The sequence below is a fragment of the Saccopteryx leptura genome, chromosome 9 (genome assembly GCF_036850995.1).
Source record: "Saccopteryx leptura isolate mSacLep1 chromosome 9, mSacLep1_pri_phased_curated, whole genome shotgun sequence".
NCBI lineage: Eukaryota > Metazoa > Chordata > Mammalia > Chiroptera > Emballonuridae > Saccopteryx > Saccopteryx leptura.
The window spans coordinates 32,923,024-32,994,642 of NC_089511.1; the positions used below are offsets into that span (position 1 = coordinate 32,923,024).

The 71,619-nt window shown below is 45.5% G+C and overlaps 1 protein-coding gene and 1 long non-coding RNA gene across 3 annotated transcripts; both read left to right on the forward strand.

Annotated features, from left to right (window-relative positions):
- Window positions 1-5,776: 5,776 nt before the first annotated feature.
- Window positions 5,777-10,822, forward strand: HSBP1 (heat shock factor binding protein 1). Its single transcript, XM_066348938.1, has 4 exons — window positions 5,777-5,930; window positions 6,530-6,596; window positions 7,583-7,703; window positions 9,287-10,822. Exons 1-3 carry the CDS (start codon window positions 5,886-5,888, stop codon window positions 7,699-7,701), a joined length of 231 nt encoding a protein of 76 aa, XP_066205035.1. The 5' UTR covers window positions 5,777-5,885; the 3' UTR covers window positions 7,702-7,703; window positions 9,287-10,822.
- A 4,882-nt stretch (window positions 10,823-15,704) lies between these two features.
- Window positions 15,705-21,782, forward strand: LOC136381288 (uncharacterized). Of its 2 annotated transcripts, XR_010747044.1 has the most exons (4): window positions 15,705-15,818; window positions 15,987-16,066; window positions 16,570-16,647; window positions 21,724-21,782. It is a non-coding gene; the product is annotated as an uncharacterized lncRNA (long non-coding RNA). The 2 variants fall into 2 exon arrangements; XR_010747043.1 differs by lacking the exons at window positions 15,705-15,818; window positions 15,987-16,066 and adding an exon at window positions 16,239-16,409.
- Window positions 21,783-71,619: the final 49,837 nt, after the last annotated feature.

Below are 71,619 nucleotides of genomic sequence, written 5' to 3' on the forward strand. Positions count from 1 at the left end.
GCTGAGATTCGTCTCCTAATCTGATGATAAGATGCTTCCATAATTGTTCATCTAAAGCAATGAACAATTCTTGTGCTATGCAAAATGGGTTCCTCTTATGTTAAAGCATATACAAAATATGTGGAGACAGAAAAAACTGGCAGGAATGAATGTGTGACCAAGGATTTCAGAGAAGAACTCTAATTCCATAAATTAAGAACGAGTCTATAATTTAAGCAGAAATAATCTAGTCATCAAATCCAGCAGGCAGAAAGCACCTCCCTGTCACTCACGCGACGTCACTGTCACAGCACCAATGATCAGAAGGTGGCAGAGCATAGCGAGTCTTTGGTCCACTTTATTTGGCTCCCAGGTGCTGTCTGAGAAGCAGCAGGTGGAGTTAGACCACAGTCACTTTCCATGTGAAGCTCTGAACCTTTGAGAAAGCGGTTCAAAGAAGCACTCTTAGTATATGCTGAACTTTTCCATTTTCTGCTTCTTTTTCAAAGCTTTTTCTTTAGAAAATAATAAATTCTTTCCTTATCTATTCAGATAATTAAAGAGTTGAAAATGAGGCTATGTGGGGAAAAAATGATGTGTTGTCATGCGCATATCAACACTGTTCTTGTGTTAAACATTAATACCAACATAATGATAGTATTACCCCAAGATAAAAATATTCAGACATTTTAAATGAATTTTTCAATAAACACGCAAAAGGGATAAAAGTTTGTCATTTAAAATTACCTAATTCTATTGTAGATGCAGTTCCTTTGGGCTCTAGTTGCTGAATTGCGTATAGTTTCTGGGTTGTAAATTAACATTTGATTTATTCTGTAGTTGCAAAAAAAGTTGTAACTTGTTTGTAAAATATTCAAATAAAGGTTATCTGGGATTTTTAATGTGTGCATTTGGTCTTAGACCATCTTTAGTACAGTTTAAACACAGTGACAGGGCAAAGAAAGGGATATTTTTTTCAAGTGGTGCTCTGGAGCCCTGGCCAGGTAGCTCAGTTGGTTAGAGCATCATCTCGATACACCAAGGTTGCAGGTTTGACCCCCGGTCAGGGCACATACAAGAATCAACCAGTCGCTTGACCAGGCGGTGACACAGTAGATAGAATATTAGTCTGGAACGCTGACGACCCAGGTTCAAGACCCTGAGGTCACCAGTTTGAGTGCGTGCTCATACAGCTTGAGTGTGGAATCATAAGCTTGTGCCCAAAGGTTGTTGGCTTGAAGCCCAAGGTCACTCACTGGCTTGAGCAAGGGATCACTGGCTCAGCTGGAGTCCCCCTCCATCAAAGCACATATGAGAAAGCAATCAATAAACAACTAAGGTGCCACAACTATGAGTTCATGCTTCTCATCTCTGTTGCTGTCTGTCTCTCTATCTCTTTCTCTCTTGCAAAAAAAAAAAAATCAACCAGTGAATGCAAAAATAAGTGGAACAACAAATCTCTCTCTTACTTCCTCTTTCTCTCAAAATTTAATAAATAAATTTTTAATGGTGCTTTGTTTGGCCTACAATTTCTAAATACCAAGACTAAAATCACATGCTGCCTATCTAATGATTCACTCTTTTCCTTTCTGCTTTCCTAAGACTCAAATCCCTCTGATTTGGAAAAAGACAAATGGATGACAGAGTAGAGTAGAGTAGAGTAGAGTAGAGTAGAGTAGAGTAGAGTAGATAGATAATAGATTGGTGATAGGTGACTGATTGATTGGTGATAGATTGATGATAAATGAATAGCTTGATGATTGATGTTATAGATATAGATAGTCAGATAGATGATAGATAGATAGATAGATAGATAGATAGATAGATAGATAGATAGATAGATAGATAGATGATAGATAGAACAGATAAACAGCAAGAAAATTACTTTAGTGAGATCCTTAACGAAAGGAGGGGAAGGATGCCTATGGGCCAGATGTTTTACATATTTATATTTATGGGTGTGACGAGACTAGAAAGGTTTAAACTATCCTGGGAGGAAATGCAGCCCAGGCCGCCAGAAGGACAAGGCATCATATCCTGAAACTGCTGCCATGCCACACCAGCAGCAGCAGCATTTGGCAACATGGGAGAAAACCAGGTGAACTGTGGCTTAGGCCAGGGCTGGGTCATAGCAGAGCTGATGCAGGTGCAACTAGGGAAAGGATGGATGAGAAATTCTCCAAGGACTTGTGATGATCATTGCTTCTCTATCTGTGCAAGGCAGACACACACGACAGCTCATGCAGTGCGGACATGCTGTACATTACCACCTTCCTTAGCGCAGATCTGGGAAAGGAGGAGTGTGGGGAGAGCGGCCCAGCTTGAACCAAAGAATGATTATAAAAGTACCACATTAAGCTCATGTAAAACCAAGCCATCTTGAAGGGGAAAAAGAGAATTGCTTCAGTTATGCAATTAGTCTAGAAAGAGCTATTAAAAAAAATGCTAAGAGGAGATAAGCAACTATGACACTTAAAGGTTTAAAACGAGGGATGTTCAAAACCAAAGTTTTAAAGGTTAATTACTAGTGCCATACACATAATATAGTAGTTTTGTTAATGGAACAATATTCAACTAGGTTCAGTGTGTCAACCTTACAAAGTAAGTATATCAGCCATGACTCTAAATTAATGAAGCTTTTGCATACCATAGCTCTTTAAAAGACCTTAGCCTTCAACCAGAGAGACTATGCTGTCTTTTTAAGTGCCATATATATATATATAATATCCACCAGAAAAAGTGTCAAGTTTACCTGCTATTTATGTAAAGAAAATTTCAATTTGGATAAAAAGCCTTCAAGTCTCCTGCCAAACACATACTCATACACATGCATATGCATATGCACATGCACATACACGTGCACATACACGTGCACATACACATGCATATGCACATACACATGCACATGCACATTTACATGCATATGCACATCCACATGCCCCTCCAGGTCTGAGTGCTAATTTGTGTTCTGTGTTGCTCACAACCATAAGCCAGAGGTAGCTAGAAATCTGGATGTTGGTGTCCAGACTTCTGTGCTAGGTGCGGTAGCCCCAGTGCTTGGGGTCCAAAGGGAAAAGGTCTGAAATCCTACCCAGTACTGATTACTTACTAGCTAAATGATTCCAGAGCTTCATGTCAACACTTTATAAAATACCAAGTATGATACAAATTTAAAGCAGTATGACTTTACCAACCATTATGGGTTGAATTGTGCCCCCCCCACACAAAGACATGTTGAAGTCCTAACCCCCTGAAGTTGGGCCTTATTTGGAAACAGGGTTTTTGCAGATATAATTAGTTTGGATAAGGTCATACTGGAGTAGGGCAGCCCATACTCCACAAGAAGAGACACACACAACGAGGTCGAAGGCCATGGAAGATGGAAGCAGAGATTGGAGTGATGCAAGCAGAGGATCGTCTACAAGCTAAGGAACATCAAGAATTACCAGCAGCCAACAGAAGCTGGGAGGGTGGCACAGAACAGATTGTCAGAATCCTCAGAAGCAACCAACCTTGCCGACACCCTGATCTCAGACTTACAGCCTCCAGGACTGTGAGACAATAAATTTCTATTGTAAGCTGCCCAGTTTGGTGATTTGTTACAGCAATCCTAGGAAACTCATACCATTCTTCAGTCTCAATATGTACAGAAGAAAATTATCAAAAAGATGGCCCAAGGGAAAATAAATTCATACATGAAGAACAAGTGAACAGAATTCTAGGCAATGTCTCTTGAGTCCTCTAAAGCCAGTGGTTCTCTGCTGAGGGTGATCCCCCCACCACTACCCACCCCAGGAGACACTTGGGGTGCTACCAGCATCTATTGGGGAGAAGTCTCACAATGTACAGGGCACCCACCCCACAATAACAAAGAATTAGGGGACTCAAAATGCCCCTGGTGCCACTGGTGAGCAACCCTGCTCTAAACTCAGACAGTTCAAAGAATTATAGGAAAAGAAGAAGGCAGAGTCAGAAAGTCCTGGGCTCAAGTCCTGTCTCTTACTCCCTAATTTGACTGCCTGGTTTAGAAGTTTCAGCCCCTTTGTGTCAGTTTTCTCAAAATTGTAAAATGGTGATAACTGTATCATAGGGTTCTCCTGAGGATTAACTTAAAACACTGAGAGAGGTTTATTTTAAGAGATCGGGTAAAGCACTAACCAAATACTAGTTAACAACAACTGCTTATAGAGTTTTGCCTCTTTGGCATGGGAAGGAAGATGGGGTAGGGGTGCAGGATGGGATACGGGTTGGGGAGGGCAAGGTTGGGGGCAGGGAGTGAAGTTGGGTGAAGAGAGTTGAGTTTTATGCCCTCCATGGCCAACCCCACAGGTTTGTTGTAGACACTGGGGCAGACACTCTCTACAGCTAAAATCAAGTTCTGGCCCCAAAATACCGTCCTTAAATGAGATAAGGAATGCAAACTTTGTGGGGACATGCCAGGCCTTCAGTCAAGGACACTCCTACCCCTTGCCAATGAGACCCAGTTTCCAGACCACCTGCGGAACTGGAACTTGAGGTCCCAGCTCAGCCGTGTCCCCTCCTTAAACAATCAAATCCAGTCTCTTAACCAAACACTGCTCCCTCCTTGACCAAGCCAGAAACTTTCCCGACTCAACACCAGGGAACATCATGTTGACTTTAAGTAGCGAGTCACTAAGAAGGCCTCCTTGTCTGATTCCATTTATATAACATTGAAACACAGGCAAAAGGAATCGATTGTGTTCAAGTCAGGACGTTGTTTGTCATCCTTGTGAGTGGCAGGTGTGGGTGAAAGAAAAGGGGCTTCTGGGGAGCTGGAAATGTTTCTTGATTGGGGGCAGTTACAAGAGTGGACTTCGTGATTTCTGCACCCTCAAGAACATATTTAACTTTAAAAGCTAAAAACCACCTGCCCCACTGCACCGGCACCTCCTCTCAACCCTCATGGGGAGAAGGAAAAACAGAGATCGAGGGCGTAACCAGGCCCTCAGGTGAGCAGCTGTGTGCATGCTGGTGGTGCCCCCCGGGCCTGGGACTTTAGTTTCCCCTCCAAGTGTTTAAGGGGTTTTTTTTGTTTTTTTTTTTTTTTGTATTTTTCTGAAGTTGGAAACGGGGAGGCAGTCAGACAGACTCCCACATGCGCCCAACGGGGATCCACCCGGCCCGCCCACCAGGGGCGATGCTCTGTTGCAATCAGAGCCATTCTAACGCCTGAGGCAGAGGCCACAGAGCCATCCTCAGCATCCGGGCCAACTTTGCTCGAATAGAGCCTTGGCTGCGGAAGGGGAAGAGAGAGACAGAGAGGAGGGAGAGGGGGAGGGGTGGAGAAGCAGATGGGCGCTTCTCCTGTGTGCCCTGGCCGGGAATCGAACCCTGGACTCCTGCACGCCAGGCCGACACTCTATCACTGAGCCAACCGGCCAGGGCCTTTTAAGGGGGTTTTTTTGGAGTGCAGGCAGCGCCCAGGCCTGAGTTTGGCACCTCGTAGGTGCCCAGCAAGTGAGACCCGACAGGGCCAAGAAAACTAGTGTGGCCTGTACCTACAGCCTGGAAAAAGGTCGAAACCACCCCTTCAATGGTTGGCCCTATTGCAGTGTTTCTTCCTCTTTTACCCCTCGGGGCTGAGTACAGAGCGTGACTAGGGGCGTGGCTGGGGGTGTGGCTGGGGCGTGGCTGGGAAAGGGCAGAGGAGTGCTGGATGGAGTGGAGCTAGGCAAGGCGGGGAGGAGGGGCGGGGCCTCTCTCGGAACGGAAGCGTGAGATTGCCGGCCTTTCCGGCGCGTGATATCAACTACAATTCCCACAACACCCCGCGGTCGCGCGCCTGGCACTTGTCGTCGCGAGAAAAAGCCGCTGGGGGCGCCTGCTGACAAACGGAAGTGTTGGTGTCGGTCGGAGATATCACCGCCAAACTGGGAACCGGGGAGATGGCCGAGACTGACCCCAAGACCGTGCAGGATCTCACCTCGGTGGTAAGGGTCATGAGTGTGTGTGTGTGTGTGTGTGTGTGTGTGTGTGTGTGTGCGCGCGCGCGCGCCTGAGGCCGCGGCACCCCAAGGCGGAGCCGGCGTGTTTTTAGAGGCTTCGCCTGCTGAGGCCTCCGGTCCCCTTGACCCCACCCCCAGGCCGCTGGGTGTAGCACCCTGCGCTTTCTGACGTCTCCAGGCCCGACCCCCGTTACCCCCCACCCACCTGTTCCCGAACCGCACCCCGGGTGACGCCCTGGTCCCCCGCAGCCCCGCACCCCTCAGCCCTCCACGCAGGCCCCCTTCATCCCCTCCCGCACACCCCACCCCAGCCGTCAAAACGACCAAAAGGCCCAAAGAATTTTGAATGGCAGCGGGGGCCCAAACGGGGAGGGGCTTCACCGGCCCTTCAGTCTTAATTTGACAGCTGGGAAAACTGACGCCTGGAGAGGGCAACTCCTTGCTGAAGGCCACGGAGCTGCGAGGAGGCTGAATGGAGGCAGGAACCCAGGATCCTAGTCTCCTTCGGGGACTGGGGCTCCTGTCCTCACCCCTTGAAGGAGCCTCAGGGTAAGCGTCGGGTGTTTTGTTTTGTTGTTTCATAGGTGCAGACACTCCTGCAGCAGATGCAAGATAAATTTCAGACCATGTCCGACCAGATCATTGGAAGAAATATCCTTTGCATTAGTAGTCGTCTTCTTATGGGTGTCTGGATCCTGTTTTCTCCGTAGTGTTGTAATAAATGGATGGCGTTCAGGCCACCTTCACCTCATGTTTTTACTGAGCTTGGGTGTGCCCTTTGTGCAAAGTACTGTATGAAGAGCCAGGGAGACAACTGAATGCCCGCCTCAAGGAACTTGCATTCTACCATAATGTCTAAGATTGTTGACTGTGAGCAAAACATTTTATGTGTATCTTTCCCCTGCTCCTCACCATAACCTGATGAAGCGATTCTGGTTTTACCTTTATTTTAGCGCACGAGAAAACAGGAGCCTAGCAAAGTAAAACAACTTGCACAGAGCCCATCACCAATAAAGGGCAGGGCTGGGATTTATTCCTTTTCCAAGGTCTCTGTACTTTTAACCAGGAGATTACAGTCATGCCTGCTTAATGACAGGATAGATTCTGAGACATGTGTTATGAGGTGATCTTGTCCTTATGCAGACATCCTAGAGCTATGATGGGGAACCTTTTTATAAAAACCGCCCTCTTTTGCAGTGCTGGTCAACCTGGTCCCCACTGCCCACTACTGGGCGTTCCAGCTTTTATGGTGAGCCAATCGACCGTTTGTTTGCTCTGCTATGCCCACCATGAAAGCTGGGACACCCAGTAGTGGGCGGGAGGGACCAGGTTGACCAGCACTGCAAAAGTGGGTGGTTTTTATAAAAAGGTTCGCCATCACGGTCCTAGAGTGTACTTACAGAGGACCAGATGGTGCAGCCCACTCCACACGTAGGCTAGATGGTAGACCACTCTTACATGTTTGGCCAGTCGTTGATGGAAATGTCTTTTGTGACACATGACTGTATAACTATCCAAAGGGAATTGGAAAACCAGTTCCATTAAGACAGTTATGTTTAAGGTTGTGGTGTGCAGGGCCCTGGAGGGAAAGGATAGAAATGGGAGATGTTGCTGTGCTTCGTCTTTAACTTCACCACTTGATGACATGAGTAGTCGCATTGATGACCTGGAGAAAAACATCGCAGACCTCATGACGCAGGCCGGGGTGGAAGAACTGGAAGGGGAAAACAAGATACCTGCGGCCCAGAAGAGCTGAAGGTGAGGGATGGGGCGGTGTGCGCATGGTGTACGTCAGTACAACTTTTGATGTAGTCATGTTCCCAGTTTTTATTTATTAGACTTATATCCCCATTAGTTAAGACCATTGATTAACATTAGATAACCACTGAGTTTATATCATTACAGCCAAAAACAAAGAAGTATGTTTTGTTGGCCTGAAAATTCTTATCACTGGCACATTTGTAGTGGTTTGGGGTGTGTGTGTGTGTGTGTGTGTGTGTGTGTGTTTCAAAAGGGATAACTCAAGCACTGACATTGCCACCTTCATAAATGCTATAAATTCTAAGGATTCTTTTGGGGACACGTACTGTACACAGTAAACACCAGGACAATAACTAACTGTGACTGAGATGAACTGGCTTATGACCACATTAAACCTTCACCCTAGAGTTAATTTCAGTTTCCACTTCATAGTTTTCAGACACCAGAGGAATGACTGATAATTAAAAAAACTACCTGGATAGCCTGACCAGGCGGTGGCGCAGTGGATAGAGCGTCAGACTGGGATGCAGAGGACCCAGGTTCGAGACCCCGAGGTTGCCAGCTTGAGCATGGGCTCATCTGGTTTGAGCAAAGCTCACCAGCTTGGACCCAAGGTCACTGGCTCGAGCAAGGGGTTACTCGGTCTGCTGAAGGCCCACAGTCAAGGCACATATGAGAAAGCAATCAATGAACAACTAAGGTGTCGCAACGAAAAACTGATGATTGATGCTTCTCATCTCTCTCCGTTCCTGTCTGTCTGTCCCTGTCTATCCCTCTCTCTGACTCTCTCTGTCCCTGTAAAAACAAAACAAAAAAAACTAGCTGGATAGCAAGATAGCCATTTGCACAGTTGGCTGCCTTACTCTCATCCAAGTGGGTTTCTTCATTGTAATCCTTTATGTGAGTGTGGTCGTTACCTCGTCACAAACCAAAAATAATTTGAGTTTTCTCCTTTTCTCCCATCCCATTTTTAACATTTTCATCCCCTATAAAAATAAAGTTCACTGAGAATTTTTAGCTAACTAGAGTACCAAGCAGAACATAGAAGTGAAAGAGACCATACTCCTCTTTTTATTTTCTGGGCATGTCCTGGCTGGACCAAATTATAAGTTACTATGAAATACAAGTTGCTTTGAAGTACAAGAAAATAGAGGTTTGAGATGTAAAAGACTTCCGTTTGTTGATATCTTGACAATAGATTGGGTTGATGCACTGTGTGAGTAAATCACATAATTGTTTTGCGTGGGTTGTCATCTTTATTTCTATGTAGAGATGGTTTGGAAAGTGTCCTGCAGGGTTCATATCTCAAATCCCATCAAGTGAATAAGAGCATCCTCTTGAGGATTGAAGACTTTGAGTTACAGGGATGATACAGAGAAAGGCGTGGGAGGAGGAAATGGATTCCGAAGTGTCTTTAATAAAGACTCCCGATTAAATATATTGTGGATCTGCTAGAGTGTGTGCACAGAAAATAAGTTTAGTTTAATAGAGGGTTCTGAAAGGACTTTTAGTTCACAAATTCATTTCCATTTGTCCCTATATAATGAATAACATGTTGATGGTTTTTCCTTTTTCAATAGGTTGCTAATTTACACTGAAATCTGGAACACTGTTTTTACAAGCCAAGAGAAGACCGAATGGCTTTTTGCAGTTAATTACTATGTAGACATTTTCTACTGTAAAGTGTGCGTTCTTCTTATCACATACGAAATAGTTGACTGAGTGATTACCTACCCTCCTACCCCAGTTTCTTGAACATGCTAACTTCACCTCTTGGATCTTGGTCAGTTGGGCTATTAAATATTAAACACTAAAACTTTGGCAGTTCCTGCATAAAATTGTCAAATTTTTTAGTGTATTTTGTGAAGTCCTTTTTTTCCCTTTTATTCCTTTTGTAGTGGTTGCTGTTTGATAAAAGTTGCTGTGTAATTTTTTTCTATTAGACATATAGTTGGTTATCCTGTTATAATTAGACTTTGTGAAGTAAACCATTTGTAGAGTTTAGGGTTCTTTCATTCTCAATAGTGTGACTGTTGAACTAATACCAAGTAGTGTATTGGTGATACTTTTCGAGTGGTTTAAAACATTTAAAATTTGTTTATTTGGAAACACCTGGCACTACTCTGTTGCCAGAACTCAGACTTGAACCGTGATTTTATGTCAAAGTCTTTGAAGTCAGATGCTAAAGTAATGAATAGTAACCACTGCCACTTTAGTGAGAATTTTTAAATATGGAAAATGACAGAATTGCCTGATGTCATGAGGCAGTCATCAGAGTTTTGCATGAGACTTGAATACTAAGTAGGATCCTACAATGTTCATCTACAATAGTTACTATACAAAATCTGGCAGGATTTTAAAACTCAGTTACTTCATCTATTCTTTGAGCCACTAATTGGGAAAAGAAACGGAAAAGGAAAAGAGATCATGTTAAGTCCGTGCCAGTTGCTTCACCAGAAAATAATAAATGACTGGTAGTAGACTCAAGTTTTAAACTATTTACCTAAATTCTTGGAGACTAATGGTTTTATTATTGACTATAGAAGACAGGGATGATAATTTTTGCCACCCAGAAATGTAATGTCGGGAGCGCTAAGCCTCGAGGCCAATATTGACTGAAGGAGATCTGTGTGATTGTCACAGAGAAGGGATTTTGTATAGAAAAAAACTGTCTCATAAAGGAAAACCCTTCATGAACACAGTATGATTTTTAAGTTTTCTATATCACCAGTCTTGATTGTTCGTATTTCAAATATACAATAATATTAAGAAATATTTCCTGTTTATAAATTATATGGAGAACACAAAGGAGTAAATTTCTTCGGTGATGAAATTAATTTACCACTATTAGTACCCAGCTGCAGTCACCCCTTTGATGGCCAGTAGGTTGTGCTGCAAGGTGTAGCCCTGAGCGCCCCAGAACCTACCAGCCAGGCAGACGGAACCTGCGTGTGGGTGCTTTCAAGCCTAGGAAACAGCAAGTGGAAATGGTTCGGTGGGAAGGTCAGTGAGGACTCAGGAAGGAGTTGGCTTTCTTAAGTAATGGAAAGATTCCTGAGGCAAGCTCCCCTGACCAAAAATACCTGCTGTGAATAAAGGTGCCTGAAATCCTGCTATTGAAGTTTCCTTTGTGTCAAAAATGATTTGTTTGGTTTTTTACATTGTCAGATTAAAAGGCACATACCATTTTGGATTATGAGCTAAAACCTCCGGAACAATTAAGTACAAATAACCAAAGGGAAAGGGAGGAGTGGGTGGAGGCTGTGTCCGAGAAGCCTCGGGAATGTGAGGTGCTCTGATGGATGCGGGAGGAGGCTGAGGTCTCACCTGCGCAAGACGGAAACCTTTTCCCAGTATGTTCCCCAGGACACTTGTCCTGGAGCAGTTCCAGAGAACAAAGGGTTTATAGTCGCTTGGGTTCAGAAACTTGGCCTTGTACTGGATTCACTTTGGGAAAATTCACAGTGTAAATTAGCATATTGAAGGCTCTGAGGTCTCAGAGCAGAGAAATGTGATTTCACTTTCTCACCTGCCAGGTTGCAAGTCAAGTTCTTTGGCCAAGGATTTTATATATATATATAGATATATACTTACCACCTAGTTAACATTTCATTGAATTTAGTGTGGTGTAAAAACCAAACATACAGGGAGGTACCAGTTCAAGTAATCCAGTAAATAGCATTGGGTTCTATTTCTGAACGAACGCCTGCACTGCCACACACTCGGCCCGTTCTCCAGGCAGCGTTTCAGCCACAGGAGAAACGGGCTCTATGACCCATGTGAGACCTTCCTGCCTGTGCACGCAGACGGTTTGCCTCGACTCTTAAGGCAGTGCCAATGTGAAGTGAGACAGGCTGCTAAGCTTCCATTACCCCACACTCACTATGTCCTGTGTCCTGCGGCCTTTCTGGAACAACCTGGGTCCACCATACTCCCCCTCCCCCAGGGTTACAGACACCCTCCCTGCCCTGTAGCCTCCGCTCTATGAAAGCCACTCCATGAAGACCTCTAACCTGTCTGTAGATCACTTCCCTTTCGAGTTCCAGCCATAATTTTTTGTGCAGGAAAATGCCTGCCTCTCTATTCTTCTCCCAGCTAGTTTTTCATTTAAAGGCCAATGAAGATCCTACCTCGGGCTTATCCATCTAAGTAGTATGGAGGTGCTTGCACCAAGCAAAGCAGCCTTCTGTTGGACTAGATGCCCTCACCTCCCAGGCCCAGAGGCCACACCGGCTTCCTCACCTGACTTTTAGTTAATCCTGCTTTCCGTCAAGCCACGGGGTGTTCAACATTGTAATCTTATTTGCCGATCAGTTTTGTTTCTCTACTGTTTGGTTTCTACTGAAGTACTAACATGTTTGACCTTATCAGAACAAACATACAGTATTTCAGGTAATTAAAGGCTCATTTTCCTTTGTTAGTCCTTGGAATCCTAACCGCACTTAGAGCATTGTTGCTTGGGGGACAGCATCCTCCAAACAACTCAAGGGAAACTTTTTTTAGCATCCTGTTTGTAAATTGAAGGTTTCCTATGGATATTTATGTTCCTCTTTTTTTCACATCTTGTGTAGTTTGCATTTTTAATGGGATTAAAATAGGGCATTTGCACAATATGTTGTCAGATTTAACCCTGAAAATTACCTAGCAACAGTTAACAATTAGTCATAGCCTTATGGAAAGCATTTACTGTAAACATTGCTGTTCTCAGAATTTTGTTTACGTTATTTGCTCTCATCCTCCTGACAACCCTGAGTTTGGTTTGTATCTGGTCAGTCCTGGAAGGAACCCAGCGTTGGGCAGCAGTTGACCAGGGCACGGAGCTTGCTCATGGCTGTTCCTTCACCTGTCAGAGCCACCTGGGAATCATCAACCCACCTCCTCGGTGGATATTCAGTTCGAAAAGACTGATGTGACATTTTCAATTAAACATGACTCAAATAATAAATATCTTGATGTGAATTTTTATTTAGAATTGAAAGTATTCAGGACTGCTAGAAAATGTGTGCTCCTAGGCTAGCATCTTTTTTTTTTCCAAAATAAGTTATTGGAGAACAACTATAGAAACAAATCCAGTTTAGTTTCTCAAATGTTTGCCCTGACAGAACAGTAAGTACTAGTTTTTACATTAGTTTACTTAATAACACCCCCATCATTTCTCTCAAGCAAAAATTATCCTTTGAGACCCACCTTGGATGAAAAATAATGCCCCTCCCCCAGTGACCTATCTGCTTACCATCTTATAAGGTAACTTTATAAAAAAAAAAGTAAGTACAGTACAGATGTCTTAAAATAGTACCCATGCAGCCATCAGCTGGAATCTTAATCTCTCGTTACTGATGTTAAGCATCTGCTTTTAGCGTCAGTGTCTTTATAAAACTTTTGAATGAATGAAAATCTTGGTGGGGACCATGAGTCACTGCCCAGAATCAAAAACCAGAGGGATTGTGATGAATGTTACACTCATCGACCCCACCAGTCATGTTGGAAATTGGAAAGGAGTTTGTACAAGTCAGGTTGACTGTTGTAAGAGATTTAATTCTAATGCTCTGCCCTCCCACGCTGAGACCTTCACCAAGAGAGGTGCCTGAAGGTTCCTCAGACACCTGCCTAGGATTAGATTTATATCTAATAGATATGGAACATCTGCTTCAGTGCGTCCCTGGCCACCACTGGTGAAATGTAATGTTCTGTTGCTCTCTCCTTGAACAAGGCCAAAGAATGTTTATATACTACATACATAAATTAGATTCACGTCACATACATACTACCCTGCTTCATGGTTATAATCTTGATGATATTTTAATAGATTTCTATTTTGTAGACACATTTTGACTGATTATTCATATTGGTCAGTGACAAAATGTCTACCTTCCAAAGAGGAACAGAATTAATTCCCAATAATTAAGAATCACCTAGATTCAGGGTCAAGCCATTTGGAAGCATTTAGCTGCAAATAACAAAGCACAGCCCTGTGAGCTAAAGGCGTCTGTATTGTTTCACAGTGGGAAGCCCAGAGGGAGGGCAACTCCAGGCAGAGAACGGCACACCCCCATCAGACCATCTCCATGCCTCCCACAGAAAGAAAATGTGTTTCGCTTTCCCCTTGTTTTCCCAAAGGTATTCCTACCCACTGCCTGTGCCTCAAACAACCCTTGGCAAAGCATAGGCCTCACGTGACAGGCTGCACCCTGAGATTCTCATCTTTGGATTGTCACAGCTTGGAGGGGGTTGGGGTGCTTCTGGCTTCTGGTGGATGAGACCAAGGATACTGCCAAACATCCTGCAATCCACGGACGGCCCCACCACAAAGAATTCTGCTCCAAAGGTTAACAGTGCCCAGGTGCAGAAACCCTAGCTTAATCTATTCATGATTCAACCTGTACCTGGGATGAGGCCTCCTCTAATAGCTCCTGGGCCCTCCGAGGAGGGGAGATGAAGAACAAAACCAGACTCTATCAGAAAGGAAAAGGGTGGCTATTGAATGGACAACCTACAGCGCCTGTCCCAGACCTCTTCCATACAGGTTCTGGAGGATGAATTGTAGCAGTAGAGAGAGTTAAATAGGAATTAGCTGATTGTCACCTTTGTGTGCACATTAGAGTCTTCCTGGGAACATTTCAAAACCTCACAGGAGGTAGTACCCAGACCCTGCCTCCGGATTCCTGCAGGCGGGCCCAGGCAGGGTTGTTTTAAGCTTGCATGCACATAAAGGTTGGAAACTCGTTCCAGAAGGACTGTCTACAGCTGCTCCTCAGTGATGTAATCCACCAAGCAAATTAGATGGGGTTCTGCCAGCCTGTCAACCCAGCTGACACTCCCGACTTACACAGTCGAAACAGGCACACCTTATCTGGCATTCAGTTCAACCTATGCGTCGTTTTTGCTTTAACGACTAGATGGTGCCACCGCTGCTCTAAGAAAAGGATGTCTGATTCCCTGGCAGGTGATGTCTTGTTAGCCAAATTCAACTTCAGGTTTACCTCGCGTCTGCGATGGCTGGTCCTGCCCTGAGCAGAGCGTGAGGTGCCTCCACCTGCATTGTCTCATTAACGTCTCAGAACCCTGAGGGCCAGCGACATCAGAAAATCTTCCAGGTGGAATTTTTCTCCTTCTATTCAGCCTTCAAAAGATCCATTCCCAAAACCATTTACCTCTTGCCTTTCATAGGTCTTTAGAAGTTGCCATCCAAACCCAGTGAGTATTTCCAGAAATAAACTTTAAATATTAAATATCTTAACACTCAAGGCCTGTCATACAGAAGAAAGTGCCGTTAACATTGATGCACAGTGGATAATCATTAGAGAACAGTCATTTCCAGGCATTTAAGTAACATGATTGTTTCTTTTAATGATACATTCTCCTGGGAATATGAGAAGGCAATTTGGCTGATTCTGCTCCCAAATCCCATTGACACAAAGGATGAGTCCAAATTATTTGTGGAACAGCAGCCTGAGATTGGCCTGGTCCACAGACTGCAAAGCTGGAAAGGCTGCAATGCAATGTTATCAAAAGAAATCAGCCTCTCCCCTTCACAGGCAGACATCTCTGGCATGAGCCAAACTCAGATGTTCCTCAGTTAGAGCCTGAGTTCCTTAGGCCCAGAATGACTCTTAAATATTCTGGAGAAACTGGCTATCAAATGTATGCCATCTTGCTAGCAGAAATTTAAGAAAGACCTCAGCCTCAGGACCTGGGAGCCCTCATCGCTGCGGCCACACCTTCCGTCAGAACTGTTTTGTCTGAGAGGTTGATTATATGAAACACGCATGTGTGCCAGCATCTTCCTACAGAACTACCGGAAGGTTCTTTAGCGGGTCAATCTTATTCTCTCAAGTGCAGACAAGGCTCTGTGACCCAACCTTGTCTTCCCCATAATGACAAGCAGTCATTGTAGGGCCCTTCTGACACAGCTAAGCCAGGATCTCTGGAACCACTGGCTCAGAACATTTCCCTCACCGTGAACTCTGCCAGAAATTCCTTGGGTTTATTGAAGTTCATCTGTATTCCAGGAGAGTTCTGAACAAGATTTGCTAGTAATGCTTTAAGAAGTTACTGTTTGGCAAGTCAAAACTTGGAGAATCTCTTTTTGTACTAAAGAGTACAATAAACTGGGTAAGAATTCTTGGAAATGAAATTGATGTGGTAATTTGTCTGCTTTATGCCCTATTTAACACCATTGAAACGCTAAGCGTTTACTTCCGTGGGAACTAACAACTGTCCTCTTTTGGATGTCATAACTCCCTCCTTACGTGACCGGGTGTTTGGTGTTGGTTCTGACAGGTTTGCAATGGCATCTAGCCAGAATCACTAAAGCTCTAACAAGACCCATTCTTTGGCAGTCCACTGATATCTGAGAACAGGTATGTATGTGGTCTGCCTTGGGTTTAAACAAAACCTCTATAGAGAGAGGTGTTTTTTTTTTCCTCAGAGGAAAAAAAAAAAATCTATTCCAGGAACATCATTTGTTCAACCGAACCCCAGTAAGGCAGTGGGGTCTTAAAATGCGGTCTCGGGCGGGCGCAGCAGCAGCACCTGGGAGCTGGTTAGAACCGCAGACGCCCAGGCCCCGCCCAGCCCTGCGGAGGCAGAGGCAGAGGCCCTGGTGTGGCCCCAAGCCTGAGTTTTCACACATCCTCCAGGGGATTCTGTCTCAAGTGTGAGACCCAGGGGCTTTAGCTCTCAACTTTGGTTGTCAGACTATAGGTAAGAAGCACCCCCTCCTCGGGGGGGGGGGGGGGGGTGCTTAATTAACGCGCAGATTCATTCATCTCCTGATACAGCACGTGTGCTTGGGGGGGAGGGGCATGTTTTCAATCAATGCCCCTGTCTGTTACTGTTATATAATATATTATTTCTTACGCAGGAAAACCCTGCATAAAGAAGTGAGAGAGCATGGAAGAGATTCTCCTGCTGGATCACTCAGGCCTGGGCCAGTCCTAAGGTAATTTAACAGGAATTGATTCTTAATAACCCAGAACAACCCGCGCTAGGAAAGGAGCGTGACCTTCCTTCCCAGCCCTGTGCAATGAAGACTTCGCCCTCCAGCCCAAGGAATTGAGCGTGAAGAGCCCTCACTCCACAAAGATTTGAATCACTTTAAATCAATTTGCTTCTTATTAAAATGTACTTCAATAAAAAATAATTTTAACTTTTTTTTTTTTTTAATTTCACCTCCTTCCAGAGCAGAGGAAGGACGGAGCTCATTTTGACCCTGATTAATTTCAACTCTTAAGCCACAAAAGGATATCCAATCATTTAAAGCTTCCTGAGTGTTTCAGTTGATTAAAAAGGTTTTAAAAGAGCATGGTAAATATTTTACCAGAAGGATAAGTTATTCGATAAGAATTTATTAAAAACTAGTAACTTATTAGTTCTTTTAGATTTATTTTCATGAAAGTGCATTCTTTTCATCTGGGCGCAATTTTCTGTCCCCATAGCAGGTTAAACTATAAGTTGATAATTCTGTTATACGTAAGTTTATTGAAATATAATTTAACTTGTGAAATTAACAAAATATTACTAATAAGAAAAGGCACTATAAAATTACATTTCTAAAGAACATTTGGTGGACTTTTAGCATGGTTTTATGTACTTAAAAAGAAATCATGTTTGATGTCTTAAAAAAAGAACAAGTTCCTCATTTATCTTTTGAGTCACCCATCCTAAAGAAAATAACTAATGCATGACTTTTCCTTCTTATTGGTAGAAAGGAAAGCATTTAAAGTTTAAGCCCAAAATCAAGGCATTGAGCTCAAACATTTATGGTCAAATATTTTATTTTAATAATAAAAAAATTAGAATGCTTTCACTTTCAAGCAATGACTACAAATGGCTTAAACAGTAAGGCTATTTAATGACCACATAAAAGGCGAAGTGCAGAGGAAGGCAGCTCTGGGCATGCTTAATTTATCAAGTCTGCTCCATCCAGACTCCAGGCTGGCTGCTCTGTGTCTCTCGCCTTTCCCCTCACCCTGCTACATGTCTCTGAGCATTGCATCTGGGCAACAACCCAGCACCACTCCCTAAATCCTTTCTCCCTGTCCACCTGTTATGGGTTGAGTTGTATTCCCCCAAAATACGTTGAAGTCCTAACCCCCGGTACCGGTGAATATAAACTTTTCTGGAAACAGTCTTTACAGAAGTAATCAAGTTAAAATGAGGTCATGCTGGATTGCGATGGGTCCTAATCTAGTGAGTGGGGTCGTTTAAAGAAGAGGAAAAGAGACATCAAGGCCAACTGACACAGGGGGAGCAAGCACCACGTGACAACAGAGGCTGCGACTGCAGTGATGGGTCTCTAAGCCAAGGAACACCAAGAATTGCTCCCAGCACAGAGGGCTGGGAGAAAGGCACACACTGATTCTCCCTCACAGCCTCTAAAACGGAGCCAACCCTGCCCTCACCTTGACTTTGGACCTTCAGCCTCCAGAACTGTGAGAAAACACGTTTCTGTTTTCTTGGCCCCCTAGTTTGTGGTCTCTGGTTATGGCAGTTTTAGGAATTAATACAATCTCCATTACAGAGGCTGGAAAAGCTAAGTGCACCTTTTCAGCTTGTGACTCCTACCCACTGGTCTCCATAGACATTTTTCACATTTTGGAAAGTGCTTAGAGCGTCCAGTTCCTCATCTATGTGTCCTTAGCTCCCTGCCTCTCCAACCATTAGGGGCCCAGTTTGTCCTTGTTTTTGGGGAAGCAGCGAGCTTCTGCACAGTCAACTCTCTCCCTTCATCCTGACAGCCACTCTCGAACTCACCTTGATCTGTGCTTGGGATCTGTCATTTGTCCCGGAAGCTCGGACCACCCCTTTCTTTTCCCAGTCCTCATTAATTCCTTCGGACTTTCTCAGGGTGACTGGCTTAGCATTTGACAACTGGCTTTTTATGAAAAAAGTCATCACCGGTATATCAAGGGTTGATTTGATTTGGAGAAATTAGGATTTTTTTTTTTCATAAGTAAATTGGGAATTAAATTAGGTCTAAAATTCATTTGAGGCATCTGACAACTTGTTTGCGAGAAGTAATTGCTCCGGTGCCAGCAACTTTAGTAATCAAAAAGAAGCTTAAGAAAATTGAGCATTGCGAAAAGGAGAGAGACATAATAAACTTGAATTAAGAGTTCATTCTTCCAAACATTTATTTCTGAAGTCTTTCAACCATATAGCAAAACTGGAAGAATTTCCCCAGTGAGCACCTACATATGTACCACCCAGATTGGCCACTGGCACGTGATGACTATGTAACAGAATGAGATACTATAATCAGTCCTCCAGACTCCACCTTGCTCCAACCAGCCCCATCCTCATAACACGCCAGTTAGCAACTTCTGCTCAGACCTGCACACAGGTGTGCTAATGATTAAAGGGACCTTACCTGTACCCTAGGAATTACTGAAACAACCTCCTTGCTCAAAACTACCTCCCCCAGGAGACAAAGAAGGTATGTAAAAAATAATGATTGTTTATCAAAAGATTTACAGAAACCTTGTGATAGGGACCATGGCAACCGGAATTTGTTGGCTGAAAACGAAAGACCTTTCACCATCTCCCCTGGACCCTTGCTGCCATCCAGATGTCTGCTGTCAGCAGTCACCTTCTGACCTCAAACCCCTCCCATTTCCCCCCTTTCCTGGACATCAAAGAATCATGAATTCTATACTTTCTCAAAATGGTTCTTTGGGATACTAGCCTGCCATCGTCTCGGCTTTCTGAGGAAAGTTGCTGTCCTTGCCCCAACTCCTTGTCACTTGACTTATCGGCTATGGCACTGTGAACAATTCAAGCTTTCACTTGATGATAATTGCATTTGCTCGATCATATCTCTATGCGCTTTCCATTGGAGAGTCAATTATTTAATTAGATGACTGACAAATTGCTCTGGGGACTCTCACACGGAAAGTGCAAAGCAGACTCTGAGCCTTACTTTCCAAGTTCAGCAGCTCAGGATAGAAGTCCTTCATCCCTGAGCCCCCGTGACCTTGTGATTTATAGTAAGTGATATATATTTGGTTTTCCTCCCCATTTCTGGCACAGAGATCCTAAAATCTTTGGAATTTCCTAAGTGATAAGAGCTGTAAAGGTGTCTTTTTTTTTTTCTGTATTTTTCTGAAGCCGGAAATGGGGAGAGACAGACAGACTCCCACATGAGCCCGACCGAGATCCACCCGGCACGCCCACCAGGGGGCACGCTCTGCCCACCAGGGGGCGATGCTCTGCCCCTCTGGGGGGTCGCTCTGTTGCGACCAGAGCCACTCTAGCGCCTGGGGCAGAGGCCAAGGAGCCATCCCCAGCGCCCGGGCCATCTTTGCTCCAATGGAGCCTTGGCTACGGAAGGGGAAGAGAGAGACAGAGAGGAAGGAGAGGGGAAGGGGTGGAGAAGCAGATGGGCACTTCTCCTGTGTGCCCTGGCCGGGAATCGAACCCGGGACTTCTGCACGCCAGGCCGACGCTCTACCACTGAGCCAACCGGCCAAGGCCAAGGTGTCTTAATATCCATAGCCAACCCCTTGAAACCACACCTCAGCTGATGTTAATAAAGTAACCTTTGAGAAGCACCTAAAGATGGGGCCAGTTGCCAGTCCCACAAGTGTTCAAGCAGGGGTTGATCAGCCCGAGGGAGTTTTGCCACCTCTGAGGTGGCTCTTGCCATCATGGTCAATGGCCACCGGCTGTTCCAAATGGCACCCAACTCTCTCAGGTGACAATCTCCTCAAGAAGAAAGAGTTTTCCTGAGCTGGGCCAATGCATTCTGCTAAGACCATGGTTGGGATGAATCCACTCATCAAAGCACTGGAATTAAGAATGGGGCAAAATATTGCCCAACTAGAATTGGCTGCTATTTCCAGTCAAAGAGTGAATATCAGTTCAGAGAGATGCACCTAATTTCCAAGTCTTTCTCAGTCTCTGATTAGGGCATGAGCACATGGCAGTGCCACATGTGTATAGTCTGTGTAAAGCAATGGGTAGGCCTGGCTGGTTGGCTCAGTGGTAGAGTGTTAGCCTGGTATGTGGATATTCCTTATTCCCCTTTCCTGGTCAGAGCACACAGAAGTACCCATCTGCTTCTCCACCCCTCCCCCTCTTGCCTCTCTCTCTCTCTCTCTCTCTCTTTCTCTCTCTCTCTCTCTTCCCATCCTCAGCCATGGCTCAATTGGAGCAAGTTGGCCCTGGACTCTGAAGATGGCTCCATGGCTTCTGCCCCAGGCACTAAGAAGAGCTCAGTTGCTGAGCAACAGAGCAACACTCCAGATGGGCAGAGCTTCAGCCCCTAATGGGCTTGCCAGGTGGATCCCAGTTGGGGAGCATGTGGGAGTCTATCTCTCTGCCTGCCCTCCTCTCACTGAATAAAATAATTAAATTAAGTTTAATTTAATTTAATTTAATTTTTTTTTTAATACACGTGCTTTCCCTCAGGGCAGACGGCAGATTGAGGATTGCCCACCTGCCACTGTGAGGGTTCATTTATGCTTTTCATTCGCCTGCTGTGGTGAGAAGCGGCTTTCCCCTGCCTGTTTGCTTGTCCTCCGTTGAAAGACTCTGTTAAACAGGAATGGCCCAACACTTCTGGCTCTGTAGTTTCTCTACCATCTGCCCGAATCCAATGTGGAGCTGCCTGGCCTCAGCCACCGGTATTACAGTCTCTCTCCCTCCTCCCCACTTGAACCTTCTCGGTACAGCACCCCAGGTAACTCCCCCCATTGAGCTCCCACTCTGACACAAGCATGGGACCCAAAGATAAATCTCTTGTTCACAACTCAGTTTAATTCTCACCCTGAGTCTTTAGTGAATTCATGACTCTAGAAAGTGGGAGGACATTTATGAAACACCCACTGAATGTGCCAGGAACTATGCCAGGACCTCTAACCAAGGTGCTCCATACTGGCTACTCATTAGAATCACCTGGAAAACTTATACACAGCAATGCTGGGGCCCCACCCACAGGAATTCTGGTTTTATTGCTCCCAACATATTGCCAAGGGCATCAGTAATTTTTCCCCAAATTATTTCTTCCTTCCTGCAGGTGTATACAGCCAGGTGAAGAATCCCTGCAGTAGGAAACGACATGCTTCTTCCTGCAGGTAATGGAGAGCCACCTTGGGGGCCGAACAGGGAGAAGACAGGTGTGCATTTTAGAAATAGCTCTGGGGGAGGCAAGACCACACAGGGTGTGGGAAGAGCTCTGGTTTGAAGCCCAACTCTAACAGCAGGACTGGCCACAGAGTTTTCAGGGGGACCCTGCAAAATAAAATGTGGGTCCTTTGTTCAGAAACTACTAAAGCTGAGGGGAGTGCAGGGGGTGGGGGATACGTTGGGGGGAGGGTGTCTGAGTGCAAAGCCCTGGGCATAGATCACATGCCCGTAAAGCCAGCCCAGTTTTATTGCTCAGGATCTTGGATCTTGGGAAAGTGTTTTGACTGCCCTAAGATCCTGACTCATATATACAAAGGAATTTGCAGTGTTTGCTTCTAGGGCTATTGTGCAGACCACAATAAGGCCATGAATGTGCAATGCTTAGGGCAGGGCTTGCAAACCCATTTAGTGAGTGAAGGGAAAAAGAAAGAGAGAAGAAAGGAAAGGAGGTAGATTGGCCACTCGGTTTGAGTGGTGGTCCCATCTCCACCTGCAAATTGAAAGATGAAAGTTGTCTACATTGCCTGGTGTCTTGCCCCGCCTAAGAGCTGCCCCCAGACCTCTAGCTGTGGCCAGCAGAGGACAGCTTTGAGTGACTAGGGCGCAGGTGTCAGGAAAGCCCCCAAACTCAAGGGAATCCTTTGCAAGAAGGTATGGCAAGAAGCTACTCCTAATTCTCAAAACTAAAGCAAACAAAGCCGCAAGAAATAATCCCAACCAGTGACCTTCATGAGACTAAGACATTAGATTAAAGCAAATGACACATGACCCACATGCAATCAAAAAGCACCATGAAGTAATCACTTACATGAGACCTATAACCCAATTCCTCCTGTTCCTCTATCCCCAGGATGGAACTTCAGAGCCTTGTCTGGCTTTCCCAAGGAAGCACTTACTGAGCACATCCCCATACAGTATTCCATTTCATACTCACAATGACCTGGAGAGAGGTAAGCATTTTTATATATTCATTTGTTTCTAAACAGAAGAGACTTCCAGAGCTATTTCTAGGACATGCTGGCTCCCTTCCACCCAAGGGCCTTTGCATGTGCCATTTCTTTAGCTAGAAATTCTATTCTTTTATTCTACTCCTTACTTAGTTGACATACACATATTTCCATCTCAGTCCAGTCATCACATTACCAAGGAGACTTTTTCAAATCTTGCAGGCCTTGCCAGGATCTTGTTTATTGCTTTCATATCAAACTGTGGTTACATTTCTGGGCTTCTATCATGATGTTATACATGTATACCTGTGTGGTTATCTAAATAATGGCTTTCTCTCATTAGTCTGTAAGCAGCAAGGCAGGAACTCACCATTTGGCTCACCACTGACTCTCCAATATCCTACATTGCCTGACACATGCCCATAAATATGTATTTGTTGAATGAATGAATACAGGCACAGCTAGCTAGTGTTCTTTACAGATCGCCTGATCCCTAACTCAGTCCACTTCCCACTTTATCTTGTTGCCAAATATGAACAAATGTCAGTTACAAATAGGATAAAGAAAATCATTTTTTTCTCTTTTAATGACAAAACTTTACTCTGTTACTATGTTATGTTTTCTTGAATTCATACAAAAAACAAGACTGCCCCTCAGAAACAAACCCCAGTTTCTACACTTTCTCTTCCTCGGAAACATTAATATATAAAAATATAATAAGTAGATGAACCAGGCAAAGAAGTTGTCAAAAGTCAGGGTTGGGAAGGAGCCAGCTATGGGATTCTAGAGTCCCCAATGCACAAAGGATTCTACAGGCCATCTGACCCCTGTCACCACTGTAAAGGGGCGGGGAGGGGGGATGGAGGCACAGAGAGATTAAGTGACCTGCCCCAAACCACACAGCTGGCTAATCCAATATGAACCTCTTACTCCCAGACTCTTTGCAGCTTCTGTGTTTCTGCAGCCAAAGGCTAAAGATGCCTTTCTGGTAGTTCAAGAAGATACTGGCTTTGTTAAGCCCGTGCAGCTTCCTTCTTCCCAGTCCCAGGGAAAGACTACTGAGTGTCTATTATTGTCTTTTTGGGGCTTCTCCCAGAAGTGAACCCCAAGTTTCTGATGATAGTATATGGGAGGTGAAAGAAACACTTATCGGGAAGTTGGAAAGCAGCTAATGTAGGACAGGTGATTGAGCCAGCTGTACTTTGAGCACCTGGAGCTCAGTATCTCGGGGGCACTCAAAAAGCCAGTCTAGGGCTGAGTTATCCCCCAAGGGTAAGGGCTGAAATATCCATCTACCAACTTCTGGCAGCCATTGCTTGAGCACTGCTGAGGACGGAGGGGTGGGTATGAAGTGGTGTTCACCGGCACTGGTGGCAACATAGGTTTCAGTGACAACAAATAGCTCTCAGGCAAAGGGCTGCAGGTGCTGGCAATCAGATGTCAGGCTTACGTTTATTGAAATAGCAAAGATGGGGGATATGAAAAGGACACTGCAGTAAGTAGGACTGTGTTCCCCCAAAAGGCATGTTGAAGTCCTAACCTCCGGTACCTGAGTGTAGCTTTATTTGGAAATAGGGCCTTTGGAGATGTAATTAAGATAAAATGAGGTCATGCTGGTTTAGGGTGGCCCTAAATCCAATGACTGGGGTCCTTGTAGGAGGGAAATCTGGACAGATGCAAACATCCAGGGAGAAGCCCAGTGATGGCAGAGGCATGGATCGAAGCGATGCTGCCGTAAACCGAGGGAGGCCAAGGATTGCCTCAGCCACCGGAAGCTGGAAGGCAGGATTCTCTCTTAGAGGCTCCAGAGGGAGCACGGCCCTGCTGACATCTTGATTGCAGATTTCTGGCCTCCAGACTTTGAGAGAATTCACCTCTGTCATCATAACCCCCCAGTTTGTGGTACTTGGTTGTGGTGGTCATGGTCCCAGCAAGCTGATACAGGCCCTACAGCTCAGCAGTGTCTGCTATCAGTGATTAAAATTCCCATGCAGTGCCCAGCACTTGAACAACACTAAGGGCACTGTCACACAATTAGCCAAGATTGTTATCCAGGTATGTCTGCCCCTCAAGGCCACAGGATAAGTTTCTCTCCTTTACTCCAACTGGCTGTCCCCACCCCCACCTTTGTCACTGAGGAAGCTGAGCTGATTGCCAGCACCCTCCTCAGCAGGGCAGAGGATGGACAAAGTCTCCCACGGTAACCATTTAATGATTGCACTGCAGTGAGGCAAAGGCCTTTATAATACTCAGCACTCCATTAAAGGGACTAGAGATGGAGGCTGGGACCTTTGTAATGAAGATAAGGGGAAGGTCAGGGAAGAGCCAAATGACAGAGCCAACTACTGAGTGGTCCCTGTGCTAAAAATAAAAGCCTCTGGGACCTGGGCCATCCCTGCCAGACCACCCGCCTCCCAACTCCCCGACCCCCGCTGCCTGTCCTCAGCCAGTGTTACTTGGTTGGGGGGCACAAGCATAGGAAAGAGACTGCTCCGAACCCGCCTTTCACAGTGTGGTAAAGATGCACTGCTCCTGGCCATACTGGGCCATCAACATCAACATCAGCAAGAAGCAGCGGGAGCTCAGCCTATTGCGAAAGGGAGAGCAGGCCTAGCCAGGTGCAGCTGCTCCCTCTGACGCGCAGAGTCAAATTGTACTTTAGGATAAGGGATACTGGCATGTTTTTAGAACCTCCATCTCTGCAGATGCCAGAATTCCCAGGGAGGCAACAGCAGGCTGGGGAAGTGGGAAAGCGAGGGGCACGGGGATCCTTATCTTGACACCCACAAACGATGGAAGTTTGGGCACTGCTCTGATGGTTGGTCCTGGCCCCGGGATTGTGGAGGGATGTGTGCTCAGGGACAGCGAAGAGGCAGCGGCAGGGGGATTACAATGTCTACCTACGTGGAGGCAGAGGGCAGAATGCCCGGTGAGTTCATGTCTTTATTTTGTACATTTCTTTATTGTTCAGATTTTATCATGGGTATATTCATGCATGATTTCTAGAATCATTTTTTCTTCCCCAACACGCAAGATGGCTCATGTGCCCAACTTTGCTGCTGTGCTCCCGTGGTAATGGGGTGCAGCGGTGAGCAGGGAGAGGCCTGCTAACCAGGTATTAGTACCAGTTTCACGGAATGACGGAGAAATCCTATCTTGAAGATGCACCTGGTCAGTTCTCTGCTCTGCAGCAGCCCGGCCAGGGGATGGCAGCGCCATGCTAGAAGGGCAGTCCAAGTTCACAGACACCACAAACAACAGTAAATAGCTGCGCCGCTAGCTTAGCGCCCAGTCTTCCTTCCCTGCGTGTACTCAGGTCTCAGGGTCAGAACCACAGCCCCAGACTAGGACTCGCAGATGGGTGCCCCACGAGGGTCGGACCACGTGGCTTCCTTTGGCCAATGGGGAGCAAGCCAAGGACACGTGAGCGGAGCTTGCCCTGCGGATGTGACGCATGAACCAGGCCTGACACACATGCGCTGTTAGGGCGGTGAGAGGACTGTGCCCAGGCAGCACATTGGTCTCGCCACAGTGCCACAGTGTGGCCATGCGTCCCTCCAACATGCGGCGTGCACGCAGCAGGAAGCTTTCAGTTCTGTGGCCACGGACAGCCATGCAGATGAGCCTGTTTCCCTTAAGGTGAGTTAGTCTGTTTGGCAGCATTTACTGCCGGGAGATCCTGGCTAATGCGATAACACTGAGAAGTCACTGTGGCTGGTGCAAAAGCTATCCCTAGGGCTGCCCCTTTCCCTGGTGATGCTGGCAGAGCCCTCACTGGACCCATTACCCCCCCACACACACACACACTCACGCACCCATTCTCCAAAGCCGAAGGTGTCGGTCTGTGCGGCTGGAGCAGGCCAAGCAAGACCTTTGTCAGGTATTGGTAACTGGGGGAGAGGACGAGCTCGATTTCTCCTTCTCTGAAATACCGAGCTATAGGGAGGACAAAGGCTTGGGAGAGCTCTGCAGCCACCTCGCTGCTTTGCAGGAAGTCTACCAACAATGAAGACTGAGCCATTTTATTCAGTAGGATCGGTGTTCAGGGAGCAGGACTATGAACCTTTCAGGACATACAAACCTACTGCAGACCTGGAAGAAAATGGTATTCCTGCCAAAATACAAAAAGGAAATGATAAAGACCCAACACATGTTTAAATACATATCTGCAAAATATGTCATTATGTCAACTTTATTAATGGTTATGGTGAACGGTTTATAGCATGCCATTATATTTGAGAGTAAGTTGCAAGTTTTGTTTTTTCACGTCACAAAAATTCCCAGGTATGGGGTGCTGAGATCTCATAGCCAACAATTAATTGAGTGGCTTATAGTGAAATAGCTCAGGAAGGCTCTAGTGTTGAGTGTCAGACCCCTTTGGAGCCCAAACAGAGGGGGATGTTTTTCTCACCTAATAAGCCTGGAGAGGCAGCTTCCTCATGTATATTTGCTTGAAGACAGTCACATATCCATTCCTGAACCAAATACTGGTACAAAGTATGAGGCTGGCTTTATTTATGGAACAAAACACTCTGTGTCAGACATCATTCTAAGCACTTCATAGTACTAACTCAGTCCTCTTACGGCCCTGTAAGGCGGGTATAATTATTATCCACACTTCACGTGAGGAAGCTCTGGCACAGAGAGGTTAGGTTAGTTGGTCAAGGTTGCACCACTTGTAAGTGGAAAAGCTGGGGTTTTAGTCCAAACCTTCTTACCCCACAATTTCCGTTCGCATTCTATTGCCCGTTGATGCCCTTATACATGCAGGCAAGTCCTGGGGCCGGGGTAGGAGCAGCTTCTCCTGCTGGGTGACTGCTTCGAGGGTGGACAGTGCTGGAGTACAACTGAATGCCCTTAGGAAGAGAGCAGACCGCCCTGCCAGCGGCCCCTCCTCCCTCCCTCACTCCACCCCTTCTTCCTCTCCTACCCCCCCCCACATGTGGTTGCATAAAGTGGACAATTGAAAATTCATTCATTGTTCATTTCCCACTCTCATCATCCCTTCTGCTCTTTCCCCTACCCTCTGCTTCTCGCTCTTTAGTTCGTATTATACAATGACTTTTGCAATGTCAGGCATAAATAGATTATGAGAAGAAAATCTTTTGTTTAAACAGAAATTTTAATTTTCCAAAAGGTGGTGAATAAACACTACGGAATGCATTCATCAGCAGATCTTGTTTGCGTAAAATCATACTTCAATTTCTTTCTATGAGCAGAAAATAGTAGCTCTAATGTCCTTGCCAAAAGCCTCATTGTGTCAAAGGACTAGTCTCACCCTGTCAATTTGTGTTGCTCAGAAGATGCTGCGATTTCCCACCCAGGTAGGAAGATACGTCAAATGGAACCAGCTGGATGGTAGGCGTGGCCATGGGTGCTGAGTAGCTCTATCTTCCCTTTCTACTGCAGTGGGCTGTACCCCTCAAATAGAAGCGTTTTCAGGGTTTAGGATAAGTTACAAATTGCCTTCACCAAGGAGAGAAATGCCCACAGCATGGGGCCAGGAGGACCAAGCCCCTGGCTTGGAAGAGCTCTCCGTGACCATTTTTTGCTATGGTCAAAAGCAGAAGGTTCTTTTCAGCAGCTCTTACCAGCAACTTCAGCATCTGCTTACATTGCAGGCCAAAGAAGGTCTTCAGTGACATGCTTCAGGGTGGATGTCACTGAAGTGACCACAGCCATGTAAGCAAAACAGGCCTCAGGGAAGTGAGGGTGGGCAGTGTTCCCATCAGCAGGGCTGCATAACACGTCATCTCAAACCCTAACAGCCTTAACACAACCACTTTTTTTAATGCTCCCAGATTCTTTGGGTCGGGACAGTGGCAGGGTACAGCAGGAAGGGTGTGTTGCTGCTCCATGATGCCTGGGGCCTCTGCTGGGAAGGCGCAGAGGCTTAAGGCATAATCTGGCGGTTGGCTGGGACTTGAGCTGCAACTGTCAAAGGAGCACTACACATGGCTTCTCCGTGTGGCCTGGGCTTCCCTGAAGAGGTGGCCCACATCCATAGCTGCTGCATCCCGAGATCCATTGCCATGTCTGCACCACGGTTATGCTTTGCCATGGGCTGTGCCCAGCCAAGGACGGAGCATGGCAGAAATACTGAGCCTGTCCTGTTCTTGAAGGATGTAGGACTTTCTGATGGGTGAGCCTGGCACCTGTAACTCCCCAACAGCTCTGCCAAGCTTTCCTCAGAACTGCACCACAGGTGAGCAAAGCTGCTCATTCCTCAGCTCGGGCTGCACAGCGTGCCTCCCTCCCAGAGACTCCAGAACGGAAGCAGGGAGCGGAGGAGCTGTGCCGTGGGGGAATCTGACAAACCCAGTAATCAAGGTCCACATCACAGTGCTAAGTCGTGGGGACAGCACGCACCCTTGAGATGATGGATGAGAAGGGCTCTGTACTTCTGAAAGTCTTTGTCCCCAAACCACATAACCCAACTCTTATCAAGAGAATAACATCAAACAAAATTCTCGTACAGGAATCTTCTTTAGTAGACCTGACCAGTACTCCTCAAAACTCAAGGTCATCAAAACATGGGAAGTCTGCAAAGCTATGATAGGGCTTACAAAAGATGGGGTGGCGTGAGAACCGGTAAAAGGGGGACTTGACCCGTATAGGCGGACGGCCCCCAGGAAGGTGTTACAGAAGCTGGAAGAGTTGTCTGACCAGAGGGTGGAAGGGTGATTGCAGCAAGTGTAGCCCCGAGTACAAGGGAGCTCAGACGCAGAAGGTACAGTCGGTAAGCGCCAGATTACTTTTCAGGGGATGAATGACCTTATCAAAACTTCTGGTGTCCCAAGAGCCACCAGAAGCCACTGTGAGGTGTTAAGCTGAGAAGTGGCGTTCATGCTTGTGTTTTGTGTAACCTGCCCCTGTGTGCCAGGCTGAGAAACCATGGACACCATAAGCTTTAGGTGCAAGTGACAGAAAACCCCGTTCCAACTGATTGAGGAAGAAGGAAGTTTCGGCTCTCCCTTTTCCCGGAACATGGACATAGAGCTGACTCAGGCTCATGTCTGGGCTGCAGACTAAGTTAATTTTATGGGCATTGACCCCACTTCACCCCACGAGGCAGCCCTTATCTTTGGGCTGGCGGCAGGATGGGTGCCCTGCTTCCAGGCATAACATTCAGGTACCATATCCAAAGGAAAGAGTACCAACAACTTCAGTAACTTTTTTTTTTTTTTTTAATGAGGAAACTGTTCCCAGAAGTTCCTGGCAAAATGTCCTTCCTCCAAGCCATTCACTGCGGGGAAAATGAGGTGACCCTAGCTGGCTTAGACTAACCAGCATCTACCCCTGGGCTGGAGATGGTGTCACTTTCCGTTGAGTTCTTGGGTGTTCTCAGCAAGGACTCAGCAAGGAGGGACCTGGTTGCAGGATTGGCACCAAACCATGTCCACCATCCAGAGCTGCGTGTATGCAGACCCCCGGGAGGGGGGGGGGCCTCCCGCAAGAGTCCGGGCAGGAGGCAATGGTGCCTGACTAGCGGCTGACGCATAGAGAACTGGATGAATCAGATGTGTATTCAAGAGAATCAATAGGATTTTTTGATGGATTGGATACCTTGGTACTAGAGATAAATTCTTTATATGGAGTAAACATTACATGGTGGTTTTCTTAAATTGAGTTTTCTAGTAATCACATCCCAAAACCACCACAGAAAACACTATTCTATTATAAATGTGAGCCTTCAGAGGTGAAATTCTGTATGAATAAGGAAGGGCCCAGTTTACTGGGAATATTTTGTCCCCATCAGTGACTTCACCAAATGTTCCTGTCCTGAGTACTTAGAATTAATTCAGCCCAATCTGGAGTAATTTTTAAAGAAATAAAGCCAACATTGGAGTCAATCAATTCCAGGTTTAATAAGATTATGCCACTTAAGGCTTCAGCTTGATTAAATTTAAAATATAAATGTCCAGGTATAAAGTAAAAACATAATGGCTTTTATTAAACCAGCTCCAGTCAAAGCCCACTTCAGTTATCATGTGGTTTTATGTCCGCATTTCCTGCTGAGTCATTCTTTTCCTAAACAACTACTAAAATGATAAAGCCTACATTTATCAACATGGACATTACCGTCCTGTCTTGATGAATGCAAGGAGTACAGCATTATCACATTTACTGTGCTCAGAAGGAAAGGTGGCCTGTCAATTTGTATTATTATCCCAAATAGAATTCTGTAATGAACAAGCCGTACACGTATCATGGATTCCCTGTTCATATATGCTCTTACTCTGATAGGCACCTTGTAAGTACCGCAGAATTGCTGTGAGCTGTTACTTTGATATCCTTCGAAGCAATCCATTTTGTTATAAACCTGAAACTTCATTTGGAGGCAATTTAACCCTCAATTTATCCACAAACTTTTAAAGAAAACTGGTCAATTTCCCAAAGCAAATTACTCCTGAAATGTTAGTCCTCATCTCATAAATACGGCATTTTAAAATTGGTAAGGTGTACGCTGAAAATGAGGACAATTCAAATTCAAACCAACTCAACAGTGATAGATCAGTAGATGAGGGTTTTGTTGGTGTTTGTTCCATTGTTTTGGGGGTTTATTGGTTTCTGAGTTGGGTTGATTGGGTTTTTTTGGAAGGGGGAGTGATTTGCCTTACAGGTTTGTTAAATAACGATTGATGATATCTAGTATTGGCAAAGGAGTGGCTACTCTCCTACAGGTTTATAGGATACAAGTAGGTGCAGCCTTATTGGAAAGTATTGTGGCAGTAGCTATTAAAATGTTTAGAATGCAGGCCCTGGCCGGTTGGCTCAGCGGTAGAGCGTAGGCCTGGCGTGCGGGGGACCCGGGTTCAATTCCCGGCCAGGGGACACAGGAGAAGCGCCCATTTGCTTCTCCACCCCCCCCCCTTCCTCTCTGTCTCTCTCTTCCCCTTCCGCAGCCAAGGCTCCATTGGAGCAAAGATGGCGCTGGGGATGGCTTCTTGGCCTCTGCCCCAGGCGCTAGAGTGGCTCTGGTCGCGGCAGAGCGACGCCCCGGAGGGGCAGAGCATCGCCCCTGGTGGGCAGAGCGTCGCCCCTGGTGGGCGTGCCGGGTGGATCCCGGTCGGGCGCATGTGGGAGTCTGTCTGACTGTCTCTCCCGTTTCCAGCTTCAGAAATTAAAGGAAAAAAGAGAAAAAAAATTAAAATGTTTAGAATGCATCTACTTCATTTCTAGATATTACACTCAAGTAAAACCTACCTGCATGCAAAGAGACAAGAACAAAGTGCCTCAGAGCATTGATTGAGATAGGAGAAAATTACGGACAACCTAAAACCCATCAAGATTTAAGTAAACAGCAGTGTGCATACATTTGAGAATAAGTGAGACCAGTCAATACAGCTGATGATTATAATACATGTGAAGGGAAAATTTGTGGTAAAAAATTAATCGAGTTTGAACTGATGTTAGATAATGCCGCCCACAGTAATTTTCTATATGGGTATTTATTTGGTGGATGCTCGGAAACAGTCTAGAACTGTCGCATCTAGGTACTCAATAGATAAGTGAATAAATGATGGGACTAACACACATTGCTAATATTTTTTTCTCGTTTGGCATCTGCCTTTTGGATTTTGTCCATGGAGTTGTAAGCAATATTACTGATTTTCAAAATCTGTCAGTGATTTCCCTAAGATGGGGTGCACGCCCCTGTTCCAGGGAGGCTCTCCCTTTGCTGCCCAACGTGGCCCCTTTCCCTGGCCACAGTTTCTTCCCGCTGTCTACTGGGGTGCTTCTCCCACAGAATTCCACCTCTCAAAGCCTGTTGGCTCGTGGACCTTTCCCTTCTCCCCACCCTGCTCCCTTTCCCTTGCTACTTCTTGTATCCTTTAGATGAGAGTCTGAACTTCTGTGGAGAAGTGTCCGTAACAGCCCCCATGATAGGCCATGTCACCCTGTGATGTGTGCCCTCATGGCACCATGTACCATCCTCGTTCATGCTCGACACAGTTGTGGTCGTGCAACCATTGTTTAGTTAATTAGGCTAGCTTGAGAAATATTCCTGACCTACAGAAAATACTGTCAGTCTAGACTTGTGGACAGACCATAGACTTTCATACACGTTTCTTTTATTCAGTATCTCTCCGAGATTCCAAGAATCATATAACCTCCTCGTAGTTGTTTATTGGTGTTAAAAATGGGGCTCATACTATTATGTCATCAGATTGTTATGAGGATTAAGTATCTTTTTTCTTTTTTTAAGTGGGAGGAGGGGAGATAGAGAGACAGACTTCTGCATGCATCCCAGCCAGGATCCACATGGCAACCTCCATCTGAGACCAATGCTCAAATGAACCAAGCTGTCCTCAGTGGCTGGAGCCAACAGCTTGAACCAGTCAAGCCACTGGCTCTAAGAGGGGAAGAGAGAGAGGCCCTGGCCAGTTGGCTCAGTGGTAGAGCGTCGGCCTGGCGTGCAGGAGTCCCGGGTTTGATTCCCGGCCAGGGCACACAGGAGAAGCGCCCACCTGCTTCTCCACCCCTCCCCCCCTCCTTCCTCTCTGTCTCTCTCTTCCCCTTCCGCAGCCAAGGCTCCATTGGAGCAAAGTTGGCCTGGGCACTGAGGATGGCTCTGTGGTCTCTGCCTCAGGCGCTTAGAATGGCTCTGGTTGCAACAAAGCAACGCCCCAGATGGGCAGAACATCGCCCCCTGGTGGGCAGGCCAGGTGGATCCCAGTCAGGTGCATGTGGGAGTCTGTCTGACTGCCTCCCCATTTCCAACTTCAGAAAAATACAAAAAAAAAAAAAAAAAAAAAAAAAAAAAAAGAGGGGAAGAGAGAGAGAGGGAGAAGAAAAAGATGGTTGCTTCTCACATGTGCTCTGACCAGGGATCAAACCCGTGACGTCTGCACACCAGGCTGACACTCTATCCACTAAGCCAACCTATCAGGGCTGAGGATTAAGTATCTTAACACTTGTAAATCATTTAGGACAGTGCCTGACACTTTGTATTGTAAGAACTGAAATGTAATCTGCTATTACTGTTATGAATAGACTGTTAGCTACATGAGGGCAGGAACTCCATCCATGTTTTTCTTTTTTTGAGTCTTAGAACAGAAGGGAGAAAGACAGAGACAGAGAGAAACATCTATTTGTTGTTCCACGTATTCATACAGTCATTGATTGATTCTTGTCTGTGCCCTGACCAGGGATCGAACCTGCAACCTCGGCATATTGGGATGATGCTCTAACCAACTGAGCTACCCAACCAGGGCCCCCATCCATCTGATTACCTGTGATGAATTTCAAACGACGGCCTCTGATTCCCCTTATCATGGTATACATGTCCCTCTGCAATGCGATTTTGCTCCTCCTCCCACCCAGGGAGAAAGCCCTGGTTCCCCTCCCCTTGAATCTGGGCTGGCTGCATGACTTGCTTTGACCAGTAAATGCCACGCAAGGGACTGTCTACAATTTCTGAGGCTAGGCCTTCAGAGTTCTTGCAGCTTCCACTCTCATTATTGTGATATGCTGCTCTGCAAGGAAGCTAGTTGAACCCAGCTTCTAACCTGACCTCCACCTGGAGGGAAACTGAAGCACCCCCTACACACACCCCGCAGCAAACACCATATTTGTGAGTGAGGCCATTAGGACTTCCAGTCCCGCTGACCCTCTGGCTGAAAAATGGAGGCACATGAGCAAGCCCAGAATTACCAGCCAATCCACAGAATCATAAGTAATAAAATATCACTGTTATTTCAAACCATGTATCAGTACTTAATATTGCGATGGCTTGTTAGCCAGCAAATATTAACTGACACATTCACCATTTTTTCCTTCATGCCTAGCGCGGTGTTGACACTAGTTCGTGCTTGATGAATGAATGAGTCCATATGCAAAAGAAAGAACTGATGAATGAATGAATGAGTAAAAGAGAAATATGAAAGATGAAACCCTTTTATTCTGTTGGACAGAATAATTCCACAGAGTAGGAGGATCAAGTTACAACAACCACGATCTCTTAATTGATGATTTCACAGACTGTGCTTAGAAAGAAAGATGTGATCAGCCATGATCTTCTAATTGCATCAGAACAACTTGTCATGTCTTTTCTATGGATCGTAAAAGAACATCCAAATTTCAGGTCCAGGTCCCCTGACAGCTGTAGAAACTAAACCGTCCATTAATACATCTCAGGAAATTACACTCAAACTGGTTATTGTAGTTATTAGTAAGGTTGATATTTCTCCTTCCTGCAACCACAGATAAAAAGTGCCGTTTGGGAATACTGACGATAATTTGAACTCTGTGGAATTCTTTAGTATATCTTTATCATGTATAACAGAAATCTTAATTTTCCACTTGTATCAAGTTCTTGCTCCTGAGGCAAAACCAGAAGGCAAAGAATCTTCAAAGCTGTTGAATTGTGTTCGTGTCTTCTCAGATTTCAGCTTTAAGACAGGGTTGAAAAGACAAAACAGATTAATTAATTCAAGTGTCACAATTGTAATTATTTAATTTGCTTTACTCTCCAGATTTTCAGTATTTTAAATTCAGCCAGTATTTAAGTCTTGAGGGTTTATATGGCATAAATATTTGTTAATCAACTACCATAAAACCGGGTTTTTTTATATATATATATATATATAAATGATTTCCTAGGGCTGGTAGGGAGGGGAGTAGGAACGGGAAACGCGCCAATTTTCTCATTTTTTTAAAAAATCTTTTTTTTTCTTTTTTTCTTTATTCATTTTTAGAGAGGAGAGAGAGAGAGGGAGAGAGAGAGAGACAGAGAGAGAGAAGGGGGGAGGAGCTGGAAGCATCAACTCTCATATGTGCCTTGACCAGGCAAGCCCAGGGTTTCGAACCGGCGACCTCAGCATTTCCAGGTCGACGCATTATCCACTGCGCCACCACAGGTCAGGCAATTTTCTCATTTTTTATGTCAGAGAGTCAATAGTCAATAGAAAAATTTAATGACCTCAGCTTCTACATTTTTTTTAAGTGAGAGAAGGGGAGGTAGACAGACTCCTACATGTACCCAACTGGGATCCACCTGGCAATCCCCATCTGGGGCCAATGTTTGAATCAATGGTGCCACTGGCTATGGGAGGAGAAGAGGGAGACAAGGGGGAGAGGGAGGGCAAGAGAAGAAGCAGATGGTCGCTTCTCTTGTGTGCCCTGACCTGGGCTTGAACCTGGGATGTCCACATTCTGGGCCAATGCTCAATCCACTGAGCCAACTGGCAGGACCCACAATTTTTTTATTTAGAAATTAAATTTAATGGGGTGACATTGGTCCATAAGAACACTTGGGTTTCAGGTTAACATCTCTCTAGCATTTGAACTCGGTTGTGTGTGTTTGTGTGAGACAGCTGGCAGTTTCTTTAGTTCAACTGCAGATTCTTTTATTGTCACATCTAAGTAAAATCAAATGCTCTCCCATCCACCACAGCATGTATAGTAAAATTCCTCATTTTCAGCAATGCATATTACTTGGTTTTCTATCCATGTAGCAGAGACCATGTACTAATAATGATTATTTGGGAAAGTGGGATTTCGAGGGTGCTTTTCCTTTGGCATTATTCCTTGCGTTTTTATACATTGTCCACCTTTTTAAAAGCTAAACCATGTATCATTTTATGAAAACTATAAAGTAATTATTTTTTATAAAAAAACAAACAGCTAAGATATTTTTCCTAGTTTCCTCCAAGTTAGACCTCTACCTCAGAGAGCCTGGCTTTAAAAGCATCGGCAAAGATAACCCTTTGGTAGCGATCAGCATGGAGAGGCTCCCTGTGTCCACCTGGGGGTAGTTCCTGGGGGGGGGGAGGTTTCAAGCAGGCACATAGCTGTAGGGCATCGCCTTTATCAGAGGGAAGATGGGCACTGAGCACCGAGCACCAAGAGGTGCTAGCTGAGAGCTGATTGACTTGGATCAGACCCCGCTGTTGTCCAGGGTTTCCAAGAAAGGGACTTAGAGCCCCTCCCCGCCTCTGGTGTACTCCCTGGTTAGCTTAGATTTGGATTTCTTTGAGTCACTGGGTGATAGAAATTCTAGAACACTCCATGTTAAGAGATCTGTCCCAGGGTTTCACATTCCCAGTTTTCTTCTCCATTAAATGCAATGTCCAGAGACACCCAGAGGCACCCCAGACTGCCTCCAGCCCTGGGCCTGAGAGTGGACACTTTGGAGTTCTGGGGTGGCGCTGTTCCCCACCAACCAGGCAGCCACAGGAGGCCTTGCCACCCCCACCTGCAGCCCAGCCCCCATCGGAACCACTGAAAATACCTTCTCACCACAGTTGTGGTGCTTTGGTCTTTTTGATGTTTTCCCTGGGACAGACATTGTGGGTTCATAACTCCCTGTCCTGTTGCGTGGAATACAGAGGGACAAGTCTGCTCCTAATCTGTATGGCAACATACATTAACAAAAAGCAAGTCAAGGGGCCACAAGAAAACGCAGGAGAATGATGGGGCCGTCTTTAAGTAAAGAAAGCCTTTATAAGCCTGATACAAGACTTAGAAGCCATAAAGGAGATCAGTGTTTTTGATGGGAGAATTAAGCTGTTCTGCATGGAAATGTATGTCAAATGACCTGACAGACTGAAAAATGATTTGCATATCTAAAGGCCTGATCTCTTTAATATGAGAAGAGTGCCTAAGAATCAATAAGAAAAGAACTTGACAACTGAATAGGAAAATGGGCAAGGCTACCATCAGACAGTCCCCAGAAAAAAGGAACCATAACTGCTCATAAGTCTCTGAGAAGGAGCTCAGTCTCACTTGGGGAAAGAGAGAGGCAAATTACAATGACAGGGGCTACCCTTTCCATCTGTCCGACTAACAAGGGGTTGGGTCTCCATGGATGGGATGGGGGACTTACTGTTTACTGTGTACACCTAAGTCTGTCCCCCTTTCTTTCTTTCTTTTTTTTTTTTGGCAGAGTCAGAGAGAGGGACAGACAGACAGGAAAGGAGAGAGATGAGAAGCATCAACTCTTTGTTGTGGCTCCTTAGTTGTTCATTGATTTCTTTTTCATATGTGCCTTGACCAGGGGGCTACAGCAGAGTGAGTGACCCTTGCTGAAGCCAGTGACCTTAGACTCAAGCCAGTGACCTTTGGGCTGAAACCAGCAACCATGGAGTCATGTCTATGATTCCACGCTCAAGCCAGTGACCCCACACTCAAGCTGGTGAGCCCGTGCTCAAGCCAAAGGAGCCCACGCTCAAACCGGCGACCTTGGGGTCTCGAACCTGGGTCCTCTACGTCCCAGTCCGACACTCTATCCACTGCTCCACCACCTGGTCAGTCCAGTCTGTCCTTTCAAATTTTATACCAGGTACATATTTTGCCTTTTCAAAAATAAATGTTTTAAAGGCAAGCAAGCATAATTCCTAAGCAAAACGTTTCGAAATTGAGCATTTGCAGATGTTACTTCCTCTAACCCCAGGCAACCCTTTGGTCTGCTCATTCATTCATGCAACAAGTATTCTCTGAGCAGTGACTATGGCTGGTATTGTTCTGGGCCCTGGGGAAATAGCTAGCAAAGCCTCTGCCTTTATGGCCCTTGCAGGGGAGCAGCAGGAGACAGACAACAAATAAATGAGTCAGCATGTGGTCATGATGGGAGATGGAGGGAAGGCAGGGGGAGAGATGACCAGCACTGGTGGGAATTGGAGTGAAGCAGGAATTGGCCTGTAAATGGAGGATAACAGGCACCCAGACAACTCAATGAAGGAAGAAGAATTTATTAGTAGCTGGCAGAGCGCATGAAGTTAGTAGCACCAAAGCACGAGCTCCCCAAAGTTAGTTTTTCTGAATCTTTTATACCTCTACAGCTTTAGTTTGCACGTGACAAGTGCCTGATTTCTTTGGCTTTTTTGTCTGAAGACCTACATGACTTTTGTGTCTCCAGGAAGGAAGAGGGTAAGAGGGGAAGTTTGAAATGTCTGTCCTTGACCATTCACATATCCCATTTTTCTTGCTGGTGCTGCAAGTTTATTTCAGGGAACTGATAAAGGGGCTACAGCTGTGGTTTGTTATTTTTCAAACTTTCTCAGTCAGTCCTTCCTCCCTCAGTCCAAAACCCTGAGGTCACTGGCTTGAGTGTAAGACCACAGACATTGCAGGCCCCTCTCCCGTATTCTTCTGGTTTCTCCCCTGTCAGGGGTGGACCTTGCTTGTGTTTTTACATAGGGTTCTTGACTGAGTCCTTAAGGAGACAGTGACATTTAAGCTGAGACTTCAGATAATGGGGGAGCCAGCCATGGGGCTGTTTGTGGCAGGGGAAAGTGTTCTAGGCAGAGGGAACTGTCAGTGCAAAGGTCCTGTGGCAGAAGGGGAGTTGGCAGGCTCCAGAAGAACAGAGAGGCCAGCAGGCTGGTGCTAAGTGATCAAGAAGGAAGGCAGGAGAAGGTGAGGCCAAAGTAGCGGCACAGGGCCAAGCAGAGTAGGGCTCAGCACATCACTTTGAGGACCGAGTGAGGTCACCAATGCCCCAGCACAATGCCATGCACAGAATGCATGCCTTACCCTAAATACCTGTTGGATTTGAAGTCCAAATGCAAAGTGTCACTGTGTTAATGGAAAAATCCCTTTAACCACTATTTTCCATTCTTTATGAAATGGGAACATCGAATCATTTTTAAAGTTTTTTTTCTGCTTCAATTATTAATTCTTTTTAGCGTTTTCTCTTATGAAGTGATAAATTATGTTAAGAACAAAGCCAATTTGGTTTGGGTGACTTTTCTCTAATGAGTTGTTTTATGCTGGTTGGTAAAATTTTATCACGAACCTATGCATCTATCATGATATGTGCTATTGATCTTTAATATTTTTCAGAAATAGAATTTTGTTCATGCATCTAGAACATTCCATTATATGAGGGTAAAGTAATCATTTAAGTTTCTGGGATTAAAAAAAATTTCTGGGATTGAATATTAGAAAGGGGTTTGATTTAATGATCTCCCTCCTTCTCCCTCTTCCCCTCCCTCCACCTTGGCACCATCTCTCTCTCTCTCTCTCTCTCTCTCTCTCTCTCTCTCCCTCTCCCTCACACACACACACACACAGAGAGAAGAAGGACTGTGAAGTTGGGTATCATTATGTCTCTGCTCCCCTCCTGCTGCATCCTCTACCCCAGGTGCTCCCCTCCTGCTGCATCCTCTACCCCAGGTGCTCCCCTCCTGCTGCATCCTCTACCTCAGGTGCTCCCCTCCTGCTGCATCCTCTACCTCAGGTGCTCCCCTCCTGCTGCATCCTCTACCTCAGGCCCGGTGCTCCCCTCCTGCTGCATCCTCTACCTCAGGTGCTCCCCTCCTGCTGCATCCTCTACCTCAGGTGCTCCCCTCCTGCTGCATCCTCTACCTCAGGCCTGGTGCTCCCCTCCTGCTGCATCCTCTACCCCAGGTGCTCCCCTCCTGCTGCATCCTCTACCGCAGGTGCTCCCCTCCTGCTGCATCCTCTACCCCAGGCCTGGTGCTCCCCTCCTGCTGCATCCTCTACCCCAGGCCCGGTGCTCCCCTCCTGCTGCATCCTCTACCCCAGACCTGGCGCTCCCCTCCTGCTGCATCCTCTACCCCAGGCCTGGTGCTCCCCTCCTGCTGCATCCTCTACCCCAGGCCCGGCGCTCCCCTCCTGCTGCATCCTCTACCCCAGGCCCAGTGCTCCCCTCCTGCTGCATCCTCTACCCCAGGCCTGGCGCTCCCCTCCTGCTGCATCCTCTACCCCAGACCCGGCTCCCTTGGGCAGGGCAGCCTGTCCATCTAGCTCCCTCTCTTGCCTGTTCAGGCCTAGGAGTGCCATGGCCCCTGCCTTTGCTGGCTTCAGCCCTGCCGTATCCCTCACTGCCTCCCCTAGGCCCTGCCCACATCTTTAGCAGTTTCTGGCTTGAAGGTGCGTCTGTTACCTGCCAGGAACCTGCCGGGTACTCAGCCCTTTTCTTCTAGCCTCACTGCGTCACCACCTTCGCCCTGACACAGCCAGGACCACCCAAGAGGCAGCGCCTTCCAGATCCTAACCAGGAACCAGGGACAGCCCTCCCTAGTCAGGCTTCTTCACAAGTTCCTCACAAGGGTCTCCTCTGAAGGCCCCGAAGACCCCTTGCATCCCGCCTTCCCCTCTGCTCCCTGTATGTTTCCTGTTCTTCCGGCAAATCCTCCGTAACAGCTACACAGACAGCGTCTGTGCATCTTAGAAAGAGGTACCCCTTTCTCAGGATGCTCTGCTTCCGTCTGGCAGAAAAGCACTACAGTGCACTGATTGAGATCTTAAAAACTCAGGGTAAATATACAAACCTGCAGTGTCTCTCCATGAATGGCAGGCCCCCTTAGGGGACATCCCCGTACAATGCACAGCCTGCACGCCCAGCGCTGGCTGCCTGGCTCTTCTCCGTGTCACATACGTGTTCTCCCCAACTCCACTCCCACAACTAAGCATTAAGCATCTCTGCGTCTTCGGAAGACCCTAAGATCAAGTGAGCAAGAAAAACATCTTTCTGGAAAGATCAAATACTACCCACCCTGTCCTGTTTCCTATCCAGGGGTGATAAATTCCTAGGGAGCCTAAGGAGGTAGACTCTTTCAGGGAGAACAGGTTAAAAGAGGGAAGTTAAAAAGTGTCAGCCTCAATGTTGGCAAATTATTTTCTCCACATGTGCTAGAGACTTGGCCCACCTTGTGTCAGCCCTCACTGGCTAGTGAATTCGTTTCCCCCATTTTACAGACACGGAATATGGAATCTGAGGCTCTCCGTGGCTAAGCATCTCCTCCAGAGTCACCCTGTGAAATGCTCTATGGTGGTTCGGCCCACCTTCAAATCCCCTGACAGCTCTGTAAATTGGAGACCAAAGGACATGAGAGATGTGTCTACCCTTCCTGCTTTTCACGTGGCCGCTGGGCATTTGGGGCCATCCAAATAAGTCAGGCTGTGAGCTGAATGTCAGTTTTCACTTAGGGAAATTTCTTACCCTGCGGCCAAAAGCCATTTAAGAAACGCCAGAAAGTTGATAATAGAGGTGCTGGTAAGCTTTAATGACAGCGGCACTTGCAAAATGTACAGTTCAGGAAGGGCTGACGCTTGATCCAAAAAGCTCTTGTTAAAATCCAATCATCTTCAGCAATGAGCATTAGCAGGAAATGCCTGCGATGAACAAAAACACAGGAAAGGTTAATGGCCTTCTTTGCTAAAATGATTCAGGGTTTTTATCTCACATTCCAACTCATCCTCAGAGCTGAGGATTTCTTTTTTTATTTTTTATTTTTGGTAATCAGGAGAAAAATTGATTACCAAAATTATAATTAAGAGCTGAGAAAATATGCAACAATTTGGCTGCTTCATTTAGCACGTATTTCAGGTTAATTGCATGATTTAACTAATGAAGATATTTGCATGAATATTTTCAGTGGCTACATTCAACTTATCGTGTAATAAATACTCTGCTAAGCAGATGACTTCACTTTTTGTGGGCTTTCGGACAAGACAAAGGCTAAACCTCTCGGACATACAGAGAGGCTACCTGACATCACATGTGAGGACCTTAATTAGTAGTTCCTTAAACAACCCTGGCCGAGTTTGGGCTCTCTGTCGCCACAACTTGTTCCTTTTCTTATTTTGAAAAAGACGAAAGAAAATAGGAGAACCACCTTTATTACCACTTTTTGAAAAAGTATATTAAAAAGAAGTATTTAATTCATACTTATTCAGTTGTACTCCCCATAGGTAATCACCACTTATTTTCATTTTTAAAAAATAAATGTGAGCCCTGGCCAGGTAGCTCAGCTGATTGCAACATCATCCTGATACACCAAGGTTGCGGGTTTGATCTCCAGTCAGGGCACGTACAAGAGTCAACCAATGGGCCCTGGCCAGTTGGCTCAGTGGTAGAGCATCGGCCTAGCGTGCAGGAGTCCCGGGTTCGACTCCCAGCCAGGGCACACAGGAGAAGCGCTTCTCCACCCCTTCCTCTCTCCCTCCTCTCTGTCTCTCTTTTCCCCTCCCGCAGCCAAGGCTCTATTGGAGCAAAGTTGACCCGGGCGCTGAGGATGGCTCTATGGCCTCTGCCTCAGGCGCTAGAATGGCTCTGGTTGCAACAGAGCGACGCCCCAGATGGGCAAAGCATTGCCCCCTGGTGGGTGTGCCGGGTGGATCCCAGTCGGATCCTTGCGGGAGTCTGTCTGACTGCCTCCCGGTTTCCAACTTCAGAAAAATACAAAAAAAAAAAAAAAAAAAAAAAAGAGTCAACCAATGAATGCAGAAATAAGTGGAATGGCAAATTGATGTCTCACTTTCTCCCTTCCTCTCTCTCTAAAGTCAATCAGTAAATAAAATATTTTAAAAATATGACTCCTATAAAACTAGAAAATGTAAAAAGTCAAAAGAAAATTAAAATTATCTATACTCTATTAAAGATAAGCTACTGTTAAAATTTGGAAGCGTACTATTCTAAATTTTTTTCCTTTGCATAAATTCACTTTTTATTTTTTACCAAAATGGGTTATCCTATATGTACAATATGTTATTTAAACTGTGTTTTCACTGACCAATAAATTGTGAAAACTTTTTTAGATCAGTAAATTATATATATTCACTTTATTTTTTTTTAGTGAGAGAGAGAGAAGGACACACAGGGACAGACAGATAGGAAGGGGGAGAGATTAGAAGCATCAACTCATAGTTGTGGGAACTTAGTTGTTCATTGATTGCTTTCTCATACATGCCTTGACTGGGGGGTTCCAGCCAAGCCAGTGACCTTAGGCTCAAGCCAGCAACCTTGGGTTTCAAGCCAGCAACCTTTGAGCTCAAGCCACCGACCATGGGGTCATGTCTATTATCCCACGCTTAGCCAGCAACCCCGCACTCAAGCCAGTGACCTCGGGGTTTCAAACCTGGATCCTCAGCATCCCAGGCCTACACTCTATACACTGTGCTACCACCTAGTCAGGCTCAGTAAACATTTTTTACCACTTTGAAAAGGTATAGTTTTTCATAGTGTGGATGTGCGCTAATTTATGTAAATGATCCCTTCTTAGCCCTTAGGTTGAATCTAATTGTTCACTATTACAAGCAGCAGGCAGTGAACACTGGATGCTCCTTCTAAACCTCTATCATTATTTCCTTAAGATGTATTCATAGCCCTGGCCGGTTGGCTCAGTGGTAGAGCGTCGGCCTGGCGTGCAGAAGTCCTGGGTTTGATTCCTGGCCAGGGCACACAGGAGAAGCGCCCACCTGCTTCTCCCCCCCTCCCCCCCTCCTTCCTCTCTGTCTCTCTCTTCCCCTCCCGCAGCCGAGGCTCCACTGGAGCAAAGATGGCCCGGGCGCTGGGGATGGCTCCTCGGCCTCTGCCCCAGGCGCTAGAGTGGCTCTGGTCGCAACAGAGCGACGCCCTGGAGGGGCAGAGCATCTCCCCCTGGTGGACAGAGCTTCGCCCCCTGGTGGGCGTGCCAGGTGGATCCCGGTTGGGGGCATGCGGGAGTCTGTCTGACTCCCCGTTTCCGGCTTCAGAAAAATACAGAAAAAAAAAAATAGACAAATCAGACTTCTTGAAAACGTAAAAAAAAAAAAGAGAGAGAAAAAGATGCTAAATGATTAGAATGATTAGATACTAAATGATTAGAAAGTCTTGCCAAATGTTGCCAATTTGACCCTTGAATGATATAAATTTAAAATTCTACCATAGTGTGGGAAAAGTTTTATTTTTTTATCTCTTTATCGATTTAAGTTGCGTTTCTTTTGTTACTAGTGCAATGTGTGATTTTCAGCCTTACGGTTCTTCTTTGTGAATTGCCAGCATAAAGGTTTTGCCCATTTTTGAAAGGAAGGTTGTTAATTTTTCTTTTTCTGTCTCGTAGGATCTTTCTCTATTTTAAGGATATGAGCATTAATCTGTATAGATGGTAGAAATACTTTTTCCATTGACTGGTATTTTTTTTTTATTGGTGTGAAAGGTAACGTGGGTGCCTTTTGCTGACCATGTGCATTCTGTGTGAGGAGCCCAGCGCAGACACAGGAATCGTTCTTGGGAGGACGGGCTGGCCAGGTTAGTAATGCCTGCGGCGAACACGCTGCGTGCTGGCCGGTCACCAGCAAGATGTCCCCCCTCCGCCTTAGTTCTCTTAATTCTCACAACGTCACTTGCTTACAGATGAGGTAAGGGGGGTTCACAGGGCTTCAGTGCTAGTTCCAGGTCCCTCAGGAACAGAGCCAGGGCCAGAGCAGATGAGTAGCGGCAGATGAGAGAGCAAGCATCCGCTGCTGTGAAATTCCGGTTCCGGCCAGCTGTACCTGTAGGAGCCTGTATCCAGTGGGAACGCTTGGCATATGTAACAGGAACTCCCAACTACAGTTGCTTGAACAGATAGGGATTTTCATAAAGAACGTTTAATTATTGTTACTTGTGACGTGGAGGGTGAATTGTGGGTGAAGCATCCCTGATGACGTCTCTGGCTGAGATTTATAGATACTGGATCATATTCCACGCAGCTTCTGGGTGAAGGCTTGAGAGAGAAGGCAGCGGCTGAATGACCATGGGAAGTCAGAGGCTTGGTTGATAGTGGAAGACGGCCTCAGGCCACAGCCAATGGTGCAAACTTGGTAGAAATGTCAGGGGCTTCTGCACTTAGTACTACATAGTTTCAGTGGGGCATGCTAGGGGCATGCTGCAGGACTGGAAACAATAGAAGTAGCTTCACAGATTTAGAAGCATTTCTGCTCAGCTCTGGTCAGCCTAAAGTGCGTATTCCTCCAGGGGCCTGAGAATCCCTGGTAAGGTTAGGACCTCATTACAAGGCTCTCAGTGGCTTCATTCTCCTGCCTACTGTGGATCAGACAGCAAGGCTCTGAGAGCCACAGGCCAAGTGAAACCCTCCCCCTGGTCATCACTGGCGTCCCAGGGAAGGGACAGACAGAGGAGAGTTAGGTGGAGAGAGGGGCTTGGGCTTGGACCCTCCGACCCTGGGCCAGCTAAGTTTTCTCTTTCCGTGGGAGGGAATGGCTGCTCTTTCCAAGCTGAGGCTCCCCCATGAGTTGAAGCTGGAAAATGTCAGGAAAACTCAAAAAAAAAAAGCGCAAAGTATTGTTCCTTTAAGAAGCTAGTTAGCATGACTCTGAAATACAATACAATGAGTGATCCTAGATTGGATCCTGGATTGGGGGGACAATTGTTGCCCAGCATGGTGTCGGATAATGAGATATCGATTATTATTTAGATAGTAGCATTGGCTGAATAGCAAGCTTCCTGAACTCGATGGCTGTGCTCTGATTGTAGAAGAGGAGGTCCTTGTTCCTGGGGAATGCACGCTGACGAACTGAAGGAGAAAGAGTCATGATGGCTCCCGCTTCTAACTCGGGGTGACGAGGCTTCCTGGGAAAGTGCAGGGAGAAGGCGTGTTTGTTCAGGGTGTGTGTTAGCAGGCCATGACTCCAGGCGAGGGGCTTATGCAGGTGGTGTCTGTTATTTTGTTCTTGCAACTTCTCTGTAGTTTAAAATGTTTTTCAGATTAAACTTTTAAAAATGTTATTTAAAATTCTAGGTATAGCAATCCTGTGTCACTAACGAGTGACAGTTGCTGGGAGAATCAAGTCCAGATTCCTGAGTTCTTCATGAATTTGCCCAAAATGATCTGTGGGGCTACAGACCCCCTCAGTGGGAGGACATGTCCCAGCCGCTGGTGATGCTGTCATCAGACACCCTCAGGGTCAGCTGCTCGCAAGGTTAGGCCCTTGTCGAGGCCTGTGCTCAGTGACCCATGCTGGTGCGTGAAGGCCTGGCCATCTCAGCCTAGCTGGGGACAACTTTGAGGGCCGCCCCAGCGCCATAGCTCCCAGGGGGCCAGCCAAGGCTGCATGGCAGCTTTGTGTCCCCCCGCCCAGCCTGCGCCCCCACCCAGCCACGGTGCTGACCCCCGGGTTCCCCCAGCTAGTGCCCGACTGCAGCTCAGTCTTCCCAGAGGCAGTGCCCTGGGCTTCCAACCTGCCGCAGACACCCCAGCCCCGTCACGTTCCCTCACACCCCCACACTCCCTCCACCATCACTTACCCTTCCTCACGCACATCACACACCACAGACATTTTTCTTTAAAGCAGTTTTATCTGGAATAGTTCCTCCAGACAGACAGAAAGGGAGGACAAGACGACGAATGCCCAGGCGCCCCCTGCAGCTTTATCAAGTCTTAGCTGAACGTCACACTTGCTCAAATCTCTGTTTTTCCACCTGTTTGGCTGAGGCCGCCCGAGAGGCCGCCTCCCAGCCTTTCCCTTCCCTTCCTCTCTCCTGAGCTCCTCCCATCCTTATTTGGCGCTGCTTTTCCATGTGTATGTTTTTATACTATTAGTCCATGTTTACGTATCCATAAACAATATGCGCTATTGGTTTTTAGGTTTTAATTTTATATAAAGATTATCATCCAGGCTGTATCATTCCACACCTTGCTGTTTTGGGCTTCACGGTGTTAGCTGCAGCCAGGTGGATAGACATGGTTCTACGCACTCAGTTCCCCTGATGTTTTGTGTTCCATTGCATTGGAATCCGCCCCAGAGGTTTTGTTCTTTCTCCTGTGGATGGAAATTTCAGTTGCATCAAATTGTTCCTCTTTGCAAACAGTGCTGCAGTTCCAGTCCTCACCTACGGCTCCCTGAGTGCCCATGACAGTGTCACAGTGGTGCACTTATCTATCAGGGAAACACACCTCAGGTTGGGGCGTTTAGCAGGAAGCCACCTCCTGAGTCTCAGACAAAGCCTGTGGCTCAGAGTTTGGGCCCCGTGCAGCAGTTCCCCTTCTCAGTTCTCATGGCTGGCCTTCTCCACCTCCTGCTTCCTGTTCCCCAGCTCCTGATACAGCCAGTGTAGCAGTCAGTGTGTGGGCAGTAATGCTAAGTAATAAACAGTCACAGATCCTGGGAGCTTACAGGTATTTATTTCTCACTCATGCGTCAGCAGGTGAGCAAGGCTCAGCTCTGTTCTGGCTGTGGACTGGGTTCTGATATGCATTGTGAGTCTTCTAATTCCTAAAGGATCAGCGGCTTTCTAGGGCATGCTTTTCTTGAAAGCTGAGGGCATTAGAGGCACAAGCATATGTAAATACTCAGGTGCAGTGTGACATATACTACATCTGCTCATATTCCATTGGCCAAAGCAAGTCAAGATGACTCCACCCACAATGATGTCTTGGCAAAGGCAATAGAAAAAGAAGAACCATGTACAAATGATGTATGGGTGAAAAAAATAAAAGATGGGGCCAGGAACTAAACCTGAAAAGCTGAGATGAGCCCTGCACAGTGGCCTTGCAAACCCAAAGACCTAAAGTAAACACTCAGGATGGTCTAAGTTAAACCTTTCTAGCTAAAAGCAGTTTAGGGGTGGGTAGTCATGTCCTCGAGAAGTGTTCTCTTTCTCCACAAAGGTCAATGCTTACTTTTACTCAAGTCTGTCTGTTGTCTTTTGCATCTATGATAATGTACCTGATAACATGCCTTTGGAATGTGAGGGTCATTTTATTTCATTAGGCCAAACATCCCACCAGAGCAGGAGCCAACAGACCCCCTCCTTGTTATTGTTATGTGAACCATTAACTGTTAACCGTCTTGTTCCCACCTCTGTAAAAGAAGTTTCAGCATATACTCTTTTTAACCCAATCCCAGAGATTTCCCTGCTTTGCCTTCTCCCGCCTCCCAAATCTATCACCAATCAATTTCATGTAACCCCTTTACTGTCTTTCCCTTTGATTCTAATGTGTAAAATAAGTGGTGAAACCATCATTTTCCAGAGCACTTTCTCAATCTGTTAAGACTTTGCTTCCCGGCAATTGTCGACAGTTTGGCTCAAATAAACTCATAAAAATTCTTACAGGTTTGGAAGTTGTTTTACATTGACATATACCATCAAGCACAGGCATTGACCTTCTTCTTCCTGTGTTCCACCTACCACAAACACACACACACACACACACACACACACACGCAGACACGCACACACTTTAAATCACAGTCTCTTCCTCCCCAGTTTCCTCCTGCCCACACCCCCCATTCCTGCCAGGTGTGTCCAGGGCTGAACTAGGTTGGGGAATGATGAGCACATTGACTGACTGGTAAACAAGGGGAACAAAAGCACATCAGAATGTCACGTCTCAGGGTTCTCCAGGAAAACACAACCAATAGCAGATACATATAAATACTTATCATGGCCTGGCTCAAGCAAGTTATGAAGGCTGAGACTCTCCATAAGCTGTCATCTATGAGATGGAGACTCAGGAGAGCCTGTGGCATAATTGAGTCCAAGTCCAAAGGTCTAGGAACCAGGGAAGCTGATGGTGTAAATCCTAGAATGAAGGCAGCTGAGATGTGATATACCAGCAACCCAATTTCAAGGAAAAAACAGTTACTTCTTCCTCCTGTCTTTTGTTCTATTTAGGATTACAGAGGATTAGATGGTGTCCATCCCCATTGGAGAGGGGCATCTACTTTACTGAGTCCAGTGATTCAAATGCTAATCTCATCTGGAAATACCATTGCAGACACACCCAGAAATAACGTTGAATCCAAGCACCCCATGGCCGGTCAAGTTAACACAGAATTAATCATCATGCATTCTGATGATTCTATATCATCCTGCCTGATGATATAGGAGCAGGGTTATTTACTACAGATTTGAATGGAGTCTGTCTGCTACAGGAAGTGGAACATGAGCTATGAATTCTACTCTGAATTGTCAAGGAGCCACAGGCTTCCACTCACACAGAGCTGTGACAGGTAATGTGATAACTCAGACATCTTCCCATTTAACTTATTAATGCATAAGAAACTGGGTCGCCAGCACACACTTAGGGATTGTGGTTTGTTGAATTAAATAATAAGAGAGCGGTATAGAAATCAATATTCAATTCCATTCTCAAAAGCCAGAGACATCCAAATTCTGTATAGGTCATTCATGCTTTGGATTAACATGCTCCTAAATCATAAACCAAGTAGTCATCTTTTTCAACACCCTCTGCCCTCTCATTTAGCCCTGGCTGGGAAGAATAGGCACTGTTAGCTGCATTACTCAGAATTAGGAAATCGAAGATGGGCCGATCTCTGATAGATATGTTGTATGGCCAGTAGCCGTGGCTGCCGCCATCGTGGCAATGCACATGCAGGTTCTCACTGAATTTGGACAGACAGTAAAGAAACTGGGGAGCCAAAAAATGGTGGGCCATTCCTTTATTAAAGTCTCGCACCAGCCGACGAGCAAACACACAGGGAAAACACTTCCCTTTCACTCAGGGCACCCAAAGCCACTGACACATTCTCAGGTTCCACAACCAGGAGAATCTTCTCCGATTTCTCCTAGACTCAAAGGCCTCGCCAGTCTTAGTGGAGCTCCCAAAGCCCCTCAGCTCTGGCCCCCCATCTACACACCTTCTCTTTTCCCTGCCAACATGGCTTCTCCTTCAGCACTCTGCATCTCTCTGTTCTCCCTGCTCCGCTCTGCAAACATGGCTTCTTTCTGTCTCCTTCTTCTGTTCTCTCTCTCTCTCTCTCTCTCTTTCTCTCTCTCTGCAAAACTGCCTGGGGCCACAAAAAACCCTCCTCCAGCAAACATTAGCAAAACAATGGCCCATCGCAAGCAGGAAGGTAATTTGCAATTTCACAGACCACATATACCTGGAGCTGCCCAGCCCCAATGCAAACTATAAGCGAGCAAACATAAAAATCATATTTTACAAGGCCCTGGCCAGTTGGCTCAGTGGTAGAGCGTCGGCCTGGCGTGCAGAAGTCCCGGGTTCGATTCCCGGCCAGGGCACACAGGAGAAGCGCCCATCTGCTTCTCCACCCCTCTCCTTCTCCTTCCTCTCTGTCTCTCACTTCCCCTCCCGCAGCAGCCCAGGCTCCATTGGAGCTAAGAATGCCCGGGCGCTGGGGATGGCTCCTTGGCCTCTGCCCCAGGCGCTAGAGTGGCTCTGGTCGCAAAAGAGTGACTCCCCGGAGGGGCAAAGCATCGCCCCCTGGTGGGCAGAGCGTCGCCCCCTGGTGGGCGTGCCGGGTGGATCCTGGTCGGGCGCATGTGGGAGTCTATCTGTCTCTCCCCGTTTCCAGCTTCAGAAAAAAATACAAAAAAAAAAAAATCATATTTTACAAACTTACTTGACCAACACAAGTACCGCTAAGTAGACTGGGAAAATTACATGAGATCTTTAGGAGAACGATGGCTGAGTTCTTTAAAGCCATGACTATACAATATCAGCTTTTAATTTCCTATAACATTCACCAAGGTTTATGGGGCTTTTGTAATACCTAATTGGGATTGGTAACAATTACCAATTACTTTCTCTCTGTAGAACGTTTTAAGCATTCATCAAGTCTAGATGAAAAGGAAAGAAGAAGTAAAATTGCACCCAATCTTAGAAATTATAGGGAAGGGACCTCAGCGTAATTGAAGGCTGACCTTATACTATATATAAATCATTCCCTTTAATCCTCACATATCTCCACCTCACAGGTGATAGAACTGAGCTTCAGAAAGATGAACTAATTTGACCAATGTCACTGGGCTAAACTGGTGGAACTGAGATTCAAAAAAGCTAATTAGGAAGGCCACTCCCCTTCCACTGAGCTTTATCCCAGGCTCTCTCAAGGTCCTGGTATTTTAGTAATGTCAATAGGAGGTTCGTAGAGTGCTAGGGGCAACAATAATGGGGAAGGTTGGGGGACTCGGTAACAGTAATAGTATGATATGCATCAAGAATAATCCCCTCCTGTGGTAGAGCATCAGCCTGGCATGTGGAAGTCCCAGGTTTGATTCCTGGCCAGGGCACATAGGAGAGGCACCCATCTGCTTCTCCACCCCTCCCCCTCTCCTTTCTCTCTATCTTTCTCTTCCCCTCCTGCAGCCAAGGCTCCATTGGAGCAAAGTTGGCCCGGATGCTGAGAATGGCTCCATGGTCTCTGCCTCAAGTGCTAGAATGGTTCCCATTGCAACAGAGCAATGCCCCAGATGGGCAGAGCATCACCCCTGGTGAGCATGCCGGGTGGGTCCTGGTCGGGTGCATGCAGGAGTCTGTCTGTCTGCCTTCCTGCTTTCACTTCAGAAAAATAAAAATAAAGAAGAAGAAGAAGAAGAAGAAGAAGAAGAAGAAGAAGAAGAATCTTCTCCCTGCATCAGACCCAATACCTATTTTAATATAGCTCGTGGGCTGCATTTACTTTATGGTCCCCACAGGTCATTGCTGGTCTAGAGGTACCTTAAACCTCCCAAGGACTCCTCTTCATACGAGCTTCTCTTCAGCTAGATCTCCTTTGTCCTATATTTGTGGAAATTAGGGAGTATATAAGATTATTAGCATTCACCTCATTTGATTTATTCTTTATTCTATATCCATCCTTTCAACCTGTTAAGATTTTTCAAACCTTAATTTTATCATCCAGTATAAGAGCCATCTCTTTTTGTTCTCATCTCCAAATCTGGTAACTGTGCCTTCCGTTCCACCTGGGATGGGCAGACAGGTGAGTGCACACATGAAAATGAGCTGTCAGCACCATCTCCTGTGTAATGTGCCAGTGCTCTGCCAAGAGGTTCGGAATCCTGCCTCCTTCCAGCACTTTCTAACAAGTAGTGGTGCAAAGCTCCTATCCCTGTGCATATCAGAGACACTCCCTATAGCCTGTGTTATAATCATGGATGGGAAGCCCCATGAAGGCAGAGACCATGCCAGGTTTTGCTCACCCATAGTCCTCAACACCCAGCCTGTGTGAGTATCCACAGAAGTAAGTGTTGAATGAATGAAGGGATGAAGGCATGCATCTATATTGTCACTCCTCAGTCTCCATCCGTGTCATATATCCCAGCAGGTTAGTCTCTTTGGATGTAGCCAGTTCTGTTGGGTTTCTAGAGTGGTGGCTCTTGATTGTAAGAGTTGTCACCCCCAGAAGGGTGCTCTGGAAGTTTGAGGATATTTCCTCATAGTCACAGTACTTGGCGGGGGCTGTGGCCTCCGAAAGAGATGGGTGGTATTCTACAATGCAAGAGATGGTCAGGCAAGAAAAGCTTGTCCCTATCTTTTGAAACATTCTGTTATCTTGATGGGCATTCACAAAGGTGGATGCTTTTGTTGACATGTAAACACAGGGCATCTTTTACAATTTTAATATGCATAGAATATACTAGTCTCCATCTTTAGGTGGTAAGTACCATGACAAGCAGTGAAACTGCAGTGGAGGCCTTCAGGGAACTTTCATTCTGGTTAAGGAACTTGAGTGTGTAATGAGAGTCCATAAGAGGCTCTAACCCCTCCCAGTGGAAAGGAAGTGTTGATGGAACAAGGAATGATGAGTTAGAGTTTACTAAGGGAAAGAGGAAAGACCAAGTGAATCAGGAAAAGAAAACAACATGTGTAAAGGCCCTGTGGCAAGTAGGACAAGACATCTAAGTAACATCACTTCTTTCTATTCTAATATTGTTGCTAATTTCTTTTCATATGTGACTCTCATGTTGGATTGAAAGTTTCTTAAAAGCTAAAACCATGTCTTACCCGTCTTACCCACCATTCTGTCCTCCATGCACCTTGCACAGTAACGAAAACCCCATGCAAACCCCCAAACATGTTAGTTTCATTGATTTGCAGTTAGGAGATAGTATAAAGATCAGATAGTACTTTGGGGTAGGTTTCTAGGTCTCTTTCCATAACCTACTGCTTCTCCCGTCAGATGAATCCTTTCTCTGGGCCTCCGTTTCCTCTTCTATAAAATACAAGCGTTAGATCAGCTTGTCAAGTAGACCTTTCCTGCATTGGCAAATAGAACCTCATCGCCTAGAGTTACCTGAAACATGCAAATCTGTGTCCTGATTAAGAGTAAACACAGATTTTAATGACAGATTTTAATGCAACTTAGAATACTCAGTGTCAGACCCAACACTATATTGAAATGGAACTGACCATTTGAGAGAGAGAGGCAGGGAGAGGAATTACATAACCATCTGCCGCCCTGCTCTGCTGGCAGTCAGCTCTGGGGCCCCAGAGGAGAAGGAGCAGACTGCATCCTGTTTCTTAGTCCCACCAGGGAAACCAAAGACTCAGAAAGAACCACAGAGGAGCCAGGGAAGTGTCCCGTGGGTTCATTGTGCCACCCCAGAGGCTTTCCAAAGCTCTCCTGACCTCATCATACAGTGAATGCTTTTCTGGAGATCTGTGCATTAATTAGCATCATTGGAGAGACATTATCTATATTTACATAATAGCTTCCCAGGTTTTGCTGGTTCCAAGTCAAGCTAACAAATTTGTAGCTATTAAGGAACACAGATTGCTCTGCTATGTTTTAAATCCTGTGAGTGGAAAGCTCTGTCTGCTTAAGAGAAGTGGCTAGAACCCAGAGCAGTTAGTGTCTAATAATTCATTAATGTTGGAGACGCACAAAGAGACTGCTTAAAATGTCGGCTATAGTGTCTTAAGTGAGAAGAAACATTTGAAGAAACCATAATCAGTTAGGCATATTAATATAATAGCGTGATTTTTACAATATGGAAAAGGCTCCTGTTTAAAGGGACAACTAACACTGCATACTTATTTTTACTGCAATTATGACCAAGTGATGATGATTTCATTATAGAGGAATAGAGGTAGAAGGGCCTGGATTGGGAAGGGGAGGGGTCAAGGGTTGAAAGACTCCCTTGGGTGGACCACCAGGCCATTCCACCCCGCCCCCGGCACCTCTTGGTGACGTCTTGCAAGCTCCCAGACAACTTGATCAAAACATTGTAAGAAATCGTGCTAATTGGGTGCAGAGGCTTGTGTGGTAATAGGTAACAATTTACTGCTTTCTGCCCAAAACCTTTCTTTTCCTCTAGAAAGAGCAACTCCCCTTCACCGAGGGCGTGGTTCTCACCTCTGGGCATGCGTCAGAATCAAGTGGAGGCTATTGAACCAGATTCCGGTTCAGGGCCTCTGAGGCAGCCTGTGCATTCCCACGGATGGTCGCTGCCACTCTGGGATCACACTCCTGAAGACCAGTGGTGTGGGAATTGCTTCTCTGTGACCTAAAATGGGCTTTCCCATGATTGTTTTCCAGCATTAATAATTGAAGACGCCCTTCTATCGCTCCTGGAAAAATGTGGGTCTGGGAGCTAGGAGCAATGTAGTCTCCCTACAAGAAGCCGTGGGAAGTGTAGTGGAGACCGTAAGAGCTTAGGATAGGATCGACAGATCCAACTCAGGATTCACAGCTCAAGTTCAAGTTCAGATAAGTAAGGAATGTTTTAGGCTACGTATGTCCCCATATTGCATGAGACATACTTATCCTTTAAAAAAAAAATTTCGTTGTTTATCTAATATTCAAATTCAGCTACACGGCCTGTATTCTGACTTGCTAACTCTGGCAGCCTGAATTTAGGAGCAGAGTAGATGTGGGTCTGCCTCTCTGCTGTGTCTCTGACTGTGTGACTTCGACAGTATCCGTGTCTGACTTCTTGGGGCTGCATTTCCAGGTTCCCGTGCAAGCTGGTCTAGGCAGCAGAGGCACTGGCAGCGGCTGGAGGGCGGGAGGGAGGGGGAAATCTGGGTATTTCTGCCTCCTTCCAGGGTCCCAGCTTCCACTGGACAGTCTGTCATGGATTCAGAGTCACCAAGGCAGATTTTTATACCCTAGTTCAGTTGTCTGTCCAAGAATCCCTATAATCAAAGTCATACATCATGCACAACTCTTTCACTCAGCAGAATATTTTTGAGATTTGTCCACATTGTTGTGTTTAGCAGTTCATTCCTCCCCTCCCCCCACCCCCTGGGCCCCGGCTCTACTGGGACATGAGTGACACCTAACATGGTGTAAGCTTAAGGTACATGAAGTGATTAGATACACTTACGTATTGCAGCTTGATTACTAATATAGTGTTAGCTAACACCTGCATCACCTCACAGAATTACTATTTCTTTTCGTGGTGAAAACACTTAAGATTTAGTCTCTCAGTAACTTTCTAGTATAAAATACAGTCCTTTTTTTTTTTTTTTTTTTTTTTTTTTGTATTTTTCCGAAGCTGAAAATGGGGAGAGACAGTCAGACAGACTCCCACATGCGCCCGACCGGGATCCACCCGGCACGCCCACCAGGGGGTGACGCTCTGCCCACCAGGGGGCGATGCTCTGCCCCTCCGGGGCGTCACTCTGTGACCAGAGCCACTCTAGCGCCTGGGGCAGAGGCCAAGGAGCCATCCCCAGCGCCTGGGCCATCTTTGCTCCAATGGAGCCTCGCTGCGGGAGGGGAAGAGAGAGACAGAGAGGAAGGAGAGGGGGAGGGGTGGAGAAGCAGATGGGCACTTCTCCTGTGTGCCCTGGCCGGGAATCGAACCCGGGACCCCTGCACGCCAGGCCGACGCTCTACCACTGAGCCAACCGGCCAGGGCCTAAAATACAGTCTTATTAATTATAATTACCATCCTATACATTAGATCCCCACAATTGTTCATCTTACAGGTAGAAGTTTGTAATCGCTGAACATCTGCCCTTTTCCCCTAACCCCTAGTAAGCACCATTCTAGTTTTTCTTTCTATGAATTTGATTTTTTTAAATGCCACACTTTGGTGTCTGACTTATTTCACTTGGCATAATGCCTTCAAAGTCTGTCCACGCTGTTGCAAGTAGCAGGATTTCCTTCCTTCACGTGGCTGAATATTATTCCACTGCATGTAATATATACCATGTCCTCTTTATCCAGCCATCCACTGATGGCCACTTAGGTTGTTTCCCTGTATTGGCCACGGTGAAGAATGCTGCAGTAAGCATAGAAGTACAGCTATCTCTTTCAGAGCCTGACTTGATTCCCTTCGGACATATATCTAGAAATGGATTGTGCGACAAGGTCCGTTTTTAATTTTTTTGAGAAACCTCCATACTGTTTTTCATTTTTAATTTTTTAAAAAGATTTTATTTGTTTTAGAGAAAGAAAGAGAGAGCTAGATGTAGTTGTTCATTGACTGCTTCTCATATGTGCCTTGACCGGGCAAGCCTGCGGTTTCAAACCAGCAACCTCAGCATTCCAGGTCAGTGCTTTATCCACTGCGCCACCACAGGTCAGGCATACTGTTTTCTACAGTGGCTGTACCAATTTACATTCTCACCAGCAATGCTAAGGGTTCCCTTTTCTCCACATCCTTGCTAATGCTTGTTATCTTTTTTTTTTTTTTTTTTTTTTTGATAATAGGTGTGAGATTTGATTTGCATTTTCCTGATGATTAGTGATGTTGAGCATTTTTCATGTGCCTGTTGACCATTCTTTGGAAAAATGTCTTTTCAATTCCTCTGCCCATTTGTTTATAGTGCATTCTTTTTACCTGCTGAGTGATATTTACTTGTCTGAATATATCACTTTAAAAGAAATGATTCTCCTGTTAATGGACATTTGGGTTGTTTTCAGTATGGGACTATTATGAATGAAGCTATGGAGAACGTTTGTGGACATGTCTTTGTATAAAACACATTTTCATTTCTCTGGAGTAAAATTCTAGAAGTGAAATTATTAGGTAGTAGAGTAGGTAAATGTTTTGTTTTAAAGGAAGCTTCTAGATCTTTTTCTACAGAATTTTGCCTTGAAACTGTATTATGAGCATTGAATTTCAGTTAAGATGGCACAAGCTCTCTGGTTATGAGGCTACAAATCAGAGTCTCTGAGATCCTTTTAAGTCTGGGCTTTGGCGCTTCTCTTGAAATGCCTGTCACTGTTTTCTAACAGAATTCTCTGGGTAATTAGGTACACAGAAGGTTGCTGAGCTAGCAAATTCTCCCTCTTCCAAAACACCTGCAGAGATCAGAAAATAAAAGGCAAGATCTCTCACCACAGAGTTATATATCTTTTTTAGCTTTTCTGAAGTATAATTGACCCACAGAAATTGTAAAGGTTTAAATGATACAACTTGGTGTATGCATTGTGAAATTGTTACCATGGTCAAGCTCATTAACATATCCATCACCTCACCTCACATAGTTGCCATTTTCTTTTTGTGTGTGTCCAGAATGCAAGATCTACGCTCCTAGCATATTTCATGTATACAGTACAGTATTTAACTATGGACACACTTAATGAACACAGTCTGGGAGGTGGGCAGGAAGCTGGGGAGCCTGTGTGTGACGCCATCAGCTCGGGCCAGAAGAGCAGCCTGGGAGAGGACCTTTCTGTTCACGCAGCCTAAAAACCTGCAGGAGATTTGGAACCCACAGGAACGCTTCAGATGTCACAGTCGCTCTGCCCTGTGCCTTTACTGAGTCCTTTATAAATGGTAAAACTGCCTTGAAGATGAAGAACAGGTGTAGTGGGTGCTCAGATTTTCTTTTGTCTGAAAACGACGGTAAACAACCCAAATAGCCATAAACAAAAGGAGAGCATTTTTGGTCTCGCATCATGGTGGGTAAGCAGGCTGAGGAAGGAACTCAAACTAGGGTATGAGGCCGCCTGTGTTTTCAGGCAGACTGTCTTCCCTGGTGATCCAGGCTTATCTCCCCAGGTTTAGAAACCTCAGTGGAAAGGGAGTTTCTCTTTCCTATTATTCCAATAAAAGCCTAGAATTGAGTCTCATTGTGTTGGCCTGGGTCATGTGGCCACCCATGAGGATGGAGTAGGCTGATTGGCCTGACCTGGGTCATGTGCTTACCTCTGGATCACATGGGCTGGTGTCAGTTGCACAAAAAACTTCACCTGCTGAGAGGAGAAGGGGGTGATTACTCCAGATCAAATCAAGGTGCTGAAGGTAGGAAGGAGGAGTGGACACTGGATCAGAAAAGCCTACCCTGTAGCACACCAGTAGGTGTTAGCCAGTGAGAGGCAAAGCCATGATTAACAAGATCTTGACAATCCAAACGTCCAGGACAGGAAGACAAACTTCCACAACATTTCAGTAATACATAAAATCAAACAATACTCAGTCTAATACTTTATAAAATCTTACTGAATGTAATTGTAAATATACTAAAGTCACTTTTGAGATTTCTTAGTAAAAGGCAAAAAAGACACACACCATTGGGGAAATGCTTATTTTTTCTGTTGCAGTAGAAATGGGTAAAACAATCTTTTTTGAAATGCAAAAAGTAAAATCCATCCCTTTGACAGCATCACCATTGCAAAAGGTATAGAAAACACTGAAGACTTGAACAAACTAGAATTAAAAGTAAGTATGGTGTGTGGGCGGTTTTCTATACAGCTGGGTGAGAGCACAGGTTTTTTTTTAAAACCTGTAGCTAATATTATTTGCTAGATTTTATTTCAATAAAGAAATATACAAAAGGCCACTTTTTTTGTGAGCCATTAAATGAAAAATGTACCAGGAAATATATATCCTTAATAATGTATTCTCTTAAAAGAATATTTTATGGAAAAGCTAAGTATAACTAGAGGTAGAATAGGAGAGCTCAGGTGTGTGTGTGTGTGTGTGTGTGTGTGTGTGTGTGTGTGTGTGTAAGAATTTAATATACAATAACGTAGCACCACAAATTAGTGGGGAAAAGCTAGATTGCTAGGTAAGTAATATAAGGAAAACCCACTAAGATCCCCACATAACACCTTATGTTAAAGTGGCCTCCAATGAATTAAAGAGTTAAAAGTGGAAAATGAAACTATAAAACTAATAGGAGAAATGTAGGAAAATATCTTTGTGAGCCAAGATAGAAGAAGGCATTCTCAAAACACATTTAAAGGCCCTGGCCGGTTGGCTCAGTGGTAGAGCGTCGGCCTGGCATGTAGAAGTCCCGGGTTCGATTCCCGGCCAGGGCACACAGGAGAAGCACCCATTTGCTTCTCCACCCCTCCCCCTCTCCTTCCTCTCTCTCTCTCTCTTCCCCTCCCGCAGCCAAGGCTCCATTGGAGCAAAGATGGCCCGGGCGCTGGGGATGGCTCCTTGGCCTCTGCCCCAGACGCTAGAGTGGCTCTGGTCGCGGCAGAGCAATGCCCCAGAGAGGCAGAGCATCGCCCCCTGGTGGGCAGAGCGTAGCCCCCTAATGGGCGTGCCGGGTGAATTCCGATCGGGCGCATGCAGGAGTCTGACTGTTTCTCCCGGTTTCTAGCTTCAGAAAAATACAAAAAAAAAAAACAAAAAAACCACCACATTTAAAAGCATCAACCATAAGGCAACAAAATCAGTGAATTTACATCAATATTAAGGCTGTTTCATAAATAAAGGACACCGTGAACAAAGCTGATGAAAAGGGGATAGAATGGAAGAAAACATTTACAATGTCACTTGAAATGCCATGTGAGCCACTTGTGCAATGGTAAATGTTCTAGTAGCCACATTTAGAAAACATAAAACTAAATAAATTAAGTTAATTTTGATAATATATTTATTTAACCTTATCTATCCATAATATTACCATTTCAACATGCAATTAGTAAAAAAAAATAAAATTATTAATGAGAATTTTGCTTTGTTTTTCATACTGAGCCTTCTAAATTCTTTGTGTATTTTTACACTCGTCAGCACATCTCAGTTGGGACCAGCCATGTTTCAAGCACTCAGCAGCCACTTAGAAGCCACCATACTGGACAGCACAATCACAGACTAGCCACAGAAGTCCTGAAAATCAGTAGGAACAAGAGAGTAATCCCAATCAGAAAAATGGACAAAAGACATCAATAGGCAACTTGTAAAAGAAAAATTCTAAAGAGCTCACAAGCATCTGTAAAGATGTTCAAATTCATTAGTCATCATGGGAATAAAAACAATGAAATAGCATTTCATATGTATAAGACTGAATTAGGAAGCTAAATAATGCCACTGTTGGCGAGAAAGATATGGGCGCCTGAGCCTCTCATGTCCCATGGGCAAGAGAATAGAATGGCATAGCTTCTCTGGGGAGGAGAAACCAGCACTGAGAAGCAGCACATGCCCAGTAAGTCCAGCGGCACTACTCAGATCGGTATTTCAAAGACGGGCTCACGCAGCTGTATAAAGGGGCAGGTACAAGGATGTACAATGTATTATATATATTTTTATGGAGGCAAGGAGTCAGAGGAAGCTGGATGTCCATCCTGGAACAGAAAGAAATAAAATACAGGGTTGCAGACCATGTCCCAGAGTTAGAAGGAATAGTTTAGATGCATACACAGCAGCATGAATGAATTGAAAAACAGATGTTTGGATGCTCAGTGGAAAAGTAGTGAGAATACCATTTACATACATTAAAAATACATCACACTAGCCTGGTCTGTGGTGACACAGTAGATAAAGTGTCAACCTGGAACACTGAGGTCACTAGTTCAAAACCCCAGGCTTGCCTGATCAGAGCAAATATGGGAGTTGATGCTTCCTGCTCCTCCCCCTTCTCTCTCTCTCTCCCTCCCTCTCTCTCTCTCTCTCTCTCTCGTCTCTAAAATGAATAAATAAAATCTTAAAAATAAGTAAAAAATAAAAATACATTAGACAAAACAATGGTATATGTTTTTCAAGGGTACATACCCCCAAACCTCATTGTTAAATACAGGAGAAGAATTTCTGGGTGGACTAGAGAGGTAGAAATGAACTATGGGGGTACAAGAGGTAATTATTTTGTTAATGAGAGATCTTGGGTGGACCAATGATGATGGTGTGTTATGAACTGAGGGGTATGTTTAACCCAATCATCTCTACCCAAGATCAAAAAAAAGAAAGAAAGAAAAGTGGAAGGAGGAAGAAGATGGAACAAGGAAAAGAAAATGAAGTCAGAGCACCTCACATCAGTGCCACTAGGTGGCATTGCTGCAGTTACCCTGTGAAATCCAGGGCTCATAGTGACTGGAAGAAATGTCACCGAGTACCGCATGGCAGAGGCCTTAGAAGAGTTATTGAACTTAAAGTGTTACACTTTTTAAAAAAATAACAAATGTTCAAATTTGCTGACATTTTCTGTCATGAGAGGTAGCACTGAAGAATATATAATGCAGCAAATAATCTCTGAGGAATAGATGTATCAGTCTGGCACTTAAAGACTCCATTCTTTTTTTATTTTTCTGAAATGAGAAGCAGGGAGGTAGAGAGACAGACTCCCACATATAACCCACGGGGATCCACCTAGCATGCCCACTAGGGGGTAATGCTCTGCCCATCTGGATCATTGCTCCATTCTAGAGCCTGAGGTGGAGGCCATGGAGCTGTCCTCAGTGCCCGAGCCAACTTTGCTCCAGTGGAGCCTTGGCTGCGGGAGGAGAAGAAAGAGACGGAGAGAAAGGAGAGGAGGAGGGGTGGAGAAGCAGATGGGTGCTTCTTCTGTGTGCCCAGGCCGGGAATGGCACCCAGGAGTTCCACACACCAGGCCAAACACTCCATTCTTTTTTAAAGTTTTTAAAATGAAGCTTCTATTGCCTGACCAGTGATGGCCCAGTGGATGGAGCATCGACCTGGGATGCTGAGGTCCCCAGTTTGCAACCACGAGGTTGCAGGCTTGCCAGTTTGAGCATGGGATCATCAACATGGTCCAGAAGTCACTGGCTTGAAGCCCAAGGTCGCTGGCTTGAGCAAGGGGTCACTGGCTCGGTTTGAGTCCCCGCACCCCCAAGGTTAAGGTACGTGTGAGAAACAATGAATAAAGTGATACAACTACATATGAGTTGATGCTTCTCATCTCACCTCACTCTTTCCCTTCCTGTCTCTCTCTCTTAAAAAAAAAAAACTTATTGGGTATTGGGGTAACATTGATTAATAAAATTATATAGGTTTCAAATGTACAATCCTATAGTACATCATCTGTGTGTTGCATTGTGTGTTTACCACCTAAAGTCAGATCTCCTGTCACCATATATTTCACCTCCTTTACTTTTTTTAAAATTAATTTTAATGGGGTGACATTGATAAATCAGGGTACATATGTTTAGAGAGAACATCTCCAGGTTATTTTGACATTTGATTATGCTGCATTCCCATCACTCAAAATCCAGTTGTCTTCCGTCACCTTCTAACTGGTTTTCTTTGTGCCCCTTCCCTCCCCCAACCCCCTCCCTCTCCACCCCACCACCCCGTAACCACCACACTCTTGTCCATGTCTCTGAGTCTCATTTTTATGTCCCACCTATGTATGGAATCATATAGTTCTTAGTTTTTTCTGATTTACTTATTTCGCTCGTTATAATGTTATCAAGGTCCATCCATGTTGTTGTAAATGATCCGATGTCATCATTTCTTATGGCTGAGTAGTATTCCATAGTATATATGTACCAAAGCTTTTTAATCCACTTGTCCACTGACGGACACTTGGACTGTTTCCAGATCTTCGCTATTGTGAACAATGCTGCCATAAACATGGGGGTGCATTTCTTCTTTTGAAACAGTGCTATGGTGTTCTTGGGGTATATTCCTAAAAGTGGGATAGCTGCGACCCCCTTTGCTTTTTATTACCTCCCCCTACCCCCTTTCTCTCTGATGTAACAACTGTATTTGTCTATGAGGGTTTTTTGTTTGTTCATTTGTTGCTTTCATTTTTGTATCTCACATATGAGTGAAATTATATGGTTCTTGACATTTTCTGTCTGGTTTACTTTGCTTAGTATGATAGTCTCACTATCCATCCATGTTAAACTTAAATATATATATATATATATCAATTATATATATATATTTTTCTATAAAAATGCTCATAGCCGTGTGCCAAAAGATCTTGGAAATCATTCTAACCACAAATTTTCTCAAAAAGTTTTAGATTTTAAACTCACTTGTTAAAAATATCAAAAGAAGTAAGTACCTTTTCAATTAGTTTGCAAGAATATCATCAAGATCAGGAAACGTGGAAATTTACTAGCCAGATGCCAACAAAAATTTTTGCATAATTGGCAGTTGGGATTGAAAAATAAGCATCGTTATCTCACACATAGAGCCACAAATCTATGTGGAATATTTTTCAGTTATGATAGTCCTTCAAACGATCTATTAAAATTTACTGAAACTTAGAATCAGGTCGTTAAATTGTGATATCAAAAAAGTGTCAAAGAGCCCTGGCTGGATAGCTTCAGAGCATCATCCCAAAGCACAGAGGTTGCCGGTTTGATCCCCGGCCAGGGCACATACGGGAATGGATCAATGTTTTTGTCTCTCTCTCCCTTCCTCTCTCACTGAAATCATTTTTTTAAGTGTCAAAAAGTTTAAAATGTAATAAAACATATTCAATCCTTCACTCTAATTTAAAATATTAATATAATACAAATAATTTTCATAATAACCAAAAGAATTTGTACTGATGACACCTTTAAACTTAAAAATGCATTTTGAAATATTTGTTATGACCTCTTTAGTTTATCCTTTTTAACTTTTGTGTTTTTGTTTGCTTTATAATATACATGATGTATCTGTGCAGTACACATTTTATTTTTTACCCTGATGGGTATGTATGATCAAAAATGTTTGGGGACTATCAATTTCCTTTGGCTGCTGAAACAAATGACAAATAATCCCAGTGGCTTAAAACAACACGTAGTTATTGGTTTACAGTTCTGGAGGTCAGAAGTTTGGACACGGGGCTCTCTGAGCTAACATCAAGTCGTCAGCAGGGCGGGGTCCTTCTAGCCGCTCCCGGGGCAAGTACTTCCTTCCCCTTTTTCAGCTTCTAGATGTGATTCCATCCCTTGGCTCCTGACCCTGCTTCCGTCATCACGTCTCCCTCGCTGACTTTGACCCTCTCTCCTCCCTTTTATGAGAATCCTGATGACATGGGCCCCACCCAAATAACCCAGGATTATCTCCCCAACTCAAGGTCTCTATTTCAACCACAACTGCAAAGTCCCTTTGTCCCTGTAAAGGAAACATAGTTACATGTTCGGAGGATTAGCATGTGGACATCTTTAGAAAACGTCATGCCGCCTGTCACAAAAGGCTTGGGCAGAAACCTTTTGTGACTGACCCAAAGACAAGAGAAATGGTGATAGTCAGGGTCAGAGTGGGTGTGAAAACTCCCCAGCAGGGCAGTTGCCACGGGCTTACTTTATTGGCTGTGCTTTGAGGGGCACTGGACCTCACCTTCAGCTAATGCACCTGATATCTCTTTGGTCACACTCCTGCCATTCTGCTAAAAGTAATAAAAACCTCGTGTTTAGGTAAGGTTGAAATGATAATTTCTTTTGCTTTCTACTGGGTCAGCTAGACCAAGGTTCAGATCATGATTCAAGCACTTCCTTGCTGCCTGAAAGATCTGAGCAATTTTCCTAGCCCGTCTGAGCCTGAGCTCCCCTCTCTTTAACACTGAGAAACTAAGCCAGACTTTGCAGAGTGGCTGGGAGGACTAAAGGCTACAGTGTATAAATTGTTTGCACAAGGCTGCTGCTGAAGAAATGTCAGTTTCTCTCCCTCTTCCAGTTAGAATTTCCATCCATGCAATTCTTCATGCTGGGAACAAGCCTCATCCATAAAGATGCAGAAAAGTGAGAGCAAATTGAGTCCAAGAGTGAACACCACTTTGCAACGATTTCTCCATTTCTCGTTTCATCTAGGGATTATGAAACATACAGCTTCTTTCATTCACAACTTCCTCAAAACAGTGCCAGGCATGACAGTGAGAGCCAATCGACTTAGAATGAAATACACCTGACAGAGCAATGGGGGTCAAAATAATTTCCTTAAAAACAAAGACCTCCCTAACTTAACAGCATTGTGCTTTGACAATTTCCCAAATTCTCAGAACATGAACAAAATTGGCCAGTATTTGACCTACAAAATGCTTCAATTCTTCTCTCCTGAAATCTAGCGGGTAGGTGGTGGGAAAGCCCTTTCATAGGTGGACGTCCTTTCCAAGGAAACATTTTCATTGTCTGATTCTGGAAGGTGGGGCTTGTCAAATCCCATTTTCCTGCCAAAGACCTTTTCTTTTCATGCAGTAACATCCTCCTCTGCTGGAACTTGTAGGTTTTGCTACCATATTAACAAAAATTTAATACAAGATGCATTTTGTGTCCAAATGAGTGGGTTCTTAAATTTTCACTTGTTAAGAATTCTCTGAAATGCTATTTTTAATGAAGATCTTCATGCCCTGTGCCTAGCTCCTAGGATTGAGTAAGTCTAAAGTAGGGTACAGATGAACATTTAAAAGCCCCTCAACTCTCACCCCTGCCTGTCCCAGTGATCCTGATGTGTGTACTTCCCGGGAGAATTTCGCTGAATTCCACAGTACACCTGGGGGCTGCTGGAGGAGTGGAGGCACAGGCGTCAAAGGTCTCCAAAAAGCCTGACTCAGCAGGGACAGGGGGCAGATATTCAAGCTCAAGAAATCTCTGGCTTCTCTCTTCTTTTCAGTTTTATTGAGATATAATTGATTGTGTCTTCAATCCATTTTCCGTTAACTTTTCTGTATGGAGATCTTCCTGAAAGCCAACAGGAAAAAAAAAAGGGAATGACAAGAAATGGAAAATAATAACAGAAATAATCATAATAATTGTATTAGTTCCCTATGGCTACTGTAAGAAATTGCCACAAACTTAGTGGTTTAAAACAACCAATTTATTCTGTACAATTCTGAAGGTCAGACACCACAGGGAGTGTTTAGGGAGCTGACTGTGAGAGTTTGTGCAGTTCAAATGGACTGGATCACACGGGGCTTTGTGAAGAGCCACAGCTTTCTGCAGGTCACGCGTTCCAGTTGTTTACCAGAGGGATGGGTGGAATTCCCACAGCCAATACAGCCTCTGTGGACACTCCACTTTTGTGCAGTTCCAACTACATTAATTCTAGCTTCACCCCTTGTTACTCCCTAAAAGTTTTTCAGAGTACAAGTGAGAGTGTTGGGATGATTACCCTGCAGATAACTTCAGAGCCACCATTTTTATGGGACTACAGCAGTGGTCCCCAACCCCCAGGCCACAGACCGGTACCAGTCCGTGAGCCATTTGGTACCGGTTCACAGAGAAAGAATAAATAACTTACATTATTTCCATTTTATTTATATTTAAGTCTGAACAATGTTTTATTTTTAAAAAATGAGCCCTGGCCAGTTGGCTCAGTGGTAGAGCGTCGGCCTGGCATGCAGAAGTCCCGGGTTCGATTCCCGGCCAGAGCACACAGGAGAAGCGCCCATCTGCTTCTCCACCCCTCCCCCTCTCCTTCCTCTCTGTCTCTCTCTTCCCCTCCCGCAGCCGAGGCTCCATTGGAGCAAAGATGGCCCGGGCGCTGGGGATGGTTCCTCGGCCTCTGCCCTAGGCTCTAGAGTGGCTCTGGTCACAACAGAGCGATGCCCCGGAGGGGCAGAGCATCGCCCCCTGGTGGGCAGAGTGTCGCCCCCTGGTGGGCGTGCCGGGTGGATCCTGGTCGGGCACATGCGGGAGTCTGTCTGACTGTCTCTCCCCATTTCCGGCTTCAGAAAAATACAGGAAAAAAAAAAAATGACCAGATTCCCTCTGTTACATCCGTCTAAGACTCACTCTTGACGCTTGTCTCGGTCACGTGATACATTTATCCATCCCACCCTAAAGGCTGGTCTGTGAAAATATTTTCTGACATTAAACCGGTCCGTGGCCCAAAAAAGGTTGGGGACCACTGGGCTACAGTGCACAAATCTGTGTAAGCCACTCAGATAAAAATACAGAACTTTCCCAACATCCCAGACGTCTCCCTTCCCAGTGAATACACCCCCACACAGACACACAGATATAACTGCTTTTGTTGCCATAGATTAATTTCCTCTTATCTTTCACTTTATCTAAGTGGAGCATATAATGCACAGTTGGTTCTGGGGTTTTTTGCTCATTATAGTGTTTATTTGGTCATCAGCGCTATTGTGGGTATCAGTAACTTGTGCTTTTTTTTACGGCTGAGTAGTAGATTCCATTGTATGAATTACCACAATTTATTCATCATACTCCTGTTGGAGTAGACGTTTGGGTGGCTTACAGTTTGTACCAGTATAAACAAGTATTTCTTAATTGTAAAATGTCTAATTCAAAGTATCAGAAGTTTCTAATTACAAAAAGTTTTTGTTTGGTTTTTTAAGTGAGAGAGGGGGAGATAGACAGAATCCCGCATGTATCCCAACAGGGATCCACCTGGCAACCCCAGTCTAGGGGCCATACTCCAATCAATTGAGCAATTTTTAGCGCCCGGGGCCAACACTCGAAGAAATCAAGCCACTGGACATGAGAAGGGGGAGAGAGAGGGGAAGAGAAGCAGATGGTTGCTTCTTATGTGTGTCCTGACCGGGGTCGAATCGATCCCGGGATGTCTGCACACCGGGCTGACACTATCCACTGAGCCAACCAGCCAGGGTCTAAAAAGTTTTAAGGCTGGAGCATCCTACCAAAGCACAGAGGTTGCCAGTTCGATTCCCAGTCAGAGTACATACAGGAGCAGATCATTGTTCCTCTCTCTCTCTCTATCTCTCTCTCCCTTCCTCTGTCACTAAAATCAACAAATAAAATATTTTTTTTAAGTTTTAAATCATCTGTAAACAGCCTTATTTTAACTGTTAAAAGGAGTAAGTCAGTTTGGACACAACTCACAACTGCTCCAAACCCAAAATGCTATAGCTTCAAACCTCTGCTGAAAAATCTGTTTTGGGTGACGGAGGGTGTTGACAAGCTTCGAGCAGGAGAGTGATGTAGTGGTTTAGAATATCAGAACGATGCCTTTGGTGGCCGAACACCACCAATTCTGGGACTGAGCTGATGGCCTTGTTCAAGGCAGCCCTGTGCTTGGTGTTGAAAACAGAGGATATAATCAAGAAAAGCAAATGCCCACTATGGTTCATTTGCTTCTTTTGCTTGTTACTTAACTCCTGCCATTTCTCATTTCATTTTGGAAAAGCCTACGGCCTTCATTTCAAGGAATAGTTCTGTTTCTCCTTGCCCTGTGTCTATCAGAAATGACATCAATTCAGCCGACTAACATCCTGTCCCGTGGCGCCAGTACCTTCCCTCCACCCCCACAGACAGGCTCGGGGAGAGCACGGAGCAGAGAGCTCTTGCTGCCGGCAGCCTGTGCAAATGACTTGGGGATCGGCCACCTGTCACTGACTGCTGGGAAGAGAAAATGTGATGAGCAGTGTTGGTTTCACTAAAGAAACCCAAGCTGAGAGGGTAGGCAAGGTGTTGGCGTGGGCTCGGAGGATGAAGACGTGTGTCATCCTGGCCTGATGGCTTAGTTGGTTAAAGCATCATCCCAAAGCACAGAGAATGAGGTTTCAATCCCCAGTCAGGGTACATACAGGAACAGATCGATGTTCCCATCTCTCTCTCTTTCTTTCTCTCTCTCTCTCCATTCCTCTCTCACAAAAATTAATAAATAAAAATAAAAGAGAAAAAGCAGTGGGGGATGTCACCGGAGCCCTTTCTGCAGCGTCTGCTGCTGCTTTCAGAAGGAACTGCCTCAGAGCTCAGCTAGTTCCCCTGGCCATCGCTGGTTGGGTGAGGGCTGTACGTCTACTTCAGAATCTGGGAGCTGGTCGGAGACGCTCCTCAGGCTCTGCCAGACCCTCTCTCACAGGGCATGTAAACTCTGAGGTGGGAGAGCACCAGGTGCTGCTGTTCACCCCGCCTATACCAGGGCCAGGCACTGCTGTCGACCCTGGGATCAGGTGGCGAGCAAGGCGCGTGGGCTCCCTGCTTTCATGGCACTTATTATGTCTTAGTAGAGAAGAAAGAAACAAAAATAGAATTAAACATAAGTCGGTAACATAATTACATATTGATAAGTGCTGTGGTGGAAACAGAAGATTCTACAGAGGATCGGAAGGAGGTAGGAAGGAGCCTGGCACACTGTGAGACGCCAAGTGTGACTGGGGCCTCGAAGCAACAGGAGTGTGGCAGGAGATGAGACTGTGGCACTAGACAGGTGTCAAAACCCAGGGTCATGTGGGTCACAGCTTGGAGTGCACATTTTCTTTTGAATGCAGTGTGAAACTATCAGCAAGCGTTAAGCTGGGGGACAATTAGGTGTCTCGCCTGACTAGGTGGTGGCGCAGTGGATAGAGCGTTGGACTGGGATGCAGAGGACCCAGGTTCGAGACCCTGAGGTCGCCAGCTTGAGTGCGGGCTCATCTGGTTTGAGCAAGGCTCACCAGCTTGAGCCCAAGGTTGCTGGCTCGAGCAAGGGGTTACTCGGTTTGCTGTAGTCCCCCCACCCACCCCGTCAAGGCATATATGAGAAAGCAATCAATGAACAACTAAGGAGCTGCAACGAAGAATTGATGTTTCTCATCTCTCTCCCTTCCTGTCTCTCTGTCCCTATCCCTGAGTCTTTGTCTCTGCCACAAAAAAAAAAAAAAAGAATTAGGTGTCTCATGAACACTTGTGTGGGGAGGGTTAGGGACTGGTCAAGCTTTGTCACTTTAATATTGCTTATTCAGGTCTACTTCTTACGTCAATTTAAAACAATTTTTTTTTTCTGAAGCTGGAAACGGGGAGGCAGTCAGACAGACTCCCGCATGCGCCCGACTGGGATCCACCCGGCACGCCCACCAGGGGGTGATGCTCTGCCCATCTTGGGGCGTTGCTCTGCCACAATCAGAGCCATTCTAGCGCCTGAGGCAGAAGCCACAGAGCCATCCTCAGCACCCGGGCCAACTTTGCTCCAATGGAGCCTTGGCTGCGAGAGGGGAAGAGAGAGACAGAGAGCAAGGAGAGGGGGAGGAGTGGAGAAGCAGATGGGCGCTTCTCCTGTGTGCCCTGGCCGGGAATCGAACCCGGGACTCCTGCACGCCAGGCCGACGCTCTACCACTGAGCCAACCGGCCAGGGCCTAAAACAATTTTTTGATGAACATATACAGAGAGGTGAGTTTTAGTAAACGAACATACCTCTGTGTATTCCATATCAAGAAATACAACATTAATACCCCCCCCAAAAAAAAACCTCTCATATCTTCTCCCTCACCTTTGAGTAACCACCATCCTGACTTCTAAAAGCAGAGATTGGTTTTGAAGATTAGTGAACTTTATATAATGTAGTCACATGTCATGACTGTTTTGTGTCTGGCTTTCCTCAAACAGTATTGTTTGGAGATTTGTCCATATTGTTGCAAGAGGTTGAGATTGTTCATTCTCACTGCTATAGTATAGACCTCGCTGTGTTTATTTATCCATTTTTCTGTGGATGAGTGTGTCAGACAGTCTCTAACGCAGCCCCACGATGCCCACTTGCTGGTGTTCATGTCTCTGTGTGGTCCCATGCTGTGATAATGGGCGAGGTTTGTGACTTGGTTCCACTGCAAGGGTGATGGAGTTCCTGTCAGTGATTACATGATTACGTTAGGTAGGGTTGCAGCCTCCATCTTGCAAGGAGGATCTCTCTTACTGGCTTGAAGGAGGCCCCTGTGTCAGCCTCCAGATGACAGCCAGCAAGAAACTGAGGTCCTAAGTAACAGCCACAAAGATTTAAATCCCGCTAACAATCACACAGGCTTGGAAATGGGCCCTTTCCCAGATGAGCCTTGCAGTGAGACCGCTGCCTGGCAGACAGACACCTGTATTGCACCTTTTTGAAAGTCCGTGCCCAAACTCCTGACTCCAGAAACTGTGAGTTAAAGAATTCAAGGCACTAATTCTGTGGCAGTTTGTTATGCAGCAATAGAAAACGAGTACAGTGGATATTTGGGTAGTATCCGGGTCTGGGTTTTCAAAACCCTGGGCTGCTTTGAACATTCCAGTTTCTGTCTTTTGGTGAGCACTTATGTTTGATATACACCTAGAAAGGGAACTTTGCTTTGTGGAATACATATGTTCAGCATTAGTAGAGTCAGCCAAAAGTTTTACCCACCAGATTATGGTTATTTTGGTAAAGATGGGATTCAAACCCAGGTATCCCCAGCTTTAAAAATATTTGTGTTTTCCTGCCTGACCTGTGGTTGCGAAGTGGGATAAAGCGTCGACCTGGAACTCTGAGGTCGCCTTTCGATACCCTGGGCTTGCCTGGTCAAGGCACATATGGGAGATGGGAGTTGATGCTTCCTGCTCCTCCCCTTTCTCTCTTTCTCTCTCTCTCTCTCTCTCTCTCTCTCTTCTCTGAAAATTGAAT

What these genes read in the sequence shown, in the direction of transcription:
- HSBP1 (XM_066348938.1), top strand. Translation starts at nt 5,886, where the DNA reads ATGGCCGAGACTGACCCCAAGACCGTGCAGGATCTCACCTCGGTG. An exon ending in TGCAGGATCTCACCTCGGTG is followed by an intron (nt 5,931 to 6,529) that starts GTAAGGGTCATG and finishes GTTGTTTCATAG; the next exon opens with GTGCAGACACTCCTGCAGCA. An exon ending in CGACCAGATCATTGGAAGAA is followed by an intron (nt 6,597 to 7,582) that starts ATATCCTTTGCA and finishes TAACTTCACCAC; the next exon opens with TTGATGACATGAGTAGTCGC.